Consider the following 71835-nt stretch of genomic DNA (forward strand, 5'->3'; position numbering starts at 1 on the left):
TTTGCTGTTGCCGGGCAACGTTGTTGACCAATGACTAGTTAGTGGAAAGGTACTGCTGTGAGGCGGAAGTTATAGGAAGGGAGCCTTTCCTGAATAAGGGATAGAATGAAGTTGTGCCCTCACTCTGAGAGATGAAGTTATGCCTTCAGTAAGAGAGAGTTCAAGTTATGCCATCAATAAAGAGGTAGCAGTTACAGATCCTGAAAGAACCCCGTTGTCCGTGCGGTCTTTACGCCACAAATCGCCCCCCAAAAGGGACATGAAAACGAACAGGGACCAGAAGAAAACAAACAGGGACATGAAGAACAGGAACAGGGACAGGCTAACAGCACAGGGACAAAAACAAAAAAGGAATGAATAGGGACAGGCTAACAGAACAGGGACAAAAACAGAAAAGGAATGAATAGGTACAGGCTAACAGAACAGGGACGAACAAAAAGAGCTTATGGGAGGGTCACGCTGGCTTACGCAGGACCCACAAACAAGGACTCCAGGAGTTGGAGGGGCAGCCAGAGCCCCCCGGCTGGGCAGCTCTCAGTGCCTGCCACTCCCAGGGATGGGGTTGCAAAGTTTGTTAAAGATAGTCTTAGTATGCCTGGCAGCTTTTCTCTGTGTTTTAGTTTGTGTTGATCCTGCCTTCTTAATTTGTGTTAATTGTGCTTTCTTATGTTAATAAAGAAGGGGAAGATGTGGGAGTGTGGCCATGGGGGTCGACAAGCCCCATGGTTGGTGATAACATCGGACTCTTAAAGTAGAGACCATCAGGAAAGTAAAGCCTTGAGAGGGAACAAAGAAGGGTGATTCAGGAGACACCTTAAGCAGGGACATGAAGAACAGGAACAGGGACAGGCTAACAGAACAGGGACAAAACAAAAAAGGAATGAATAGGGACATGCTATCAGTACAGGGACAAACAAAAAACAGCGTATGGGAGGGTCTCGTTGGCATAGGCAGGACCCACAAACAAGGACTCCAGGAGTTGGAGGGGCAGCCAGAGCCCCCCAGCTGGGAAGCACTCAGTGCCTGCCTCTCCCAGGGATGGGGTTACAAAGTTTGTTAAAGATGGAATTAGTATGCCTGGCAGTTTTTCTCTGTATTTTAGTTTGTGTTAATAGTGCTTTCTTAATTTGTGTTACTCTTGCTTTCTTAATTTCTGTTAATCGCGCCTTCATAATTTGTGTTAAACCTGCTTTCTTAATTTGTGTTAATCGAGCTCTTTTATGTTAATAAAGAAGTGGGAGTTGTGGGAGCATGGCCATGGGGGTCGACAAGTCCCATGGTTGGTGATAACATCTGACTCTTAAAGATGAGGCCATCAGGAAAGTAAAGCCTTGAGAGGGAACAAAGAAGGGTGATTCAGGAGACACCTTAAACAGGGACATGAAGAACAGGGACAGGCTAACAGAGCAGGGAGAAACAAAAAACAGCATATGGGAGGGTCCCACTGGCATATGCTAGACCCACAAACAAGGACTCCAGGAGTTGGAGGGGCAGCCAGAGCCCCCCGGCTGGGCAGCACTCAGTGCCTGCCTCTCCCAGGGATGGGTTTACAAAGGTTGTTAAAGATAGACTTAGTATGCCTGGCAGTTTTTCTCTGTGTTTTAGTTTGTGTTGATCCTGCCTTCTTAATTTGTGTTAATCGCGCTTTCTTATGTTAATAAAGAAGGGGAAGATGTGGGAGTGTGGCCATGGGGGTCGACAAGCCCCATGGTTGGTAATAACATCCGACTCTTAAGGATGAGACCATCAGGAATTTAAAGAGTTGAGAGGGAACAAAGAAGGGTGATTCAGGAGACACCTTAAGCAGGGACATGAAGAACAGGAACAGGGACAGGCTAACAGAACAGGGACAAAACAAAAAAGGTATGAATAGGGACAAGCTATCAGAACAGGGACAAACAAAAAACAGCGTATGGGAGGGTCTCGCTGGCATAGGCAGGACCCACAAACAAGGACTCCAGGAGTTGGAGGGGCAGCCAGAGCCCCCCAGCTGGGAAGCACTCAGTGCCTGCCTCTCCCAGGGATGGGGTTACAAAGTTTGTTAAAGATGGAATTAGTATGCCTGGCAGGTTTTCTCTGTATTTTAGTTTGTGTTAATAGTGCTTTCTTAATTTGTGTTACTCTTGCTTTCTTAATTTCTGTTAATCGCGCCTTCATAATTTGTGTTAAACCTGCTTTCTTAATTTGTGTTAATCGAGCTCTTTTACGTTAATAAAGAAGGGGGAGTTGTGGGAGCATGGCCATGGGGGTCGAGAAGTCCCATGGTTGGTGATAACATCCAACTCTTAAAGATGAGGGCATCAGGAAAGTAAAGCCTTGAGAGGGAACAAAGAAGGGTGATTCAGGAGACACCTTAAACAGGGACATGAAGAACAGGAACAGGGGCAGGCAAACAGAGCAGGGAGAAACAAAAAACAGCATATGGGAGGGTCCCACTGGCATATGCTAGACCCACAAACAAGGACTCCAGGAGTTGGAGGGGCAGCCAGAGCCCCCCGGCTGGGCACCACTCAGTGCCTGCCTCTCACAGGGATGGGTTTACAAAGGTTGTTAAAGATAGACTTAGTATGCCTGGCAGTTTTTCTATGTGTTTTAGTTTGTATTGATCCTGCCTTCTTAATTTGTTTTAATTGTGCTTTCTTATGTTAATAAAGAAGGGGAAGATGTGGGAGTGTGGCCATGGGGGTCGACAAGCCCCATGGTTGGTGATAACATCCGACTATTAAAGTAGAGACCATCAGGAAAGTAAACCCTTGAGAGGGAACAAAGAAGGGTTATTCAAAAGACACCTTAACCAGGGACATGAAGAACAGGAACAGGGATAGTCTAACAGAACAGGGAGGAAAACAAAAAAGGAATGAATAGGGACAGGCTATCAGAACAGGGACAAACAAAAAACAGCGTATGGGAGGGTCTCGCTGGAATAGGCAGGACCCACAAAAAAAGACTCCAGGAATTAGAGGGGCAGCCAGAGCCCCCCAGCTGGGCAGCACTCAGTGCCTGCCTCTCCCAGGGATGGGGTTACAAAGTTTGTAAAAGATGGAATTAGTATGCCTGGCAGTTTTTCTCTGTGTTTTAGTTTGTGTTGATCCTGCCTTCTTAATTTGTGTTAATCGCGCTTTCTTATGTTAATAAAGAAGGGGGAGATGTGGGAGCATGGCCATGGGGGTCCACAAGTCCCATGGTTGGTGATAACATCCAACTCTTAAAGATGAGGCCATCAGGAAAGTAAAGAGTTGAGAGGGAACAAAGAAGGGTGATTCAGGAGACACCTTAAACAGGGACATGAAGAACAGGAACAGGGATAGTCTAACAGAACAGGGAGGAAAAAAAAAAGGAATGAATAGGGACAGGCTATCAGAACAGGGACAAACAAAAAACAGCGTATGGGAGGGTCTCGCTGGCATAGGCAGGACCCACAAACAAGGACTCCAGGAGTTGGAGGGGCAGCCAGAGCCCCCCAGCTGGGCAGCACTCAGTGCCTGCCTCTCCCAGGGTTGTGGTTACAAAGTTTGTTAAAGATGGAATTAGTATGCCTGGCAGTTTTTCTCTGTATTTTAATTTGTGTTGATCCTGCTTTCTTAATTTGTGTTTCTCTAGCTTTCTTAATTTCTGTTAATCGCGCCTTCTTAATTTGTGTTAAACCTGCTTTTTTAATTTGTGTTAATCGATCTCTTTTATGTTAATAAAGAAGGGGGAGATGTGGGAGCATGGCCATGGGGGTCGACAAGCCCCATGGTTGGTAATAATATCCGACTCTTAAGGATGAGACCATCAGGAATTTAAAGAGTTGAGAGGGAACAAAGAAGGGTGATTCAGGTGACACCTTGTTGTCTGGGGTGGCTTGTTCTCCAGCCATTAAAGCATGGAAGTTGCTGGGTGTTTGCTGTTGCCGGGCAAAGTTGTTGACCAATGACTAGTTAGTGGAAAGGTACTGCTGTGAGGCGGAAATTATAGGAAGGGAACCTTTCCTGAATAAGGGATAGAATGAAGTTGTGCCCTCACTCTGAGTGATGAAGTTATGCCTTCAGTAAGAGAGAGTTCAAGTTATGCTATCAATAAAGAGGTAGCAGTTACAGATCCTGAAAGAACCCCGTTGTCTCTGCGGTCTTTACGCCACAAATCGCCCCCCAACAGGGACATGAAAATGAACAGGGACAAGAAGAAAACAAACAGGGACATGAAGAACAGGAACAGGGACAGGCTAACAGCACAGGGACAAAAACAAAAAAGGAATGAATAGGGACAGGCAAACGGAACAGGGACAAAAACAGAAAAGGAATGAATAGGTACAGGCTAACAGAACAGGGACGAACAAAAAGAGCTTATGGGAGGGTCACGCTGGCTTACGCAGGACCCCCAAACAAGGACTCCAGGAGTTGGAGGGGCAGCCAGAGCCCCCCGGCTGGGCAGCACTCAGTGCCTGCCACTCCCAGGGATGGGGTTGCAAAGTTTGTTAAACACAGACTTAGTATGCCTGGCAGTTTTTCTCTGTGTTTTAGTTTGTGTTAATAGTGCTTTCTTAATTTGTGTTACTCTTGCTTTCTTAATTTCTGTTAATCGCGCCTTCTTAATTTGTGTTAAACCTGCTTTCTTAATTTGTGTTAATCGAGCTCTTTTATGTTAATAAAGAAGGGGGAGATGTGGGAGCGTGGCCATGGGGGTCGACAGGCCCCATGGTTGGTAATAACATCCGACTCTTAAGGATGAGACCATCAGGAAAGGAAAGCCTTGAGAGGGAACAAAGAAGGGTGATTCAGGAGACACCTTAAACAGGGACATGAAGAACAGGAACAGGGATAGTCTAACAGAACAGGGACAAAAACAAAAAAGGAATGAATAGGGACAGGCTATCAGAACAGGGACAAACAAAAAACAGCGTATGGGAGGGTCTTGCTGGCATAGGCAGGACCCACAAACAAGGACTCCAGGAGTTGGAGGGGCAGCCAGAGCCCCCCAGCTGGGAAGCACTCAGTGCCTGCCTCTCCAAGGGATGGGGTTACAAAGTTTGTTAAAGATAGTCTTAGTATGCCTTGCAGTTTTTCTCTGTATTTTAGTTTGTGTTAATAGTGCTTTCTTAATTTGTGTTACTCTTGCTTTCTTAATTTCTGTTAATCGCGCCTTCATAATTTGTGTTAAACCTGCTTTCTTAATTTGTGTTAATCGAGCTCTTTATGTTAATAAAGAAGGGGGACTTGTGGGAGCCTGGCCATGGGGGTCGACAAGTCCCATGGTTGGTGATAACATCGGACTCTTAAGGATGAGACCATCAGGAAAGTAAAGCCTTGAGAGGGAACAAAGAAGGGTGATTCAGGAGACACCTTAAGCAGGGACATGAAGAACAGGAACAGGCTAACAGAGCAGAGAGAAACAAAAAACTGCATATGGGAGGGTCCCACTGGCGTATGCTGGACCCACAAACAAGGACTCCAGGAGTTGGAGGGGCAGCTAGAGCCCCCCGGCTGGGCAGCACTCAGTGCCTGCCTCTCCCAGGGATGGTTTTACAAAGATTGTTAAAGATAGACTTAGTATGCCTGGCAGTTTTTCTCTGTGTTTTAGTTTGTGTTGATCCTGCCTTCTTAATTTGTGTTAATTGCGCTTTCTTATATTAATAAAGAAGGGGGAGATGTGGGAGTGTGGCCATGGGGGTCGACAAGCCCCATGGTTGGTGATAACATCCGACTGTTAAAGTAGAGACCATCAGGAAAGTAAAGCCTTGCGAGGGAACAAAGAAGGGTGATTCAGGAGACACCTTAAACAGGGACATGAAGAACAGGAACAGGGATAGTCTAACAGAACAGGGACGAAAACAAAAAGGGAATGAATAGGGACAGGCTATCAGAACAGGGACAAACAAAAAACAGCGTATGGGAGGGTCTCGCTGGCATAGGCAGGACCCACAAACAAGGACTCCAGGAGTTGGAGGGGCAGCCAGAGCACCCCGGCTGGGCAGCACTCAGTGCCTGCCTCTCCCACGGCTGGTTTTACAAAGATTGTTAAAGATAGACTTAGTATGCCTGGCAGTTTTTCTCTGTGTTTTAGTTTGTGTTGATCCTGCCTTCTTAATTTGTGTTAATTGCGCTTTCATATGTTAATAAAGAAGGGGAAGATGTGGGAGTGTGGCCATGGGGGTCGACAAGCCCCATGGTTTGTGATAACATCCGACTCTTAAGGATGAGACCATCAGGAATTTAAAGAGTTGAGAGGGAACAAAGAAGGGTGATTCAGGTGACACCTTCTTGTCTGGGGTGGCTAGTTCTCCAGCCATTAATGCATGGAAGTGGCTGGGTGTTTGCTGTTGCCGGGCAAAGTTGTTGACCAATGACTAGTTAGTGGAAAGGTACTGCTGTGAGGCGGAAATTATAGGAAGGGAGCCTTTCCTGAATAAGGGATAGAATGAAGTTGTGCCCTCACTCTGAGAGATGAAGTTATGCCCTCAGTAAGAGAGAGTTCAAGTTATGTCATCAATAAAGAGGTAGCAGTTACAGATCCTGAAAGAACCCCGTTGTCCGTGCGGTCTTTACGCCACAAATCGCCCCCCAACAGGGACAAGAAAACGAACAGGGACGAGAAGAAAACAAACAGGGACATGAAGAACAGGAACAGGGACAGGCTAACAGAACAGGGACAAAAACAAAAAAGGAATGAATAGGGACAGGCAAACGGAACAGGAAAAAAAAAAAAAAGGAATGAATCGGTACAGGCTAACAGAACAGGGACGAACAAAAAGAGCTTATGGGAGGGTCACGCTGGCTTACGCAGGACCCACAAACAAGGACTCCAGGAGTTGGAGGGGCAGCCAGAGCCCCCCGTCTGGGCAGCACTCAGTGCCTGCCTCTCCCAGGGATGGGGTTACAAAGTTTGTTAAAGATGGAATTAGTATGCCTGGCAGTTTTTCTCTGTATTTTAGTTTGTGTTGATCCTGCCTTCTTAATTTGTGTTAATTGCGCTTTCTTATGTTAATAAAGAAGGAGGAGATGTGGGAGTGTGGCCATGGGGGTCGACAAGCCCCATGGTTGGTGATCACATCCGACTCTTAAAGATGAGGCCATGAGGAAAGTAAAGCCTTGAGAGGGAACAAAGAAGGGTGATTCAGGAGACACCTTAAACAGGGACATGAAGAACAGGAACAGGGACAGGCTAACAGAGCAGGGAGAAACAAAAAAGAGCATATGGGAGGGTTCCACTGGCATATGCTGGACCCACAAACAAGGACTCCAGGAGTTGGAGGGGCAGCCAGAGCCCCCTGGCTGGGCAGTACTCAGTGCCTGCCTCTCCCAGGGATGGTTTTACAAAGATTGTTAAAGATAGACTTAGTATGCCTGACAGTTTTTCTCTCTGTTTTAGTTTGTGTTGATCCTGCCTTCTAAATTTGTGTTAATTGTGCTTTCTTATGTTAATAAAGAAGGGGAAGATGTGGGAGTGTGGCCATGGGGGTCGACAAGCCCCATGGTTGGTGATAACATCGGACTCTTAAGGATGAGACCATCAGGAAAGGAAAGCCTTGAGAGGGAACAAAGAAGGGTGATTCAGGAGACACCTTAACCAGGGACATGAAGAACAGGAACAGGGATAGTCTAACAGAACAGGGACAAAAACAAAAAGGGAATGAATAGGGACAGGCTATCAGAACAGGGACAAACAAAAAACAGCGTATGGGAGGGTCTCGTTGGCATAGGCAGGACCCAAAAACAAAGACTCCGGGAGTTGGAGGGGCAGCCAGAGCACCCCGGCTGGGCAGCACTCAGTGCCTGCCTCTCCCACGGCTGGTTTTACAAAGGTTGTTAAAGATAGACTTAGTATGCCTGGCAGTTTTTCTCTGTGTTTTAGTTTGTGTTAATAGTGCTTTCTTAATTTGTGTTACTCTTGCTTTCTTAATTTCTGTTAATCGCGCCTTCATAATTTGTGTTAAACCTGCTTTCTTAATTTGTGTTAATCGAGCTCTTTTATGTTAATAAAGAAGGGGGAGTTGTGGGAGCATGGCCATGGGGGTCGACAAGTCCCATGGTTGGTGATAACATCCGACTCTTAAAGATGAGGCCATCAGGAAAGTAAAGAGTTGAGAGGGAACAAAGAAGGGTGATTCAGGAGACACCTTAAACAGGGACATGAAGAACAGGGACAGGCTAACAGAGCAGGGAGAAACAAAAAACAGCATATGGGAGGGTCCCACTGGCATATGCTAGACCCACAAACAAGGACTCCAGGAGTTGGAGGGGCAGCCAGAGCCCCCCGGCTGGGCAGCACTCCGTGCCTGCCTCTCCCAGGGATGGGGTTACAAAGTTTTTAAAAGATGGAATTAGTATGCCTGGCAGTTTTTCTCTGTGTTTTAGTTTGTGTTGATCCTGCCTTCTTAATTTGTGTTAATCGCGCTTTCTTAAGTTAATGAAGAAGGGGAAGATGTGGGAGTGTGGCCATGGGGGTCGACAAGCCCCATGGTTGGTGATAACATCCGACTATTAAAGTAGAGACCATCAGGAAAGTAAACCCTTGAGAGGGAACAAAGAAGGGTTATTCAAAAGACACCTTAACCAGGGACATGAAGAACAGGAACAGGGATAGTCTAACAGAACAGGGACAAAAACAAAAAAGGAATGAATAGGGAAAGCCTATCAGAACAGGGACAAACAAAAAACAGCGTATGGGAGGGTCACGCTGGCATAGGCAGGACCCACAAAGAAGGACTCCAGGAGTTGGAGGGGCAGCCAGAGCCCCCCTGCTGGGCAGCACTCAGTGCCTGCCTCTCCCAGGGATGGGGTTACAAAGTTTGTAAAAGATGGAATTAGTATGCCTGGCAGTTTTTCTCTGTGTTTTAGTTTGTGTTGATCCTGCCTTCTTAATTTGTGTTAATCGCGCTTTCTTAAGTTAATGAAGAAGGGGAAGATGTGGGAGTGTGGCCATGGGGGTCGGCAAGCCCCATGGTTGGTGATAACATCCGACTCTTAAGGATGAGACCATCAGGAATTTAAAGAGCTGAGAGGGAACAAAGAAGTGTGATTCAGGAGACACCTTAAGCAGGGACATGAAGAACAGGAACAGGGATAGTCTAACAGAACAGGGACAAAAACAAAAAAGGAATGAATACGGACTGGCTATCAGAACAGCGACAAACAAAAAACAGCGTATGGGAAGGTCTCGCTGGCATAGGCAGGACCCCCAAACAAGGACTCCAGGAGTTGGAAGGGCAGCCAGAGCCCCCCGGCTGGGCAGTACTCAGTGCCTGCCTCTCCCAGGGATGGGGTTACAAAGTTTGTTAAAGATGGAATTAGTATGCCTGGCCGTTTTTCTCTGTATTTTAGTTTGTGTTAATAGTTCTTTCTTAATTTGTGTTACTTTTCCTTTCTTATTTTCTGTTAATCGCGCCTTCTTAATTTGTGTTAAACCTGCTTTCTTAATTTGTGTTAATCGAGCTCTTTTATGTTAATAAAGAAGGGGGAGTTCTGGGAGCATGGCCATGGGGGTCGACAAGTCCGATGGTTGGTGATAACATCGGACTCTTAAGGATGAGACCATCAGGAAAGTAAAGCCTTGAGAGGGAACAAAGAAGGGTGATTCAGGAGACAGCTTAAACAGGGACATGAAGAACAGGAACAGGGGCAGGCAAACAGAGCAGGGAGAAACAAAAAACAGCATATGGGAGGGTCCCACTGGCATATGCTGGACCCACAAACAAGGACTCCAGGAGTTGGAGGGGCAGCCAGAGCCCCCCGGCTGGGCAGCACTCGGTGCCTGCCTCTCCCAGGGACGGTTTTACAAAGATTGTTAAAGATAGACTTAGTATGCCTGGCAGTTTTTCTCTGTGTTTTAGTTTGTGTTGATCCTGCGTTCTTTATTTGTGTTAATCGCACTTTCTTATGTTAATAAAGAAGGGGAAGATGTGGGAGTGTGGCCATGGGGGTCGACAAGCCCCATGGTTGGTGATAACATCCGACTATTAAGGATGAGACCATCAGGAATTTAAAGAGTTGAGAGGGAACAAAGAAGGGTGATTCAGGTGACACCTTGTTGTCTGGGGTGGCTTGTTCTCCAGCCATTAAAGCATGGAAGTTGCTGGGTGTTTGCTGTTGCCGGGCAACGTTGTTGACCAATGACTAGTTAGTGGAAAGGTACTGCTGTGAGGCGGAAGTTATAGGAAGGGAGCCTTTCCTGAATAAGGGATAGAATGAAGTTGTGCCCTCACTCTGAGAGATGAAGTTATGCCTTCAGTAAGAGAGAGTTCAAGTTATGCCATCAATAAAGAGGTAGCAGTTACAGATCCTGAAAGAACCCCGTTGTCCGTGCGGTCTTTACGCCATAAATCGCACCCCAAAAGGGACATGAAAACGAACAGGGACCAGAAGAAAACTAACAGGGACATGAAGAACAGGAACAGGGACAGGCTAACAGCACAGGGACAAAAACAAAAAAGGAATGAATAGGGACAGGCTAACAGAACAGGGACAAAAACAGAAAAGGAATGAATAGGTACAGGCTAACAGAACAGGGACGAACAAAAAGAGCTTATGGGAGGGTCACGCTGGCTTACGCAGGACCCACAAACAAGGACTCCAGGAGTTGGAGGGGCAGCCAGAGCCCCCCGGCTGTGCAGCTCTCAGTGCCTGCCACTCCCAGGGATGGGGTTGCAAAGTTTGTTAAAGATAGTCTTAGTATGCCTGGCAGCTTTTCTCTGTGTTTTAGTTTGTGTTGATCCTGCCTTCTTAATTTGTGTTAATTGTGCTTTCTTATGTTAATAAAGAAGGGGAAGATGTGGGAGTGTGGCCATGGGGGTCGACAAGCCCCATGGTTGGTGATAACATCGGACTCTTAAAGTAGAGACCATCAGGAAAGTAAAGCCTTGAGAGGGAACAAAGAAGGGTGATTCAGGAGACACCTTAAGCAGGGACATGAAGAACAGGAACAGGGACAGGCTAACAGAACAGGGACAAAACAAAAAAGGAATGAATAGGGACATGCTATCAGTACAGGGACAAACAAAAAACAGCGTATGGGAGGGTCTCGTTGGCATAGGCAGGACCCCCAAACAAGGACTCCAGGAGTTGGAGGGGCAGCCAGAGCCCCCCAGCTGGGAAGCACTCAGTGCCTGCCTCTCCCAGGGATGGGGTTACAAAGTTTGTTAAAGATGGAATTAGTATGCCTGGCAGTTTTTCTCTGTATTTTAGTTTGTGTTAATAGTGCTTTCTTAATTTGTGTTACTCTTGCTTTCTTAATTTCTGTTAATCGCGCCTTCATAATTTGTGTTAAACCTGCTTTCTTAATTTGTGTTAATCGAGCTCTTTTATGTTAGTAAAGAAGGGGGAGTTGTAGGAGTGTGGCCATGGGGGTCGACAAGTCCCATGGTTGGTGATAACATCCGACTCTTAAAGATGAGGCCATCAGGAAAGTAAAGAGTTGAGAGGGAACAAAGAAGGGTGATTCAGGAGACACCTTAAACAGGGACATGAAGAACAGGGACAGGCTAACAGAGCAGGGAGAAACAAAAAACAGCATATGGGAGGGTCCCACTGGCATATGCTAGACCCACAAACAAGGACTCCAGGAGTTGGAGGGGCAGCCAGAGCCCCCCGGCTGGGCAGCACTCAGTGCCTGCCTCTCCCAGGGATCGGTTTACAAAGGTTGTTAAAGATAGACTTAGTATGCCTGGCAGTTTTTCTATGTGTTTTAGTTTGTGTTGATCCTGCCTTCTTAATTTGTTTTAATTGTGCTTTCTTATGTTAATAAAGAAGGGGAAGATGTGGGAGTGTGGCCATGGGGGTCGACAAGCCCCATGGTTGTTGATAACATCCGACTATTAAAGTAGAGACCATCAGGAAAGTAAACCCTTGAGAGGGAACAAAGAAGGGTGATTCAGGAGACACCTTAAGCAGGGACATGAAGAACAGGAACAGGGATAGTCTAACAGAACAGGGAGGAAAACAAAAAAGGAATGAATAGGGACAGGCTATCAGAACAGGGACAAACAAAAAACAGCGTATGGGAGGGTCTCGCTGGAATAGGCAGGACCCACAAAGAAAGACTCCAGGAGTTGGAGGGGCAGCCAGAGCCCCCCAGCTGGGCAGCACTCAGTGCCTGCCTCTCCCAGGGATGGGGTTACAAAGTTTGTAAAAGATGGAATTAGTATGCCTGGCAGTTTTTCTCTGTGTTTTAGTTTGTGTTGATCCTGCCTTCTTAATTTGTGTTAATCGCGCTTTCTTAAGTTAATAAAGAAGGGGGAGATGTGGGAGCATGGCCATGGGGGTCCACAAGTCCCATGGTTGGTGATAACATCCAACTCTTAAAGATGAGGCCATCAGGAAAGTAAAGAGTTGAGAGGGAACAAAGAAGGGTGATTCAGGAGACACCTTAAGCAGGGACATGAAGAACAGGAACAGGGATAGTCTAACAGAACAGGGAGGAAAAAAAAAAAGGAATGAATAGGGACAGGCTATCAGAACAGGGACAAACAAAAAACAGCGTATGGGAGGGTCTCGCTGGCATAGGCAGGACCCACAAACAAGGACTCCAGGAGTTGGAGGGGCAGCCAGAGCCCCCCAGCTGGGCAGCACTCAGTGCCTGCCTCTCCCAGGGATGGGGTTACAAAGTTTGTAAAAGATGGAATTAGTATGCCTGGCAGTTTTTCTCTGTATTTTAGTTTGTGTTAATAGTGCTTTCTTAATTTGTGTTACTCTTGCTTTCTTAATTTCTGTTAATCGCGCCTTCTTAATTTGTGTTAAACCTGCTTTCTTAATTTGTGTTAATCGAGCTCTTTTATGTTAATAAAGAAGGGGGAGATGTGGGATCATGGCCATGGGGGTCCGCAAGTCCCATGGTTGGTGATAACATCCGACTCTTAAAGATGAGGCCATCAGGAAAGTAAAGAGTTTAGAGGGAACAAAGAAGGGTGATTCAGGAGACACCTTAAACAGGGACATGAAGAACAGGAACAGGGAAAGGCTAACAGAGCAGGGAGAAACAAAAAACAGCATATGGGAGAGTCCCACTGGCATAGGCAGGACCCACAAACAAGGACTCTAGGAGTTGGAGGGGCAGCCAGAGCCCCCCGGCTGGGCAGCACTCAGTGCCTGCCTCTCCCAGGGATGGTTTTACAAAGGTTGTTAAAGATAGACTTAGTATGCCTGGCAGTTTTTCTCTGTGTTTTAGTTTGTGTTGTTCCTGCCTTCTTAATATGTGTTAATCGCGCTTTCTTAAGTTAATAAAGAAGGGGGAGATGTGGGAGTGTGGCCATGGGGGTCGACAAGCCCCATGGTTGGTGATAACATCAGACTCTTAATGATGAGACCATCAGGAAAGTAAAGCCTTGAGAGGGAACAAAGAAGGGTGATTCAGGAGACACCTTAAACAGGGACATGAAGAACAGGAACAGGGATAGTCTAACAGAACAGGGACAAAAACAAAAAAGTAATGAATAGGGACAGGCTATCAGAACAGGGACAAACAAAAAACAGCGTATGGGAGGGTCTCGCTGGCATAGGCAGGACCCACAAACAAGGACTCCAGGAGTTGGAGGGGCAGCCAGAGCCCCCCAGCTGGGCAGCACTCAGTGCCTGCCACTCCCAGGGACGGGGTTGCAAAGTTTGTTAAAGATGGAATTAGTATGCCTGGCAGCTTTTCTCTGTGTTTTAGTTTGTGTTGATCCTGCCTTCTTAATTTGTGTTAATCGCGCTTTCTTATGTTAATAAAGAAGGGGAAGATGTGGGAGTGTGGCAATGGGAGTCCACAAGCCCCATGGTTGGTGATAACATCCGACTCTTAAGGATGAGACCATCAGGAATTTAAAGAGTTGAGAGGGAACAAAGAAGGGTGATTCACGTGACACCTTGTTGCCTGGGGTGGCTTGTTCTCCAGCCATTAAAGCATGGAAGTTGCTGGGTGTTTGCTGTTGCCGGGCAAAGTTGTTGACCAATGACTAGTTAGTGGAAAGGTACTGCTGTGAGGCGGAAATTATAGGAAGGGAGCCTTTCCTGAATAAGGGATACAATGAAGTTGTGCCCTCACTCTGAGAGATGAAGTTATGCCTTCAGTAAGAGAGAGTTCAAGTTATGCCATCAATAAAGAGGTAGCAGTTACAGATCCTGAAAAAACCCCGTTGTCCGTGCGGTCTTTACGCCACAAATCGCCCCCCAAAAGGGACATGAAAACGAACAGGGACCAGAAGAAACAAACAGGGACATGAAGAACAGGAACAGGGACAGGCTAACAGCACAGGGACAAAAACAAAAAAGGAATGAATAGGGACAGGCTAACAGAACAGGGACGAACAAAAAGAGCTTATGGGAGGGTCACGCTGGCTTACGCAGGACCCACAAACAAGGACTCCAGGAGTTGGAGGGGCAGCCAGAGCCCCCCGGCTGGGCAGCACTCAGTGCCTGCCACTCCCAGGGATGGGGTTGCAAAGTTTGTTAAAGATAGTCTTAGTATGCCTGGCAGCTTTTCTCTGTGTTTTAGTTTGTGTTGATCCTGCCTTCTTAATTTGTGTTAATCGAGCTCTTTTATGTTAATAAAGAAGGGGGAGATTTGGGAGCATGGCCATGGGGGTCGACAAGTCCCATGGTTGGTGATAACATCCAACTCTTAAAGATGAGGCCATCAGGAAAGTAGAGCCTTGAGAGGGAACAAAGAAGGGTGATTCAGGAGACACCTTAAACAGGGACATGAAGAACAGGAACAGGGATAGTCTAACAGAACAGGGAGGAAAACAAAAAAGGAATGAATAGGGGCAGGCTATCAGAACAGGGACAAACAAAAAACAGCGTATGGGAGGGTCTCGCTGGCATAGGCAGGACCCCCAAACAAGGACTCCAGGAGTTGGAGGGGCAGCCAGAGCCCCCCAGCTGGGCAGCACTCAGTGCCTGCCTCTCCCAGGGATGGGGTTACAAAGTTTGTAAAAGATGGAATTAGTATGCCTGGCAGTTTTTCTCTGTGTTTTAGTTTGTGTTAATAGTGCTTTCTTAATTTGTGTTACTCTTGCTTTCTTAATTTCTGTTAATCGCGCCTTCTTAATTTGTGTTAAACCTGCTTTCTTAATTTGTGTTAATCGAGCTCTTTTATGTTAATAAAGAAGGGGGAGATGTGGGAGCATGGCCATGGGGGTCCACAAGTCCCATGGTTGGTGATAACATCCAACTCTTAAAGATGAGGCCATCAGGAAAGTAAAGAGTTGAGAGGGAACAAAGAAGGGTGATTCAGGAGACACCTTAAACAGGGACATGAAGAACAGGAACAGGGACAGGCTAACAGAGCAGGGAGAAACAAAAAACAGCATATGGGAGAGTCCCACTGGCATAGGCAGGACCCACAAACAAGGACTCCAGGAGTTGGAGGGGCAGCCAGAGCCCCCCGGCTGGGCAGCACTCAGTGCCTGCCTCTCCCAGGGATGGTTTTACAAAGGTTGTTAAAGATAGACTTAGTATGCCTGGCAGTTTTTCTCTGTGTTTTAGTTTGTGTTGATCCTGCCTTCTTAATATGTGTTAATCGCGCTTTCTTAAGTTAATAAAGAAGGGGGAGATGTGGGAGTGTGGCCATGGGGGTCGACAAGCCCCATGGTTGGTGATAACATCAGACTCTTAATGATGAGACCATCAGGAAAGTAAAGCCTTGAGAGGGAACAAAGAAGGGTGATTCAGGAGACACCTTAAACAGGGACATGAAGAACAGGAACAGGGATAGTCTAACAGAACAGGGACAAAAACAAAAAAGTAATGAATAGGGACAGGCTATCAGAACAGGGACAAACAAAAAACAGCGTATGGGAGGGTCTCGCTGGCATAGGCAGGACCCACAAACAAGGACTCCAGGAGTTGGAGGGGCAGCCAGAGCCCCCCAGCTGGGCAGCACTCAGTGCCTGCCACTCCCAGGGACGGGGTTGCAAAGTTTGTTAAAGATGGAATTAGTATGCCTGGCAGCTTTTCTCTGTGTTTTAGTTTGTGTTGATCCTGCCTTCTTAATTTGTGTTAATTGTGCTTTCTTATGTTAATAAAGAAGGGGGAGATGTGGGAGTGTGGCCATGGGGGTCGACAGGCCCCATGGTTGGTAATAACATCCGACTCCTAAGGATGAGACCATCAGGAATTTAAAGAGTTGAGAGGGAACAAAGAAGGGTGATTCAGGTGACACCTTGTTGTCTGGGGTGGCTTGTTCTCCAGCCATTAAAGCATGGAAGTTGATGGGTGTTTGCTGTTGCCGGGCAAAGTTGTTGACCAATGACTAGTTAGTGGAAAGGTACTGCTGTGAGGCGGAAATTATAGGAAGGGAGCCTTTCCTGAATAAGGGATAGAATGAAGTTGTGCCCTCACTCTGAGAGATGAAGTTATGCCCTCAGTAAGAGAGAGTTCAAGTTATGTCATCAATAAAGAGGTAGCAGTTACAGATCCTGAAAGAACCCCGTTGTCCGTGCGGTCTTTACGCCACAAATCGCCCCCCAACAGGGACATGAAAACGAACAGGGACGAGAAGAAAACAAACAGGGACATGAAGAATAGGAACAGGGACAGGCTAACAGCACAGGGACAAAAACAAAAAAGGTATGAATAGGGACAGGCAAACGGAACAGGGACAAAAACAGAAAAGGAATGATCAGGTACAGGCTAACAGAACAGGGACGAACAAAAAGAGCTTATGGGAGGGTCACGCTGGCTTACGCAGGACCCACAAACAAGGACTCCAGGAGTTGGAGGGGAAGCCAGAGCCCCCCGGCTGGGCAGCACTCAGTGCCTGCCTCTCCCAGGGATGGGGTTGCAAAGTTTGTTAAAGATAGACTTAGTATGCCTGGCAGTTTTTCTCTGTGTTTTAGTTTGTGTTGATCCTGCGTTCTTAATTTGTGTTAATTGCGCTTTCTTATTTTAATAAAGAAGGGGAAGATGTGGGAGTGTGGCCATGGGGGTCGACAAGCCCCATGGTTGGTGATAACATCCAACTCTTAAAGATGAAACCATCAGGAAAGTAAAGAGTTGAGAGGGAACAAAGAAGGGTGATTCAGGAGACACCTTAACCAGGGAGATGAAGAAAAGGAACAGGGATAGTCTAACAGAACAGGGAGGAAAACAAAAAAGGAATGAACAGGGACAGGCTAACAGAGCAGGGAGAAACAAAAAACAGCATATGGGAGGGTCCCACTGGCATATGCTGGACCCACAAACAAGGACTCCAGGAGTTGGAGGGGCAGCCAGAGCCCCCCGGCTGGGCAGCACTCAGTGGCTGCCTCTCCCAGGGATGGTTTTACAAAGATTGTTAAAGATAGACTTAGTATGCCTGGCAGTTTTTCTCTGTGTTTTAGTTTGTGTTGATCCTGCCTTCTTAATTTGTGTTAATCGCGCTTTCTTATGTTAATAAAGAAGGGGAAGATGTGGGAGTGTGGCTATGGGGGTCCACAAGCCCCATGGTTGGTGATAACATCCGACTACTAAAGTAGAGACCATCAGGAAAGTAAAGCCTTGAGAGGGAACAAAGAAGGGTGACTCAGGAGACACCTTAAACAGGGACATGAAGAACAGGAACAGGGATAGTCTAACAGAACAGGGAGGAAAACAAAAAAGGAATTAATAGGGGCAGGCTATCAGAACAGGGACAAACAAAAAAACAGCGTATGGGAGGGTCTCGCTGGCATAGGCAGGACCCACAAACAAGGACTCCAGGAGTTGGAGGGGCAGCCAGAGCCCCCCAGCTGGGCAGCACTCAGTGCCTGCCTCTCCCAGGGATGGGGTTACAAAGTTTGTAAAAGATGGAATTAGTATGCCTGGCAGTTTTTCTCTGTGTTTTAGTTTGTGTTAATAGTGCCTTCTTAATTTGTGTTAAACCTGCTTTCTTAATTTGTGTTAATCGAGCTCTTTTATGTTAATAAAGAAGGGGGAGATGTGGGAGCATGGCCATGGGGGTCCACAAGTCCCATGGTTGGTGATAACATCCAACTCTTAAAGATGAGGCCATCAGGAAAGTAAAGCCTTGAGAGGGAACAAAGAAGGGTGATTCAGGAGACACCTTAAACAGGGACATGAAGAACAGGAACAGGGACAGGCTAACAGAGCAGGGAGAAACAAAAAACAGCATATGGGAGGGTCCCACTGGCATAGGCAGGACCCACAAACAAGGACTCCAGGAGTTGGAGGGGCAGCCAGAGCCCCCCGGCTGGGCAGCACTCAGTGCCTGCCTCTCCCAGGGATGGTTTTACAAAGGTTGTTAAAGATAGACTTAGTATGCCTGGCAGTTTTTCTCTGTGTTTTAGTTTGTGTTGATCCTGCCTTCTTAATATGTGTTAATCGCGCTTTCTTAAGTTAATAAAGAAGGGGGAGATGTGGGAGTGTGGCCATGGGGGTCGACAAGCCCCATGGTTGGTGATAACATCAGACTCTTAATGATGAGACCATCAGGAAAGTAAAGCCTTGAGAGGGAACAAAGAAGGGTGACTCAGGAGACACCTTAAACAGGGACATGAAGAACAGGAACAGGGATAGTCTAACAGAACAGGGACAAAAACAAAAAAGGAATGAATAGGGACAGGCTATCAGAACAGCGACAAAGAAAAAACAGCGTATGGGAGGGTCTCGCTGGCATAGGCAGGACCCACAAACAAGGACTCCAGGAGTTGGAGGGGCAGCCAGAGCCCCCCAGCTGGGCAGCACTCAGTGCCTGCCTCTCCCAGGGACGGGGTTACAAAGTTTGTTAAAGATGGAATTAGTATGCCTGGCAGTTTTTCTCTGTGTTTTAGTTTGTGTTGATCCTGCCTTCTTAATTTGTGTTAATCGCGCTTTCTTATGTTAATAAAGAAGGGGAAGATGTGGGAGTGTGGCCATGGGGGTCGACAAGCCCCATGGTTGGTGGTAACATCAGACTCTTAATGATGAGACCATCAGGAAAGTAAAGAGTTGAGAGAGAACAAAGAAGGGTGATTCAGGAGACACCTTAAAAAGGGACATGAAGAACAGGAACAGGGACAGGCTAACAGAGCAGGGACGAAAACAAAAAAGGAATGAATAGGGACAGGCTATCAGAACAGGGACAAACAAAAAACAGCGTATGGGAGGGTCTCGTTGGCATACGCAGGACCCACAAACAAGGACTCCAGGAGTTGGAGGGGCAGCCAGAGCCCCCTGGCTTGGCAGTACTCAGTGCCTGCCTCTCCCAGGGATGGTTTTACAAAGGTTGTTAAAGATAGACTTAGTATGCCTGGCAGTTTTTCTCTGTGTTTTATTTTGTGTTGATCCTGCCTTCTTAATTTGTGTTAATCGCGCTTTCTTAAGTTAATAAAGAAGGGGGAGATGTGGGAGTGTGGCCATGGGGGTCGACAGGCCCCATGGTTGGTGATAACATAGGACTCTTAAGGATGAGACCATCAGGAATTTAAAGAGTTGAGAGGGAACAAAGAAGGGTGATTCAGGTGACACCTTGTTGTCTGGGGTGGCTAGTTCTCCAGCCATCAATGCATGGAAGTGGCTGGGTGTTTGGTGTTGCCGGGCAAAGTTGTTGACCAATGACTAGTTAGTGGAAAGGTACTGCTGTGAGGCGGAAATTATAGGAAGGGAGCCTTTCCTGAATAAGGGATAGAATGAAGTTGTGCCCTCACTCTGAGAGATGAAGTTATGCACTCAGTAAGAGAGAGTTCAAGTTATGTCATCAATAAAGATGTAGCAGTTACAGATCCTGAAAGAACCCCGTTGTCCGTGCAGTCTTTACGCCACAAATCGCCCCCCAACAGGGACATGAAAACGAACAGGGACGAGAAGAAAACAAACAGGGAAATGAAGAATAGGAACAGGGACAGGCTAACAGCACAGGGACAAAAACAAAAAAGGAATGAATAGGGACAGGCAAACGGAACAGGGACAAAAACAGAAAAGGAATGATCAGGTACAGGCTAACAGAACAGGGACGAACAAAAAGAGCTTATGGGAGGGTCACGCTGGCTTACGCAGGACCCACAAACAAGGACTCCAGGAGTTGGAGGGGCAGCCAGAGCCCCCCGGCTGGGCAGCACTCAGTGCCTGCCTCTCCCAGGGATGGGGTTGCAAAGTTTGTTAAAGATAGACTTAGTATGCCTGGCAGTTTTTCTCTGTGTTTTAGTTTGTGTTGATCCTGCGTTCTTAATTTGTGTTAATTGCGCTTTCTTATTTTAATAAAGAAGGGGAAGATGTGGGAGTGTGGCCATGGGGGTCGACAAGCCCCATGGTTGGTGATAACATCCAACTCTTAAAGATGAAACCATCAGGAAAGTAAAGAGTTGAGAGGGAACAAAGAAGGGTGATTCAGGAGACACCTTAACCAGGGAGATGAAGAACAGGAACAGGGATAGTCTAACAGAACAGGGAGGAAAACAAAAAAGGAATGAAAAGGGACAGGCTAACAGAGCAGGGAGAAACAAAAAACAGCATATGGGAGGGTCCCACTGGCATATGCTGGACCCACAAACAAGGACTCCAGGATTTGGAGGGGCAGCCAAGGCCCCCCGGCTGGGCAGCACTCAGTGCCTGCCTCTCCCAGGGATGGTTTTACAAAGATTGTTAAAGATAGACTTAGTATGCCTGGCAGTTTTTCTCTGTGTTTTAGTTTGTGTTGATCCTGCCTTCTTAATTTGTGTTAATCGCGTTTTCTTATGTTAATAAAGAAGGGGAAGATGTGGGAGTGTGGCTATGGGGGTCCACAAGCCCCATGGTTGGTGATAACATCCGACTACTAAAGTAGAGACCATCAGGAAAGTAAAGCCTTGAGAGGGAACAAAGAAGGGTGATTCAGGAGACACCTTAAGCAGGGACATGAAGAACAGGAACAGGGATAGTCTAACAGAACAGGGACAAAAACAAAAAAGGAATGAATAGGGACAGGCTATCAGAACAGGGACAAACAAAAAACAGCGTATGGGAGGGTCTCGCTGGCATAGGCAGGACCCCCAAACAAGGACTCCAGGAGTTGGAGGGGCAGCCAGAGCCCCCCGGCTAGGCAGTACTCAGTGCCTGCCTCTCCCAGGGATGGGGTTACAAAGTTTGTTAAAGATGGAATTAGTATGCCTGGCAGTTTTTCTCTGTATTTTAGTTTGTATTAATAGTTCTTTCTTAATTTGTGTTACTTTTCCTTTCTTATTTTCTGTTAATCGCGCCTTCATAATTTGTGTTAAACCTGCTTTCTTAATTTGCGTTAATCAAGCTCTTTTATGTTAATAAAGAAGGGGGAGATGTGGGAGCATGGCCATGGGGGTCGACAAGTCCCATGGTTGGTGATAACATCCGACTCTTAAAGATGAGGCCATCAGGAAAGTAAAGAGTTGAGAGGGAACAAAGAAGGGTGATTCAGGAGACACCTTAAGCAGGGACATGAAGAACAGGAACAGGGATAGTCTAACAGAACAGGGACAAAAACAAAAAAGGAATTAATAGGGACAGGCTATCAGAACAGGGACAAACAAAAAACAGCGTATGGGAGGGTCTCGCTGGCATAGGCAGGACCCACAAACAAGGACTCCAGGAGTTGGAGGGGCAGCCAGAGCCCCCCAGCTGGGCAGCACTCAGTGCCTGCCTCTCCCAGGGACGGGGTTACAAAGTTTGTTAAAGATGGAATTAGTATGCCTGGCAGTTTTTCTCTGTGTTTTAGTTTGTGTTGATCCTGCCTTCTTAATTTGTGTTAATCGCGCTTTCTTATGTTAATAAAGAAGGGGAAGATGTGGGAGTGTGGCCATGGGGGTCGACAAGCCCCATGGTTGGTGGTAACATCAGACTCTTAATGATGAGACCATCAGGAAAGTAAAGAGTTGAGAGAGAACAAAGAAGGGTGATTCAGGAGACACCTTAAAAAGGGACATGAAGAACAGGAACAGGGACAGGCTAACAGAGCAGGGAGAAACACAAAACAGCATATGGGAGGGTCCCACTGGCATATGCTGGACCCAAAAACAAGGACTCCAGGAGTTGGAGGGGCAGCCAGAGCCCCCCGGCTGGGCAGCACTCAGTGCCTGCCTCTCCCAGGGGTGGGGTTACAAAGTTTTTTAAAGATGGAATTAGTATGCCTGGCAGTTTTTCTCTGTATTATAGTTTGTGTTAATAGTGCTTTCTTAATTTGTGTTACTCTTCCTTTCTTAATTTCTGTTAATCGCGCCTTCTTAATTTGTGTTAATCAAGCTCTTTTATGTTAATAAAGAAGGGGGAGATGTGGGAGCATGACCATGGGGGTGGACAAGTCCCATGGTTGGTGATAACATCCAACTATTAAAGTAGAGACATTCAGGAAAGTAAAGAGTTGAAAGGGAACAAAGAAGGGTGATTCAGGTGACACCTTAAGCAGGGACATGAAGAACAGGAACAGGGATAGTCTAACAGAACAGGGACAAAAACAAAAAAGTAATGAATAGGGACAGGCTATCAGAACAGGGACAAACAAAAAACAGCGTATGGGAGGGTCTCGCTGGCATAGGCAGGACCCACAAACAAGGACTCCAGGAGTTGGAGGGGCAGCCAGAGCCCCCCAGCTGGGCAGCACTCAGTGCCTGCCTCTCCCAGGGACGGGGTTACAAAGTTTGTTAAAGATGGAATTAGTATGCCTGGCAGTTTTTCTCTGTGTTTTAGTTTGTGTTGATCCTGCCTTCTTAATTTGTGTTAATCGCGCTTTCTTATTTTAGTAAAGAAGGGGAAGATGTGGGAGTGTGGCCATGGGGGTCGACAAGCCCCATGGTTGGTGGTAACATCAGACTCTTAATGATGAGACCATCAGGAAAGTAAAGCCTTGAGAGAGAACAAAGAAGGGTGATTCAGGAGACACCTTAAAAAGGGACATGAAGAACAGGAACAGGGACAGGCTAACAGAGCAGGGACGAAAACAAAAAAGGAATGAATAGGGACAGGCTATCAGAACAGGGACAAACAAAAAACAGCGTATGGGAGGGTCTCGTTGGCATACGCAGGACCCACAAACAAGGACTCCAGGAGTTGGAGGGGCAGCCAGAGCCCCCTGGCTTGGCAGTACTCAGTGCCTGCCTCTCCCAGGGATGGTTTTACAAAGGTTGTTAAAGATAGACTTAGTATGCCTGGCAGTTTTTCTCTGTGTTTTAGTTTGTGTTGATCCTGCCTTCTTAATTTGTGTTAATCGCGCTTTCTTATGTTAATAAAGAAGGGGGAGATGTGGGAGTGTGGCCATGGGGGTCGACAGGCCCCATGATTGGTGATAACATAGGACTCTTAAGGATGAGACCATCAGGAATTTAAAGAGTTGAGAGGGAACAAAGAAGGGTGATTCAGGTGACACCTTGTTGTCTGGGGTGGCTAGTTCTCCAGCCATTAATGCATGGAAGTGGCTGGGTGTTTGGTGTTGCCGGGCAAAGTTGTTGACCAATGACTAGTTAGTGGAAAGGTACTGCTGTGAGGCGGAAGTTATAGGAAGGGAGCCTTTCCTGAATAAGGGATAGAATGAAGTTGTGCCCTCACTCTGAGAGATGAACTTATGCCCTCAGTAAGAGAGAGTTCAAGTTATGTCATCAATAAAGAGGTAGCAGTTACAGATCCTGAAAGAACCCCGTTGTCCGTGTGGTCTTTACGCCACAAATCGCCCCCCAACAGGGACATGAAACGAACAGGGACGAGAAGAAAACAAACAGGGGAATGAAGAACAGGAACAGGGACAGGCTAACAGAACAGGGACAAAAACAAAAAAGGAATGAATAGGGACAGGCTAACAGAACAGGGACGAACAGAAAGAGCTTATGGGAGGGTCACGCTGGCTTACGCAGGACCCACAAACAAGGACTCCAGGAGTTGGAGGGGCAGCCAGAGCCCCCCGGCTGGGCAGCACTCAGTGCCTGCCTCTCCCAGGGATGGGGTTGCAAAGTTTGTTAAAGATAGACTTAGTATGCCTGGCAGTTTTTCTCTGTGTTTTAGTTTGTGTTGATCCTGCCTTCTTAATTTGTGTTAATTGCGCTTTCTTATTTTAATAAAGAAGGGGAAGATGTGGGAGTGTGGCCATGGGGGTCGACAAGCCCCATGGTTGGTGATAACATCCAACTCTTAAAGATGAAACCATCAGGAAAGTAAAGAGTTGAGAGGGAACAAAGAAGGGTGATTCAGGAGACACCTTAAACAGGGACATGAAGAACAGGAACAGGGATAGTCTAACAGAACAGGGAGGAAAACAAAAAAGGAATGAAAAGGGACAGGCTAACAGAGCAGGGAGAAACAAAAAACAGCATATGGGAGGGTCCCAGTGGCATATGCTGGACCCACAAACAAGGACTCCAGGAGTTGGAGGGGCATCCAGAGCCCCCCGGCTGGGCAGCACTCAGTGCCTGCCTCTCCCAGGGATGGGTTTACAAAGATTGTTAAAGATAGACTTAGTATGCCTGGCAGTTTTTCTCTGTGTTTTAGTTTGTGTTGATCCTGCCTTCTTAGTTTGTGTTAATCGCGTTTTCTTATGTTAATAAAGAAGGTGAAGATGTGGGAGTGTGGCTATGGGGGTCCACAAGCCCCATGGTTGGTGATAACATCCGACTACTAAAGTAGAGACCATCAGGAAAGTAAAGCCTTGAGAGGGAACAAAGAAGGGTGATTCAGGAGACACCATAAACAGGGACATGAAGAACAGGAACAGGGATAGTCTAACAGAACAGGGACAAACACAAAAAAGGAATGAATAGGGACAGGCTATCAGAACAGGGACAAACAAAAAACAGCCTATGGGAGGGTCTCGCTGGCATAGGCAGGACCCACAAACAAGGACTCCAGGAGTTGGAGGGGCAGCCAGAGCTCCCCGGCTGGGCAGCACTCAGTGCCTGCCTCTCCCAGGGATGGGGTTTCAAAGTTTGTTAAAGATGGAATTAGTATGCCTGGCAGTTTTTCTCTGTATTTTAGTTAGTTTTAATAGTGCTTTCTTAATTTGTGTTACTCTTGCTTTCTTAATTTCTGTTAATCGCGCCTTCATAATTTGTGTTAAAACTGCTTTCTTAATTTGTGTTAATCGAGCTCTTTTATGTTAATAAAGAAGGGGGAGTTGTAGGAGTGTGGCCATGGGGGTCGACAAGTCCCATGGTTGGTGATAACATCCGACTCTTAAAGATGAGGCCATCAGGAAAGTAAAGAGTTGAGAGGGAACAAAGAAGGGTGATTCAGGAGACACCTTAAACAGGGACATGAAGAACAGGGACAGGCTAACAGAGCAGGGAGAAACAAAAAACAGCATATGGGAGGGTCCCAGTGGCATATGCTGGACCCACAAACAAGGACTCCAGGAGTTGGAGGGGCATCCAGAGCCCCCCGGCTGGGCAGCACTCAGTGCCTGCCTCTCCCAGGGATGGGTTTACAAAGATTGTTAAAGATAGACTTAGTACGCCTGGCAGTTTTTCTCTGTGTTTTAGTTTGTGTTGATCCTGCCTTCTTAATTTGTGTTAATCGCGTTTTCTTATGTTAATAAAGAAGGTGAAGATGTGGGAGTGTGGCTATGGGGGTCCACAAGCCCCATGGTTGGTGATAACATCCGACTACTAAAGTAGAGACCATCAGGAAAGTAAAGCCTTGAGAGGGAACAAAGAAGGGTGATTCAGGAGACACCATAAACAGGGACATGAAGAACAGGAACAGGGATAGTCTAACAGAACAGGGACAAAAACAAAAAAGGAATGAATAGGGACAGGCTATCAGAACAGGGACAAACAAAAAACAGCCTATGGGAGGGTCTCGCTGGCATAGGCAGGACCCACAAACAAGGACTCCAGGAGTTGGAGGGGCAGCCAGAGCTCCCCGGCTGGGCAGCACTCAGTGCCTGCCTCTCCCAGGGATGGGGTTGCAAAGTTTGTTAAAGATGGAATTAGTATGCCTGGCAGTTTTTCTCTGTATTTTAGTTAGTGTTAATAGTGCTTTCTTAATTTGTGTTACTCTTGCTTTCTTAATTTCTGTTAATCGCGCCTTCATAATTTGTGTTAAAACTGCTTTCTTAATTTGTGTTAATCGAGCTCTTTTATGTTAATAAAGAAGGGGGAGTTGTAGGAGTGTGGCCATGGGGGTCGACAAGTCCCATGGTTGGTGATAACATCCGACTCTTAAAGATGAGGCCATCAGGAAAGTAAAGAGTTGAGAGGGAACAAAGAAGGGTGATTCAGGAGACACCTTAAACAGGGACATGAAGAACAGGGACAGGCTAACAGAGCAGGGAGAAACAAAAAACAGCATATGGGAGGGTCCCACTGGCATATGCTAGACCCACAAACAAGGACTCCAGGAGTTGGAGGGGCAGCCAGAGCCCCCCGGCTGGGCAGCACTCAGTGCCTGCCTCTCCCAGGGATGGGTTTACAAAGGTTGTTAAAGATAGACTTAGTATGCCTGGCAGTTTTTCTATGTGTTTTAGTTTGTGTTGATCCTGCCTTCTTAATTTGTTTTAATTGTGCTTTCTTATGTTAATAAAGAAGGGGAAGATGTGGGAGTGTGGCCATGGGGTTAGACAAGCCCCATGGTTGGTGATAAGATCTGACGAATAAAGTAGAGACCATCAGGAAAGTAAAGCCTTGAGAGGGAACAAAGAAGGGTGATTCAGGAGACACCTTAAACAGGGACATGAAGAACAGGAACAGGGATAGTCTAACAGAACAGGGACGAAAAGAAAAAAGTAATGAATAGGGACAGGCTATTAGAACAGGGAGAAACAAAAAACAGCCTATGGGAGGGTCTCGCTGGCATAGGCAGGACCCCCAAACAAGGACTCCAGGAGCTGGAGGGGCAGCCAGAGCCCCCCGGCTGGGCAGCACTCAGTGCCTGCCTCTTCCTGGGATGGGGTTGCAAAGTTTGTTAAACACAGACTTAGTATGCCTGGCAGTTTTTCTCTGTGTTTTAGTTTGTGTTAATAGTGCTTTCTTAATTTGTGTTACTCTTGCTTTCTTAATTTCTGTTAATCGCGCCTTCTTAATTTGTGTTAAACCTGCTTTCTTAATTTGTGTTAATCGAGCTCTTTTATGTTAATAAAGAAGGGGGAGATGTGGGAGCGTGGCCATGGGGGTCGACAGGCCCCATGGTTGGTAATAACATCCGACTCTTAAGGATGAGACCATCAGGAAAGGAAAGCCTTGAGAGGGAACAAAGAAGGGTGATTCAGGAGACACCTTAAACAGGGACATGAAGAACAGGAACAGGGATAGTCTAACAGAACAGGGACAAAAACAAAAAAGGAATGAATAGGGACAGGCTATCAGAACAGGGACAAACAAAAAACAGTGTATGGGAGGGTCTTGCTGGCATAGGCAGGACCCACAAACAAGGACTCCAGGAGTTGGAGGGGCAGCCAGAGCCCCCCAGCTGGGAAGCACTCAGTGCCTGCCTCTCCCAGGGATGGGGTTACAAAGTTTGTTAAAGATAGTCTTAGTATGCCTTGCAGTTTTTCTCTGTATTTTAGTTTGTGTTAATAGTGCTTTCTTAATTTGTGTTACTCTTGCTTTCTTAATTTCTGTTAATCGCGCCTTCATAATTTGTGTTAAACCTGCTTTCTTAATTTGTGTTAATCGAGCTCTTTTATGTTAATAAAGAAGGGGGACTTGTGGGAGCCTGGCCATGGGGGTCGACAAGTCCCATGGTTGGTGATAACATCGGACTCTTAAGGATGAGACCATCAGGAAAGTAAAGCCTTGAGAGGGAACAAAGAAGGGTGATTCAGGAGACACCTTAAGCAGGGACATGAAGAACAGGAACAGGCTAACAGAGCAGAGAGAAACAAAAAACTGCATATGGGAGGGTCCCACTGGCGTATGCTGGACCCACAAACAAGGACTCCAGGAGTTGGAGGGGCAGCCAGAGCCCCCCGGCTGGGCAGCACTCAGTGCCTGCCTCTCCCAGGGATGGTTTTACAAAGATTGTTAAAGATAGACTTAGTATGCCTGGCAGTTTTTCTCTGTGTTTTAGTTTGTGTTGATCCTGCCTTCTTAATTTGTGTTAATCGTGCTTTCTTATTTTAATAAAGAAGGGGGAGATGTGGGAGTGTGGCCATGGGGGTCGACAAGCCCCATGGTTGGTGATAACATCCGACTGTTAAAGTAGAGACCATCAGGAAAGTAAAGCCTTGCGAGGGAACAAAGAAGGGTGATTCAGGAGACACCATAAACAGGGACATGAAGAACAGGAACAGGGATAGTCTAACAGAACAGGGACAAAAACAAAAAGGGAATGAATAGGGACAGGCTATCAGAACAGGGACAAACAAAAAACAGCGTATGGGAGGGTCTCGCTGGCATAGGCAGGACCCACAAACAAGGACTCCAGGAGTTGGAGGGGCAGCCAGAGCCCCCTGGCTGGGCAGCACTCAGTGCCTGCCTCTCCCACGGTTGGTTTTACAAAGATTGTTAAAGATAGACTTAGTATGCCTGGCAGTTTTTCTCTGTGTTTTAGTTTGTGTTGATCCTGCCTTCTTAATTTGTGTTAATTGCGCTTTCATATGTTAATAAAGAAGGGGAAGATGTGGGAGTGTGGCCATGGGGGTCGACAAGCCCCTTGGTTGGTGATAACATCGGACTCTTAAAGTAGAGACCACCAGGAAAGTAAAGCCTTGACAGGGAACAAAGAAGGGTGATTCAGGAGACACCTTAAGCAGGGACATGAAGAACAGGAACAGGGACAGGCTAACAGAACAGGGACAAAACAAAAAAGGAATGAATAGGGACATGCTATCAGAACAGGGGCAAACAAAAAACAGCGTATGGGAGGGTCTCGCTGGCATAGGCAGGACCCACAAACAAGGACTCCAGGAGTTGGAGGGGCAGCCAGAGCCCCCCAGCTGGGAAGCACTCAGTGCCTGCCTCTCCCAGGGATGGGGTTACAAAGTTTGTTAAAGATGGAATTAGTATGCCTGGCAGTTTTTCTCTGTATTTTAGTTTGTGTTAATAGTGCTTTCTTAATTTGTGTTACTCTTGCTTTCTTAATTTCTGTTAATCGCGCCTTCATAATTTGTGTTAAACCTGCTTTCTTAATTTGTGTTAATCGAGCTCTTTTATGTTAATAAAGAAGGGGGAGTTGTGGGAGTGTGGCCATGGGGGTCGACAAGCCCCTTGGTTTGTGATAACATCGGACTCTTAAAGTAGAGACCACCAGGAAAGTAAAGCATTGACAGGGAACAAAGAAGGGTGATTCAGGAGACACCTTAAGCAGGGACATGAAGAACAGGAACAGGGACAGGCTAACAGAGCAGGGAGAAACAAAAAACAGCATATGGGAGGGTCCCACTGGCATATGCTGGACCCACAAACAAGGACTCCAGGAGTTGGAGGGGCAGCCAGAGCCCCCCGGCTGGGCAGCACTCAGTGCCTGCCTCTCCCAGGGATGGGGTTGCAAAGTTTGTTAAAGATAGTCTTAGTATGCCTGGCAGTTTTTCTCTGTGTTTTAGTTTGTGTTGATCCTGCCTTCTTAATTTGTGTTAATTGCGCTTTCTTATGTTAATAAAGAAGGAGGAGATGTGGGAGTGTGGCCATGGGGTCGACAAGCCCCATGGTTGGTGATCACATCCGACTCTTAAAGATGAGGCCATGAGGAAAGTAAAGCCTTGCGAGGGAACAAAGAAGGGTGATTCAGGAGACACCTTAAACAGGGACATGAAGAACAGGAACAGGGACATGCTAACAGAGCAGGGAGAAACAAAAAAGAGCATATGGGAGGGTCCCACTGGCATATGCTGGACCCACAAACAAGGACTCCAGGAGTTGGAGGGGCAGCCAGAGCCCCCCGTCTGGGCAGTACTCAGTGCCTGCCTCTCCCAGGGATGGTTTTACAAAGGTTGTTAAAGATAGACTTAGTATGCCTGGCAGTTTTTCTCTGTGTTTTAGTTTGTGTTGATCCTGCCTTCTAAATTTGTGTTAATTGTGCTTTCTTATGTTAATAAAGAAGGGGAAGATGTGGGAGTGTGGCCATGGGGGTCGACAAGCCCCATGGTTGGTGATAACATCAGACTCTTAATGATGAGACCATCAGGAAAGTAAAGAGTTGAGAGGGAACAAAGAAGGGTGATTCAGGAGACTCCATAAACAGGGACATGAAGAACAGGAACAGGGATAGTCTAACAGAACAGGGACAAAAACAAAAAAGGAATGAATAGGGACAGGCTATCAGAACAGGGACAAACAAAAAAAAACGTATGGGAGGGTCTCGCTGGCATAGGCAGGACCCACAAACAAGGACTCCAGGAGTTGGAGGGGCAGCCAGAGCTCCCCGGCTGGGCAGCACTCAGTGCCTGCCTCTCCCAGGGATGCGGTTACAAAGTTTGTTAAAGATGGAATTAGTATGCCTGGCAGTTTTTCTCTGTGTTTTAGTTTGTGTTAATAGTGCTTTCTTAATTTGTGTTACTCTTGCTTTCTTAATTTCTGTTAATCGCGCCTTCATAATTTGTGTTAAACCTGCTTTCTTAATTTGTGTTAATCGAGCTCTTTTATGTTAATAAAGAAGGGGGAGTTGTAGGAGTGTGGCCATGGGGGTCGACAAGTCCCATGGTTGGTGATAACATCTGACTCTTAAAGATGAGGCCATCAGGAAAGTAAAGAGTTGAGAGGGAACAAAGAAGGGTGATTCAGGAGACACCTTAAACAGGGACATGAAGAACAGGGACAGGCTAACAGAGCAGGGAGAAACAAAAAACAGCATATGGGAGGGTCCCACTGGCATATGCTAGACCCACAAACAAGGACACCAGGAGTTGGAGGGGCAGGCAGAGCCCCCCGGCTGGGCAGCACTCAGTGCCTGCCTCTCTCAGGGATGGGGTTACAAAGTTTTTAAAAGATGGAATTAGTATGCCTGGCAGTTTTTCTCTGTGTTTTAGTTTGTGTTTATCCTGCCTTCTTAATTTGTGTTAATAGCGCTTTCTTAAGTTAATGAAGAAGGGGAAGATGTGGGAGTGTGGCCATGGGGGTCGACAAGCCCCATGGTTGGTGATAACATCCGACTATTAAAGTAGAGACCATCAGGAAAGTACACCCTTGAGAGGGAACAAAGAAGGGTTATTCAAAAGACACCTTAACCAGGGACATGAAGAACAGGAACAGGGATAGTCTAACAGAACAGGGACAAAAACAAAAAAGGAATGAATAGGGAAAGGCTATCAGAACAGGGACAAACAAAAAACAGCGTATGGGAGGGTCTCGCTGGCATAGGCAGGACCCCCAAACAAGGACTCCTGGAGTTGGAGGGGCAGCCAGAGCCCCCCGTCTGGGCAGCACTCAGTGCCTGCCTCTCCCAGGGATGGTTTTACAAAGGTTGTTAAAGATAGACTTAGTATGCCTGGCAGTTTTTCTCTGTGTTTTAGTTTGTGTTGATCCTGCCTTCTTAATTTGTGTTAATTGCGCTTTCATATGTTAATAAAGAAGGGGAAGATGTGGGAGTGTGGCCATGGGGGTCGACAAGCCCCATGGTTGGTGATAACATCCGACTGTTAAAGTAGAGACCATCAGGAAAGTAAAGAGTTGAGAGGGAACAAAGAAGGGTGATTCAGGAGACACCTTAACCAGGGACATGAAGAACAGGAACAGGGATAGTCTAACAGAGCAGGGAGAAACAAAAAACAGCATATGGGAGGGTCCCACTGGCATATGCTGGACCCACAAACAAGGACTCCAGGAGTTGGAGGGGCAGCCAGAGCCCCCCGGCTGGGCAGCACTCAGTGCCTGCCTCTCCCAGGGACGGTTTTAAAAGATTGTTAAAGATAGACTTAGTATGCCTGGCAGTTTTTCTCTGTGTTTTAGTTTGTGTTGATCCTGCCTTCTTAATTTGTGTTAATCGTGCTTTCTTATTTTAATAAAGAAGGGGGAGATGTGGGAGTGTGGCCATGGGGGTCGACAAGCCCCATGGTTGGTGATAACATCCGACTGTTAAAGTAGAGACCATCAGGAAAGTAAAGCCTTGAGAGGGAACAAAGAAGGGTGATTCAGGAGACACCTTAAGCAGGGACATGAAGAACAGGAACAGGGATAGTCTAACAGAACAGGGACGAAAACAAAAAGGGAATGAATAGGGACAGGCTATCAGAACAGGGACAAACACAAAACAGCGTATGGGAGGGTCTCGCTGGCATAGGCAGGACCCACAAACAAGGACTCCAGGAGTTGGAGGGGCAGCCAGAGCACCCCGGCTGGGCAGCACTCAGTGCCTGCCTCTCCCACGGCTGGTTTTACAAAGATTGTTAAAGATAGACTTAGTATGCCTGGCAGTTTTTCTCTGTGTTTTAGTTTGTGTTGATCCTGCCTTCTTAATTTGTGTTAATTGCGCTTTCATATGTTAATAAAGAAGGGGAAGATGTGGGAGTGTGGCCATGGGGGTCGACAAGCCCCTTGGTTTGTGATAACATCGGACTCTTAAAGTAGAGACCACCAGGAAAGTAAAGCCTTGAGAGGGAACAAAGAAGGGTGATTCAGGAGACACCTTAAGCAGGGACCTGAAGAACAGGAACAGGGACAGGCTAACAGAACAGGGACAAAACAAAAAAGGAATGAATAGGGACATGCTATCAGAACAGGGGCAAACAAAAAACAGCGTATGGGAGGGTCTCGCTGGCATAGGCAGGACCCACAAACAAGGACTCCAGGAGTTGGAGGGGCAGCCAGAGCTCCCCGGCTGGGCAGCACTCAGTTCCTGCCTCTCCCAGGGACGGGGTTACAAAGTTTGTTAAAGATGGAATTAGTATGCCTGGCCGTTTTTCTCTGTATTTTAGATTGTGTTAATAGTGCTTTCTTAATTTGTGTTACTTTTCCTTTCTTATTTTCTGTTAATCGCGCCTTCTTAATTTGTGTTAAACCTGCTTTCTTAATTTGTGTTAATCGAGCTCTTTTATGTTAATAAAGAAGGGGGAGTTGTGGGAGCATGGCCATGGGGGTCGACAAGTCCCATGGTTGGTGATAACATCCGACTCTTAAGGATGAGACGATCAGGAAAGTAAAGCCTTGAGAGGGAACAAAGAAGGGTGATTCAGGAGACACCTTAAGCAGGGACATGAAGAACAGGGGCAGGCTCACAGAGCAGGGAGAAACAAAAAAGAGCATATGGGAGGGTCCCACTGGCGTATGCTGGACCCACAAACAAGGACTCCAGGAGTTGGAGGGGCAGCCAGAGCCCCCCGGCTGGGCAGCACTCAGTGCCTGCCTCTCACAGGGATGGTTTTACAAAGATTGTTAAAGGTAGACTTAGTATGCCTGGCAGTTTTTCTCTGTGTTTTAGTTTGTGTTGATCCTGCCTTCTTAATTTGTGTTAATCGTGCTTTCTTATTTTAATAAAGAAGGGGGAGATGTGGGAGTGTGGCCATGGGGGTCGACAAGCCCCATGGTTGGTGATAACATCAGACTGTTAAAGTAGAGACCATCAGGAAAGTAAAACCTTGAGAGGGAACAAAGAACGGTGATTCAGGAGACACCTTAAGCAGGGACATGAAGAACAGGAACAGGGATAGTCTAACAGAACAGGGACGAAAACAAAAAGGGAATGAATAGGGACAGGCTATCAGAACAGGGACAAACAAAAAACAGCGTATGGGAGGGTCTCGCTGGCATACGCAGGACCCTCACACAAGGACTCCAGGAGTTGGAGGGGCAGCCAGAGCCCCCCGGCTGGGCAGCACTCAGTGCCTGCCTCTCCCAGGGATGGTTTTGCAAAGGTTGTTAAAGATAGACTTAGTATGCCTGGCAGTTTTTCTCTGTGTTTTAGTTTGTGTTGATCCTGCCTTCTTAATTTGTGATAATCGCGCTTTCTTATGTTAATAAAGAAGGAGGAGATGTGGGAATGTGGCCATGGGGGTCGACAAGCCCCATGGTTGGTAATAACATCCGACTCTTAAGGATGAGGCCATCAGGAATTTAAAGAGTTGAGAGGGAACAAAGAAGGGTGATTCAGGTGACACCTTCTTTTCTGGGGTGGCTAGTTCTCCAGCCATTAAAGCATGGAAGTTGCTGGGTGTTTGCTGTTGCCGGGCAAAGTTGTTGACCAATGACTAGTTAGTGGAAAGGTACTGCTGTGAGGCGGAAATTATAGGAAGGGAGCCTTTCCAGAATAAGGGATAGAATGAAGTTGTGCCCTCACTCTTAGAGATGAAGTTATGCCTTTAGTAAGAGAGAGTTCAAGATATGTCATCAATAAAGAGGTAGCAGTTACAGATCCTGAAAGAACCCCGTTGTCCGTGCGGTCTTTACGCCACAAATCGCCCCCCAACAGGGACATGAAAACGAACAGGGACGAGAAGAAAACAAACAGGGACATGAAGAACAGGAACAGGGACAGGCTAACAGAACAGGGACAAAAACAAAAAAGGAATGAATAGGGACAGGCAAACGGAACAGGGACAAAAACAGAAAAGGAATGAATAGGTACAGGCTAACAGAACAGGGACGAACAAAAAGAGCTTATGGGAGGGTCACGCTGGCTTACGCAGGACCCACAAACAAGGACTCCAGGAGTTGGAGGGGTAGCCAGAGCCCCCCGGCTGGGCAGCACTCGGTGCCTGCCTCTCCCAGGGACGGTTTTACAAAGATTGTTAAAGATAGACTTAGTATGCCTGGCAGTTTTTCTCTGTGTTTTAGTTTGTGTTGATCCTGCCTTCTTAATTTGTGTTAATCGCACTTTCTTATTTTAATAAAGAAGGGGAAGATGTGGGAGTGTGGCCATGGGGGTTGACAAGCCCCATGGTTGGTGATAACATCGGACTCTTAAAGTAGAGACCATCAGGAAAGTAAAGCCTTGAGAGGGAACAAAGAAGGGTGATTCAGGAGACACCTTAAGCAGGGACATGAAGAACAGGAACAGGGACAGGCTAACAGAACAGGGACAAAACAAAAAAGGAATGAATAGGGACATGCTATCAGTACAGGGACAAACAAAAAACAGCGTATGGGAGGGTCTCGCTGGCATAGGCAGGACCCACAAACAAGGACTCCAGGAGTTGGAGGGGCAGCCAGAGCCCCCCAGCTGGGCAGCACTCAGTGCCTGCCTCTCCCAGGGATGGGGTTACAAAGTTTGTTAAAGATGGAATTAGTATGCCTGGCAGTTTTTCTCTGTATTTTAGTTTGTGTTAATAGTGCTTTCTTAATTTGTGTTACTCTTGCTTTCTTAATTTCTGTTAATCGCGCCTTCATAATTTGTGTTAAACCTGCTTTCTTAATTTGTGTTAATCGAGCTCTTTTATGTTAATAAAGAAGGGGGAGTTGTGGGAGCATGGCCATGGGGGTCGACAAGTCCCATGGTTGGTGATAACATCTGACTCTTAAAGATGAGGCCATCAGGAAAGTAAAGCCTTGAGAGGGAACAAAGAAGGGTGATTCAGGAGACACCTTAAACAGGGACATGAAGAACAGGAACAGGGGCAGGCAAACAGAGCAGGGAGAAACAAAAAACAGCATATGGGAGGGTCCCACTGGCATAGGCAGGACCCACAAACAAGGACTCCAGGAGTTGGAGGGGCAGCCAGAGCCCCCCGGCTGGGCAGCACTCGGTGCCTGCCTCTCCCAGGGACGGTTTTACAAAGATTGTTAAAGATAGACTTAGTATGCCTGGCAGTTTTTCTCTGTGTTTTAGTTTGTGTTGATCCTGCCTTCTTAATTTGTGTTAATCGGACTTTCTTATGTTAATAAAGAAGGGGAAGATGTGGGAGTGTGGCCATGGGGGTTGACAAGCCCCATGGTTGGTGATAACATCGGACAATTAAATTAGAGACCATCAGGAAAGTAAAGCCTTGAGAGGGAACAAAGAAGGGTGATTCAGGAGACACCATAAACAGGGACATGAAGAACAGGAACAGGGATAGTCTAACAGAACAGGGACAAAAACAAAAAAGGAATGAATAGGGACAGGCTATCAGAACAGGGACAAACAAAAAACAGCGTATGGGAGGGTCTCGCTGGCATAGGCAGGACCCCCAAACAAGGACTCCAGGAGTTGGAGGGGCAGCCAGAGCTCCCCGGCTGGGCAGCACTCAGTGCCTGCCTCTCCCAGGGATGGGGTTACAAAGTTTGTTAAAGATGGAATTAGTATGCCTGGCAGTTTTTCTCTGTATTTTAGTTTGTGTTAATAGTGCTTTCTTAATTTGTGTTACTCTTGCTTTCTTAATTTCTGTTAATCGCGCCTTCATAATTTGTGTTAAACCTGCTTTCTTAATTTGTGTTAATCGAGCTCTTTTATGTTAATAAAGAAGGGGGAGTTGTAGGAGTGTGGCCATGGGGGTCGACAAGTCCCATGGTTGGTGATAACATCCGACTCTTAAAGATGAGGCCATCAGGAAAGTAAAGAGTTGAGAGGGAACAAAGAAGGGTGATTCAGGAGACACCTTAAACAGGGACCTGAAGAACAGGGACAGGCTAACAGAGCAGGGAGAAACAAAAAACAGCATATGGGAGGGTCCCACTGGCATATGCTAGACCCACAAACAAGGACTCCAGGAGTTGGAGGGGCAGCCAGAGCCCCCCGGCTGGGCAGCACACAGTGCCTGCCTCTCCCAGGGATGGGTTTACAAAGGTTGTTAAAGATAGACTTAGCATGCCTGGCAGTTTTTCTATGTGTTTTAGTTTGTGTTGATCCTGCCTTCTTAATTTGTGTTAATCGCGCTTTCTTATGTTAATAAAGAAGGGGAAGATGTGGGAGTGTGGCCATGGGGGTCGACAAGCCCCATGGTTGGTGATAACATCCGACTATTAAAGTAGAGACCATCAGGAAAGTAAAGCCTTGCGAGGGAACAAAGAAGGGTGATTCAGGAGACACCTTAAGCAGGGACATGAAGAACAGGAACAGGGACAGGCTAACAGAACAGGGACAAAACAAAAAAGGAATGAATAGGGACAGGCTATCAGAACAGCGACAAACAAAAAACAGCGTATGGGAGGGTCTCGCTGGCATAGGCAGGACCCACAAACAAGGACTCCAGGAGTTGGAAGGGCAGCCAGAGCCCCCCAGCTGGGAAGCACTCAGTGCCTGCCTCTCCCAGGGATGGGGTTACAAAGTTTGTTAAAGATGGAATTAGTATGCCTGGCAGTTTTTCTCTGTATTTTAGTTTGTGTTAATAGTGCTTTCTTAATTTGTGTTACTCTTGCTTTCTTAATTTCTGTTAATCGCGCCTTCATAATTTGTGTTAAACCTGCTTTCTTAATTTGTGTTAATCGAGCTCTTTTACGTTAATAAAGAAGGGGGAGTTGTGGGAGCATGGCCATGGGGGTCGACAAGTCCCATGGTTGGTGATAACATCTGACTCTTAAAGATGAGGGCATCAGGAAAGTAAAGCCTTGAGAGGGAACAAAGAAGGGTGATTCAGGAGACACCTTAAACAGGGACATGAAGAACAGGAACAGGGACAGGCAAACAGAGCAGGGAGAAACAAAAAACAGCATATGGGAGGGTCCCACTGGCATATGCTGGACCCACAAAGTAGGACTCCAGGAGTTGGAGGGGCAGCCAGAGCCCCCCGGCTGGGCAGCACTCGGTGCCTGCCTCTCCAAGGGACGGTTTTACAAAGATTGTTAAAGATAGACTTAGTATGCCTGGCAGTTTTTCTCTGTGTTTTAGTTTGTGTTGATCCTGCCTTCTTAATTTGTGTTAATCGCACTTTCTTATGTTAATAAAGAAGGGGAAGATGTGGGAGTGTGGCCATGGGGGTCGACATGCCCCATGGTTGGTGATAACATCCGACCACTAAAGTAGAGACCATCAGGAAAGTAAAGCCTTGAGAGGGAACAAAGAAGGGTGATTCAGGAGACACCATAAACAGGGACATGAAGAACAGGAACAGGGATAGTCTAACAGAACAGGGACAAAAACAAAAAAGGAATGAATAGGGACAGGCTATCAGAACAGGGACAAACAAAAAACAGCGTATGGGAGGGTCTCGCTGGCATAGGCAGGACCCACAAACAAGGACTCCAGGAGTTGGAGGGGCAGCCAGAGCTCCCCGGCTGGGCAGCACTCAGTGCCTTCCTCTCCCAGGGATGGGGTTACAAAGTTTGTAAAAGATGGAATTAGTATGCCTGGCAGTTTTTCTCTGTGTTTTAGTTTGTGTTAATAGTGCTTTCTTAATTTGTGTTACTCTTGCTTTCTTAATTTCTGTTAATCGCGCCTTCATAATTTGTGTTAAACCTGCTTTCTTAATTTGTGTTAATCGAGCTCTTTTATGTTAGTAAAGAAGGGGGAGTTGTAGGAGTGTGGCCATGGGGGTCGACAAGTCCCATGGTTGGTGATAACATCGGACTCTTAAAGATGAGGCCATCAGGAAAGTAAAGAGTTGAGAGGGAACAAAGAAGGGTGATTCAGGAGACACCTTAAACAGGGACATGAAGAACAGGGACAGGCTAACAGAGCAGGGAGAAACAAAAAACAGCATATGGGAGGGTCCCACTGGCATATGCTAGACCCACAAACAAGGACTCCAGGAGTTGGAGGGGCAGCCAGAGCCCCCCGGCTGGGCAGCACTCAGTGCCTGCCTCTCCCAGGGATGGGTTTACAAAGGTTGTTAAAGATAGACTTAGTATGCCTGGCAGTTTTTCTATGTGTTTTAGTTTGTGTTGATCCTGCCTTCTTAATTTGTTTTAATTGTGCTTTCTTATGTTAATAAAGAAGGGGAAGATGTGGGAGCATGGCCATGGGGGTCGACAAGCCCCATGGTTGGTGATAACATCCGACTATTAAAGTAGAGACCATCAGGAAAGTAAACCCTTGAGAGGGAACAAAGAAGGGTGATTCAGGAGACACCTTAACCAGGGACATGAAGAACAGGAACAGGGATAGTCTAACAGAACAAGGAGGAAAACAAAAAAGGAATGAATAGGGACAGGCTATCAGAACAGGGACAAACAAAAAACAGCCTATGGGAGGGTCTCGCTGGAATAGGCAGGACCCACAAAGAAAGACTCCAGGAGTTAGAGGGGCAGCCAGAGCCCCCCTGCTGGGCAGCACTCAGTGCCTGCCTCTCCCAGGGATGGGGTTACAAAGTTTGTAAAAGATGGAATTAGTATGCCTGGCAGTTTTTCTCTGTGTTTTAGTTTGTGTTGATCCTGCCTTCTTAATTTGTGTTAATCGCGCTTTCTTAAGTTAATAAAGAAGGGGGAGATGTGGGAGCATGGCCATGGGGGTCCACAAGTCCCATGGTTGGTGATAACATCCAACTCTTAAAGATGAGGCCATCAGGAAAGTAAAGAGTTGAGAGGGAACAAAGAAGGGTGATTCAGGAGACACCTTAAGCAGGGACATGAAGAACAGGAACAGGGATAGTCTAACAGAACAGGGAGGAAAAAAAAAAAGGAATGAATAGGGACAGGCTATCAGAACAGGGACAAACAAAAAACAGCGTATGGGAGGGTCTCGCTGGCATAGGCAGGACCCACAAACAAGGACTCCAGGAGTTGGAGGGGCAGCCAGAGCCCCCCAGCTGGGCAGCACTCAGTGCCTGCCTCTCCCAGGGATGGGGTTACAAAGTTTGTAAAAGATGGAATTAGTATGCCTGGCAGTTTTTCTCTGTGTTTTAGTTTGTGTTAATAGTGCTTTCTTAATTTGTGTTACTCTTGCTTTCTTAATTTCTGTTAATCGCGCCTTCTTAATTTGTGTTAAACCTGCTTTCTTAATTTGTGTTAATCGAGCTCTTTTATGTTAATAAAGCAGGGGGAGATGTGGGAGCATGGCCATGGGGGTCCACAAGTCCCATGGTTGGTGATAACATCTGACTCTTAAAGATGAGGCCATCAGGAAAGTAAAGAGTTGAGAGGGAACAAAGAAGGGTGATTCAGGAGACACCTTAAAAAGGGACATGAAGAACAGGAACAGGGACAGGCTAACGGAGCAGGGAGAAACAAAAAACAGCATATGGGAGAGTCCCACTGGCATATGCTGGACCCACAAACAAGGACTCCAGGAGTTGGAGGGGCAGCCAGAGCCCCCCAGCTGGGAAGCACTCACTGCCTGCCTCTCCCACGGATGGGGTTACAAAGTTTGTTAAAGATGGAATTAGTATGCCTGGCAGTTTTACTCTGTGTTTTAGTTTGTGTTGATCCTGCCTTCTTAATTTGTGTTAATCGCGCTTTCTTATGTTAATAAAGAAGGGGAAGATGTGGGAGTGTGGCCATGGGGGTCGACAAGCCCCATGGTTGGTGGTAACATCAGACTCTTAATGATGAGACCATCAGGAAAGTAAACCCTTGAGAGGGAACAAAGAAGGGTGATTCAGGAGACACCTTAACCAGGGACATGAAGAACAGGAACAGGGATAGTCTAACAGAACAAGGAGGAAAACAAAAAAGGAATGAATAGGGACAGGCTATCAGAACAGGGACAAACAAAAAACAGCCTATGGGAGGGTCTCGCTGGAATAGGCAGGACCCACAAAGAAAGACTCCAGGAGTTAGAGGGGCAGCCAGAGCCCCCCTGCTGGGCAGCACTCAGTGCCTGCCTCTCCCAGGGATGGGGTTACAAAGTTTGTAAAAGATGGAATTAGTATGCCTGGCAGTTTTTCTCTGTGTTTTAGTTTGTGTTGATCCTGCCTTCTTAATTTGTGTTAATCGCGCTTTCTTAAGTTAATAAAGAAGGGGGAGATGTGGGAGCATGGCCATGGGGGTCCACAAGTCCCATGGTTGGTGATAACATCCAACTCTTAAAGATGAGGCCATCAGGAAAGTAAAGAGTTGAGAGGGAACAAAGAAGGGTGATTCAGGAGACACCTTAAGCAGGGACATGAAGAACAGGAACAGGGATAGTCTAACAGAACAGGGAGGAAAAAAAAAAAGGAATGAATAGGGACAGGCTATCAGAACAGGGACAAACAAAAAACAGCGTATGGGAGGGTCTCGCTGGCATAGGCAGGACCCACAAACAAGGACTCCAGGAGTTGGAGGGGCAGCCAGAGCCCCCCAGCTGGGCAGCACTCAGTGCCTGCCTCTCCCAGGGATGGGGTTACAAAGTTTGTAAAAGATGGAATTAGTATGCCTGGCAGTTTTTCTCTGTGTTTTAGTTTGTGTTAATAGTGCTTTCTTAATTTGTGTTACTCTTGCTTTCTTAATTTCTGTTAATCGCGCCTTCTTAATTTGTGTTAAACCTGCTTTCTTAATTTGTGTTAATCGAGCTCTTTTATGTTAATAAAGCAGGGGGAGATGTGGGAGCATGGCCATGGGGGTCCACAAGTCCCATGGTTGGTGATAACATCTGACTCTTAAAGATGAGGCCATCAGGAAAGTAAAGAGTTGAGAGGGAACAAAGAAGGGTGATTCAGGAGACACCTTAAAAAGGGACATGAAGAACAGGAACAGGGACAGGCTAACGGAGCAGGGAGAAACAAAAAACAGCATATGGGAGAGTCCCACTGGCATATGCTGGACCCACAAACAAGGACTCCAGGAGTTGGAGGGGCAGCCAGAGCCCCCCAGCTGGGAAGCACTCACTGCCTGCCTCTCCCACGGATGGGGTTACAAAGTTTGTTAAAGATGGAATTAGTATGCCTGGCAGTTTTACTCTGTGTTTTAGTTTGTGTTGATCCTGCCTTCTTAATTTGTGTTAATCGCGCTTTCTTATGTTAATAAAGAAGGGGAAGATGTGGGAGTGTGGCCATGGGGGTCGACAAGCCCCATGGTTGGTGGTAACATCAGACTCTTAATGATGAGACCATCAGGAAAGTAAAGAGTTGAGAGAGAACAAAGAAGGCTGATTCAGGAGACACCTTAAAAAGGGACATGAAGAACAGGAACAGGGACAGGCTAACAGAGCAGGGAGAAACACAAAACAGCATATGGGAGGGTCCCACTGGCATATGCTGGACCCAAAAACAAGGACTCCAGGAGTTGGAGGGGCAGCCAGAGCCCCCCGGCTGGGCAGCACTCAGTGCCTGCCTCTCCCAGGGATGGTTTTACAAAGTTTGTTAAAGATGGAATTAGTATGCCTGGCAGTTTTTCTCTGTATTTTAGTTTGTGTTAATAGTTCTTTCTTAATTTGTGTTACTCTTCCTTTCTTAATTTCTGTTAATCGTGCCTTCTTAATTTGTGTTAAACCTGCTTTCTTAATTTGTGTTAATCAAGCTCTTTTATGTTAATAAAGAAGGGGGAGATGTGGGAGCGTGGCCATGGGGGTGGGCAAGTCCCATGGTTGGTGATAACATCCGACTATTAAAGTAGAGACCATCAGGAAAGTAAAGAGTTGAAAGGGAACAAAGAAGGGTGATTCAGGAGACACCTTAAACAGGGACATGAAGAACAGGAACAGGGATAGTCTAACAGAACAGGGACGAAAACAAAAAAGGAATGAATAGGGACAGGCTATCAGAACAGGGACAAACAAAAAACAGCGTATGGGAGGGTCTCATTGGCATAGGCAGGACCCACAAACAAGGACTCCAGGAGTTGGAGGGGCAGCCAGAGCCCCCCGGCTGGGCAGCACTCAGTGCCTGCCTCTCCCAGGGATGGGGTTGCAAAGTTTGTTAAAGATAGACTTAGTATGCCTGGCAGTTTTTCTCTGTGTTTTAGTTTGTGTTGATCCTGCCTTCTTAATTTGTGTTAATCGCGTTTTCTTATGTTAATAAAGAAGGGGAAGATGTGGGAGTGTGGCTATGGGGGTCCACAAGCCCCATGGTTGGTGATAACATCAGACTATTAATGATGAGACCATCAGGAAAGTAAAGCCTTGAGAGGGAACAAAGAAGGGTGATTCAGGAGACACCTTAAGCAGGGACATGAAGAACAGGAACAGGGGTAGTCTAACAGAACAGGGACAAAAACAAAAAAGGAATGAATAGGGACAGGCTATCAGAACAGCGACAAACAAAAAACAGCGTATGGGAAGGTCTCGCTGGCATAGGCAGGACCCCCAAACAAGGACTCCAGGAGTTGGAGGGGCAGCCAGAGCCCCCCAGCTGGGCAGCACTCAGTGCCTGCCACTCCCAGGGACGGGGTTGCAAAGTTTGTTAAAGATGGAATTAGTATGCCTGGCAGCTTTTCTCTGTGTTTTAGTTTGTGTTGATCCTGCCTTCTTAATTTGTGTTAATCGCGCTTTCTTATGTTAATAAAGAAGGGGAAGATGTGGGAGTGTGGTAGTGGGAGTCCACAAGCCCCATGGTTGGTGATAACATCCGACTCTTAAGGATGAGACCATCAGGAATTTAAAGAGTTGAGAGGGAACAAAGAAGGGTGATTCACGTGACACCTTGTTGCCTGGGGTGGCTTGTTCTCCAGCCATTAAAGCATGGAAGTTGCTGGGTGTTTGCTGTTGCCGGGCAAAGTTGTTGACCAATGACTAGTTAGTGGAAAGGTACTGCTGTGAGGCAGAAATTATAGGAAGGGAGCCTTTCCTGAATAAGGGATAGAATGAAGTTGTGCCCTCACTCTGAGAGATGAAGTTATGCCTTCAGTAAGAGAGAGTTCAAGTTATGCCATCAATAAAGAGGTAGCAGTTACAGATCCTGAAAAAACCCCGTTGTCTGTGCGGTCTTTACGCCACAAATTGCCCCCCAAAAGGGACATGAAAACGAAGAGGGACCAGAAGAAAACAAACAGGGACATGAAGAACAGGAACAGGGACAGGCTAACAGCACAGGGACAAAAACAAAAAAAGGAATGATCAGGTACAGGCTAACAGAACAGGGACGAACAAAAAGAGCTTATGGGAGGGTCACGCTGGCTTACGCAGGACCCACAAACAAGGACTCCAGGAGTTGGAGGGGCAGCCAGAGCCCCCCGGCTGGGCAGCACTCAGTGCCTGCCTCTCCCAGGGATGGTTTTACAAAGGTTGTTAAAGATAGACTTAGTATGCCTGGCAGTTTTTCTCTGTGTTTTAGTTTGTGTTGATCCTGCCTTCTTAATATGTGTTAATCGCGCTTTCTTAAGTTAATAAAGAAGGGGGAGATGTGGGAGTGTGGCCATGGGGGTCGACAAGCCCCATGGTTGGTGATAACATCAGACTCTTAATGATGAGACCATCAGGAAAGTAAAGCCTTGAGAGGGAACAAAGAAGGGTGATTCAGGAGACACCTTAAACAGGGACATGAAGAACAGGAACAGGGATAGTCTAACAGAACAGGGACAAAAACAAAAAAGTAATGAATAGGGACAGGCTATCAGAACAGGGACAAACAAAAAACAGCGTATGGGAGGGTCTCGCTGGCATAGGCAGGACCCACAAACAAGGACTCCAGGAGTTGGAGGGGCAGCCAGAGCCCCCCGGGTGGGCAGCACTCAGTGCCTGCCACTCCCAGGGACGGGGTTGCAAAGTTTGTTAAAGATGGAATTAGTATGCCTGGCAGCTTTTCTATGTGTTTTAGTTTGTGTTGATCCTGCCTTCTTAATTTGTGTTAATCGCCCTTTCTTAAGTTAATAAAGAAGGGGGAGATGTGGGAGTGTGGCCATGGGAGTCCACAGGCACCATGGTTGTTGATCACATCCGACTCTTAAGGATGAGACCATCAGGAATTTAAAGAGTTGAGAGGGAACAAAGAAGGGTGATTCAGGTGACACCTTGTTGTCTGGGGTGGCTTGTTCTCCAGCCATTAAAGCATGGAAGTTGATGGGTGTTTGCTGTTGCCGGGCAAAGTTGTTGACCAATGACTAGTTAGTGGAAAGGTACTGCTGTGAGGCGGAAATTATAGGAAGGGAGCCTTTCCTGAATAAGGGATAGAATGAAGTTGTGCCCTCACTCTGAGAGATGAAGTTATGCCCTCAGTAAGAGAGAGTTCAAGTTATGTCATCAATAAAGAGGTAGCAGTTACAGATCCTGAAAGAACCCCGTTGTCCGTGCGGTCTTTACGCCACAAATCGCCCCCCAACAGGGACATGAAAACGAACAGGGACGAGAAGAAAACAAACAGGGACATGAAGAATAGGAACAGGGACAGGCTAACAGCACAGGGACAAAAACAAAAAAGGTATGAATAGGGACAGGCAAACGGAACAGGGACAAAAACAGAAAAGGAATGATCAGGTACAGGCTAACAGAACAGGGACGAACAAAAAGAGCTTATGGGAGGGTCACGCTGGCTTACGCAGGACCCACAAACAAGGACTCCAGGAGTTGGAGGGGCAGCCAGAGCCCCCCGGCTGGGCAGCACTCAGTGCCTGCCTCTCCCAGGGATGGGGTTGCAAAGTTTGTTAAAGATAGACTTAGTATGCCTGGCAGTTTTTCTCTGTGTTTTAGTTTGTGTTGATCCTGCGTTCTTAATTTGTGTTAATTGCGCTTTCTTATTTTAATAAAGAAGGGGAAGATGTGGGAGTGTGGCCATGGGGGTCGACAAGCCCCATGGTTGGTGATAACATCCAACTCTTAAAGATGAAACCATCAGGAAAGTAAAGAGTTGAGAGGGAACAAAGAAGGGTGATTCAGGAGACACCTTAACCAGGGAGATGAAGAACAGGAACAGGGATAGTCTAACAGAACAGGGAGGAAAACAAAAAAGGAATGAACAGGGACAGGCTAACAGAGCAGGGAGAAACAAAAAACAGCATATGGGAGGGTCCCACTGGCATATGCTGGACCCACAAACAAGGACTCCAGGAGTTGGAGGGGCAGCCAGAGCCCCCCGGCTGGGCAGCACTCAGTGGCTGCCTCTCCCAGGGATGGTTTTACAAAGATTGTTAAAGATAGACTTAGTATGCCTGGCAGTTTTTCTCTGTGTTTTAGTTTGTGTTGATCCTGCCTTCTTAATTTGTGTTAATCGCGTTTTCTTATGTTAATAAAGAAGGGGAAGATGTGGGAGTGTGGCTATGGGGGTCCACAAGCCCCATGGTTGGTGATAACATCCGACTACTAAAGTAGAGACCATCAGGAAAGTAAAGCCTTGAGAGGGAACAAAGAAGGGTGATTCAGGAGACACCTTAAAAGGGACATGAAGAACAGGAACAGGGATAGTCTAACAGAACAGGGACAAAAACAAAAAAGGAATGAATAGGGACAGGCTATCAGAACAGGGACAAACAAAAAACAGCGTATGGGAGGGTCTCGCTGGCATAGGCAGGACCCACAAACAAGGACTCCAGGAGTTGGAGGGGCAGCCAGAGCCCCCCAGCTGGGCAGCACTCAGTGCCTGCCTCTCCCAGGGACGGGGTTACAAAGTTTGTTAAAGACGGAATTAGTATGCCTGGCAGTTTTTCTCTGTGTTTTAGTTTGTGTTGATCCTGCCTTCTTAATTTGTGTTAATCGCGCTTTCTTATGTTAATAAAGAAGGGGAAGATGTGGGAGTGTGGCCATGGGGGTCGACAAGCCCCATGGTTGGTGGTAACATCAGACTCTTAATGATGAGACCATCAGGAAAGTAAAGAGTTGAGAGAGAACAAAGAAGGGTGATTCAGGAGACACCTTAAAAAGGGACATGAAGAACAGGAACAGGGACAGGCTAACAGAGCAGGGACGAAAACAAAAAAGGAATGAATAGGGACAGGCTATCAGAACAGGGACAAACAAAAAACAGCGTATGGGAGGGTCTCGTTGGCATACGCAGGACCCACAAACAAGGACTCCAGGAGTTGGAGGGGCAGCCAGAGCCCCCTGGCTTGGCAGTACTCAGTGCCTGCCTCTCCCAGGGATGGTTTTACAAAGGTTGTTAAAGATAGACTTAGTATGCCTGGCAGTTTTTCTCTGTGTTTTAGTTTGTGTTGATCCTGCCTTCTTAATTTGTGTTAATCGCGCTTTCTTAAGTTAATAAAGAAGGGGGAGATGTGGGAGTGTGGCCATGGGGGTCGACAGGCCCCATGGTTGGTGATAACATAGGACTCTTAAGGATGAGACCATCAGGAATTTAAAGAGTTGAGAGGGAACAAAGAAGGGTGATTCAGGTGACACCTTGTTGTCTGGGGTGGCTAGTTCTCCAGCCATTAATGCATGGAAGTGGCTGGGTGTTTGGTGTTGCCGAGCAAAGTTGTTGACCAATGACTAGTTAGTGGAAAGGTACTGCTGTGAGGCGGAAATTATAGGAAGGGAGCCTTTCCTGAATAAGGGATAGAATGAAGTTGTGCCCTCACTCTGAGAGATGAAGTTATGCCCTCAGTAAGAGAGAGTTCAAGTTATGTCATCAATAAAGAGGTAGCAGTTACAGATCCTGAAAGAACCCCGTTGTCCGTGCAGTCTTTACGCCACAAATCGCCCCCCAACAGGGACATGAAAACGAACAGGGACGAGAAGAAAACAAACAGGGACATGAAGAATAGGAACAGGGACAGGCTAACAGCACAGGGACAAAAACAAAAAAGGAATGAATAGGGACAGGCAAACGGAACAGGGACAAAAACAGAAAAGGAATGAATAGGTACAGGCTAACAGAACAGGGACGAACAAAAAGAGCTTATGGGAGGGTCACGCTGGCTTACGCAGGACCCACAAACAAGGACTCCAGGAGTTGGAGGGGCAGCCAGAGCCCCCCGGCTGGGCAGCACTCAGTGCCTGCCTCTCCCAGGGATGGGGTTGCAAAGTTTGTTAAAGATAGAATTAGTATGCCTGGCAGTTTTTCTCTGTGTTTTAGTTTGTGTTGATCCTGCCTTCTTAATTTGTGTTAATTGCGCTTTCTTATTTTAATAAAGAAGGGGAAGATGTGGGAGTGTGGCCATGGGGGTCGACAAGCCCCATGGTTGGTGATAACATCCAACTCTTAAAGATGAAACCATCAGGAAAGTAAAGAGTTGAGAGGGAACAAAGAAGGGTGATTCAGGAGACACCTTAACCAGGGAGATGAAGAACAGGAACAGGGATAGTCTAACAGAACAGGGAGGAAAACAAAAAAGGAATGAAAAGGGACAGGCTAACAGAGCAGGGAGAAACAAAAAACAGCATATGGGAGGGTCCCACTGGCATATGCTGGACCCACAAACAAGGACTCCAGGATTTGGAGGGGCAGCCAAGGCCCCCCGGCTGGGCAGCACTCAGTGCCTGCCTCTCCCAGGGATGGTTTTACAAAGATTGTTAAAGATAGACTTAGTATGCCTGGCAGTTTTTCTCTGTGTTTTAGTTTGTGTTGATCCTGCCTTCTTAATTTGTGTTAATCGCGTTTTCTTATGTTAATAAAGAAGGGGAAGATGTGGGATTGTGGCTATGGGGGTCCACAAGCCCCATGGTTGGTGATAACATCCGACTACTAAAGTAGAGACCATCAGGAAAGTAAAGCCTTGAGAGGGAACAAAGAATGGTGATTCAGGAGACACCTTAAGCAGGGACATGAAGAACAGGAACAGGGATAGTCTAACAGAACAGGGACAAAAACAAAAAAGGAATGAATAGGGACAGGCTATCAGAACAGGGACAAACAAAAAACAGCGTATGGGAGGGTCTCGCTGGCATAGGCAGGACCCCCAAACAAGGACTCCAGGAGTTGGAGGGGCAGCCAGAGCCCCCCGGCTAGGCAGTACTCAGTGCCTGCCTCTCCCAGGGATGGGGTTACAAAGTTTGTTAAAGATGGAATTAGTATGCCTGGCAGTTTTTCTCTGTATTTTAGCTTGTGTTAAAAGTTCTTTCTTAATTTGTGTTACTTTTCCTTTCTTATTTTCTGTTAATCGCGCCTTCATAATTTGTGTTAAACCTGCTTTCTTAATTTGCGTTAATCAAGCTCTTTTATGTTAATAAAGAAGGGGGAGATGTGGGAGCATGGCCATGGGGGTCGACAAGTCCCATGGTTGGTGATAACATCCGACTCTTAAAGATGAGGCCATCAGGAAAGTAAAGAGTTGAGAGGGAACAAAGAAGGGTGATTCAGGAGACACCTTAAGCAGGGACATGAAGAACAGCAACAGGGATAGTCTAACAGAACAGGGAGGAAAACAAAAAAGGAATTAATAGGGACAGGCTATCAGAACAGGGACAAACAAAAAACAGCGTATGGGAGGGTCTCGCTGGCATAGGCAGGACCCACAAACAAGGACTCCAGGAGTTGGAGGGGCAGCCAGAGCCCCCCAGCTGGGCAGCACTCAGTGCCTGCCTCTCCCAGGGATGGGGTTACAAAGTTTGTAAAAGATGGAATTAGTATGCCTGGCAGTTTTTCTCTGTGTTTTAGTTTGTGTTAATAGTTCTTTCTTAATTTGTGTTACTCTTGCTTTCTTAATGTCTGTTAATCGCGCCTTCTTAATTTGTGTTAAACCTGCTTTCTTAATTTGTGTTAATCGCACTTTCTTAAGTTAATAAAGAAGGGGGAGATGTGGGAGTGTGGCCATGGGGGTCCACAAGCCCCATGGTTGGTGATAACATCAGACTCTTAATGATGAGACCATCAGGAAAGTAAAGAGTTGAGAGGGAACAAAGAAGGGTGATTCAGGAGACACCTTAAACAGGGACATGAAGAACAGGAACAGGGATAGTCTAACAGAACAGGGACAAAAACAAAAAAGTAATGAATAGGGACAGGCTATCAGAACAGGGACAAACAAAAAACAGCGTATGGGAGGGTCTCGCTGGCATAGGCAGGACCCACAAACAAGGACTCCAGGAGTTGGAGGGGCAGCCAGAGCCCCCCAGCTGGGCAGCACTCAGTGCCTGCCTCTCCCAGGGACGGGGTTACAAAGTTTGTTAAAGATGGAATTAGTATGCCTGGCAGTTTTTCTCTGTGTTTTAGTTTGTGTTGATCCTGCCTTCTTAATTTGTGTTAATCGCGCTTTCTTATGTTAATAAAGAAGGGGAAGATGTGGGAGTGTGGCCATGGGGGTCGACAAGCCCCATGGTTGGTGGTAACATCAGACTCTTAATGATGAGACCATCAGGAAAGTAAAGAGTTGAGAGAGAACAAAGAAGGGTGATTCAGGAGACACCTTAAAAAGGGACATGAAGAACAGGAACAGGGACAGGCTAACAGAGCAGGGAGAAACACAAAACAGCATATGGGAGGGTCCCACTGGCATATGCTGGACCCAAAAACAAGGACTCCAGGAGTTGGAGGGGCAGCCAGAGCCCCCCGGCTGGGCAGCACTCAGTGCCTGCCTCTCCCAGGGGTGGGGTTACAAAGTTTTTTAAAGATGGAATTAGTATGCCTGGCAGTTTTTCTCTGTATTTTAGTTTGTGTTAATAGTGCTTTCTTAATTTGTGTTACTCTTCCTTTCTTAATTTCTGTTAATCGCGCCTTCTTAATTTGTGTTAATCAAGCTCTTTTATGTTAATAAAGAAGGGGGAGATGTGGGAGCATGACCATGGGGGTGGACAAGTCCCATGGTTGGTGATAACATCCGACTATTAAAGTAGAGACATTCAGGAAAGTAAAGAGTTGAAAGGGAACAAAGAAGGGTGATTCAGGTGACACCTTAAGCAGGGACATGAAGAACAGGAACAGGGATAGTCTAACAGAACAGGGACAAAAACAAAAAAGTAATGAATAGGGACAGGCTATCAGAACAGGGACAAACAAAAAACAGCGTATGGGAGGGTCTCGCTGGCATAGGCAGGACCCACAAACAAGGACTCCAGGAGTTGGAGGGGCAGCCAGAGCCCCCCAGCTGGGCAGCACTCAGTGCCTGCCTCTCCCAGGGACGGGGTTACAAAGTTTGTTAAAGATGGAATTAGTATGCCTGGCAGTTTTTCTCTGTGTTTTAGTTTGTGTTGATCCTGCCTTCTTAATTTGTGTTAATCGCGCTTTCTCATTTTAGTAAAGAAGGGGAAGATGTGGGAGTGTGGCCATGGGGGTCGACAAGCCCCATGGTTGGTGGTAACATCAGACTCTTAATGATGAGACCATCAGGAAAGTAAAGAGTTGAGAGAGAACAAAGAAGGGTGATTCAGGAGACACCTTAAAAAGGGACATGAAGAACAGGAACAGGGACAGGCTAACAGAGCAGGGACGAAAACAAAAAAGGAATGAATAGGGACAGGCTATCAGAACAGGGACAAACAAAAAACAGCGTATGGGAGGGTCTCGTTGGCATACGCAGGACCCACAAACAAGGACTCCAGGAGTTGGAGGGGCAGCCAGAGCCCCCTGGCTTGGCAGTACTCAGTGCCTGCCTCTCCCAGGGATGGTTTTACAAAGGTTGTTAAAGATAGACTTAGTATGCCTGGCAGTTTTTCTCTGTGTTTTAGTTTGTGTTGATCCTGCCTTCTTAATTTGTGTTAATCGCGCTTTCTTATGTTAATAAAGAAGGGGGAGATGTGGGAGTGTGGCCATGGGGGTCGACAGGCCCCATGATTGGTGATAACATAGGACTCTTAAGGATGAGACCATCAGGAATTTAAAGAGTTGAGAGGGAACAAAGAAGGGTGATTCAGGTGACACCTTGTTGTCTGGGGTGGCTAGTTCTCCAGCCATTAATGCATGGAAGTGGCTGGGTGTTTGGTGTTGCCGGGCAAAGTTGTTGACCAATGACTAGTTAGTGGAAAGGTACTGCTGTGAGGCGGAAATTATAGGAAGGGAGCCTTTCCTGAATAAGGGATAGAATGAAGTTGTGCCCTCACTCTGAGAGATGAACTTATGCCCTCAGTAAGAGAGAGTTCAAGTTATGTCATCAATAAAGAGGTAGCAGTTACAGATCCTGAAAGAACCCCGTTGTCCGTGTGGTCTTTACGCCACAAATCGCCCCCCAACAGGGACATGAAACGAACAGGGACGAGAAGAAAACAAACAGGGGAATGAAGAACAGGAACAGGGACAGGCTAACAGAACAGGGACAAAAACAAAAAAGGAATGAATAGGGACAGGCTAACAGAACAGGGACGAACAGAAAGAGCTTATGGGAGGGTCACGCTGGCTTACGCAGGACCCACAAACAAGGACTCCAGGAGTTGGAGGGGCAGCCAGAGCCCCCCGGCTGGGCAGCACTCAGTGCCTGCCTCTCCCAGGGATGGGGTTGCAAAGTTTGTTAAAGATAGACTTAGTATGCCTGGCAGTTTTTCTCTGTGTTTTAGTTTGTGTTGATCCTGCCTTCTTAATTTGTGTTAATTGCGCTTTCTTATTTTAATAAAGAAGGGGAAGATGTGGGAGTGTGGCCATGGGGGTCGACAAGCCCCATGGTTGGTGATAACATCCAACTCTTAAAGATGAAACCATCAGGAAAGTAAAGAGTTGAGAGGGAACAAAGAAGGGTGATTCAGGAGACACCTTAACCAGGGAGATGAAGAACAGGAACAGGGATAGTCTAACAGAACAGGGAGGAAAACAAAAAAGGAATGAAAAGGGACAGGCTAACAGAGCAGGGAGAAACAAAAAACAGTATATGGGAGGGTCCCAGTGGCATATGCTGGACCCACAAACAAGGACTCCAGGAGTTGGAGGGGCATCCAGAGCCCCCCGGCTGGGCAGCACTCAGTGCCTGCCTCTCCCAGGGATGGGTTTACAAAGATTGTTAAAGATAGACATAGTATGCCTGGCAATTTTTCTCTGTGTTTTAGTTTGTGTTGATCCTGCCTTCTTAGTTTGTGTTAATCGCGTTTTCTTATGTTAATAAAGAAGGTGAAGATGTGGGAGTGTGGCTATGGGGGTCCACAAGCCCCATGGTTGGTGATAACATCCGACTACTAAAGTAGAGACCATCAGGAAAGTAAAGCCTTGAGAGGGAACAAAGAAGGGTGATTCAGGAGACACCATAAACAGGGACATGAAGAACAGGAACAGGGATAGTCTAACAGAACAGGGACAAAAACAAAAAAGGAATGAATAGGGACAGGCTATCAGAACAGGGACAAACAAAAAACAGCCTATGGGAGGGTCTCGCTGGCATAGGCAGGACCCACAAACAAGGACTCCAGGAGTTGGAGGGGCAGCCAGAGCTCCCCGGCTGGGCAGCACTCAGTGCCTGCCTCTCCCAGGGATGGGGTTGCAAAGTTTGTTAAAGATGGAATTAGTATGCCTGGCAGTTTTTCTCTGTATTTTAGTTAGTGTTAATAGTGCTTTCTTAATTTGTGTTACTCTTGCTTTCCTAATTTCTGTTAATCGCGCCTTCATAATTTGTGTTAAAACTGCTTTCTTAATTTGTGTTAATCGAGCTCTTTTATGTTAATAAAGAAGGGGGAGTTGTAGGAGTGTGGCCATGGGGGTCGACAAGTCCCATGGTTGGTGATAACATCCGACTCTTAAAGATGAGGCCATCAGGAAAGTAAAGAGTTGAGAGGGAACAAAGAAGGGTGATTCAGGAGACACCTTAACCAGGGAGATGAAGAACAGGGACAGGCTAACAGAGCAGGGAGAAACAAAAAACAGCATATGGGAGGGTCCCAGTGGCATATGCTGGACCCACAAACAAGGACTCCAGGAGTTGGAGGGGCATCCAGAGCCCCCCGGCTGGGCAGCACTCAGTGCCTGCCTCTCCCAGGGATGGGTTTACAAAGATTGTTAAAGATAGACTTAGTATGCCTGGCAGTTTTTCTCTGTGTTTTAGTTTGTGTTGATCCTGCCTTCTTAATTTGTGTTAATCGCGTTTTCTTATGTTAATAAAGAAGGTGAAGATGTGGGAGTGTGGCTATGGGGGTCCACAAGCCCCATGGTTGGTGATAACATCCGACTACTAAAGTAGAGACCATCAGGAAAGTAAAGCCTTGAGAGGGAACAAAGAAGGGTGATTCAGGAGACACCATAAACAGGGACATGAAGAACAGGAACGGGGATAGTCTAACAGAACAGGGACAAAAACAAAAAAGGAATGAATAGGGACAGGCTATCAGAACAGGGACAAACAAAAAACAGCCTATGGGAGGGTCTCGCTGGCATAGGCAGGACCCACAAACAAGGACTCCAGGAGTTGGAGGGGCAGCCAGAGCTCCCCGGCTGGGCAGCACTCAGTGCCTGCCTCTCCCAGGGATGGGGTTGCAAAGTTTGTTAAAGATGGAATTAGTATGCCTGGCAGTTTTTCTCTGTATTTTAGTTAGTGTTAATAGTGCTTTCTTAATTTGTGTTACTCTTGCTTTCTTAATTTCTGTTAATCGCGCCTTCATAATTTGTGTTAAAACTGCTTTCTTAATTTGTGTTAATCGAGCTCTTTTATGTTAATAAAGAAGGGGGAGTTGTAGGAGTGTGGCCATGGGGGTCGACAAGTCCCATGGTTGGTGATAACATCCGACTCTTAAAGATGAGGCCATCAGGAAAGTAAAGAGTTGAGAGGGAACAAAGAAGGGTGATTCAGGAGACACCTTAAACAGGGACATGAAGAACAGGGACAGGCTAACAGAGCAGGGAGAAACAAAAAACAGCATATGGGAGGGTCCCACAGGCATATGCTAGACCCACAAACAAGGACTCCAGGAGTTGGAGGGGCAGCCAGAGCCCCCCGGCTGGGCAGCACTCAGTGCCTGCCTCTCCCAGGGATGGGTTTACAAAGGTTGTTAAAGATAGACTTAGTATGCCTGGCAGTTTTTCTATGTGTTTTAGTTTGTGTTGATCCTGCCTTCTTAATTTGTTTTAATTGTGCTTTCTTATGTTAATAAAGAAGGGGGAGATGTGGGAGTGTGGCCATGGGGGTCGACAAGCCCCATGGTTGGTGATAACATCCGACTATTAAAGTAGAGACCATCAGGAAAGTAAAGCCTTGAGAGGGAACAAAGAAGGGTTATTCAAAAGACACCTTAACCAGGGACATGAAGAACAGGAACAGGGATAGTCTAACAGAACAGGGAGGAAAACAAAAAAGGAATGAATAGGGACAGGCTATCAGAACAGGGACAAACAAAAAACAGCGTATGGGAGGGTCTCGCTGGCATAGGCAGGACCCACAAAAAAGGACTCCAGGACTTGGAGGGGCAGCCAGAGCCCCCCAGCTGGGCAGCACTCAGTGCCTGCCTCTCCCAGGGATGGGGTTACAAAGTTTGTAAACGATGGAATTAGTATGCCTGGCAGTTTTTCTCTGTGTTTTAGTTTGTGTTAATAGTGCTTTCTTAATTTGTGTTACTCTTGCTTTCATAATTTCTGTTAATCGCGCCTTCTTAATTTGTGTTAAACCTGCTTTCTTAATTTGTGTTAATCGAGCTCTTTTATGTTAATAAAGCAGGGGGAGATGTGGGAGCATGGCCATGGGGGTCGACAAGTCCCATGGTTGGTGATAACATCCAACTCTTAAAGATGAGGCCATCAGGAAAGTAAAGAGTTGAGAGGGAACAAAGAAGGGTGATTCAGGAGACACCTTAAACAGGGACATGAAGAACAGGAACAGGGACAGGCTAACGGAGCAGGGAGAAACAAAAAACAGCATATGGGAGAGTCCCACTGGCATATGCTGGACCCACAAACAAGGACTCCAGGAGTTGGAGGGGCAGCCAGAGCCCCCCGGCTGGGCAGCACTCAGTGCCTGCCTCTCCCAGGGATGGTTTTACAAAGGTTGTTAAAGATAGACTTAGTATGCCTGGCAGTTTTTCTCTGTGTTTTAGTTTGTGTTGATCCTGCCTTCTTAATATGTGTTAATCGCGCTTTCTTAAGTTAATAAAGAAGGGGGAGATGTAGGAGTGTGGCCATGGGGGTCGACAAGTCCCATGGTTGGTGATAACATCAGACTCTTAATGATGAGACCATCAGGAAAGTAAAGCCTTGAGAGGGAACAAAGAAGGGTGATTCAGGAGACACCTTAAACAGGGACATGAAGAACAGGAACAGGGATAGTCTAACAGAACAGGGACAAAAACAAAAAAGGAATGAATAGGGACAGGCTATCAGAACAGGGACAAACAAAAAACAGCGTATGGGAGGGTCTCGCTGGCATAGGCAGGACCCACAAACAAGGACTCCAGGACTTGGAGGGGCAGCCAGAGCCCCCCAGCTGGGCAGCACTCAGTGCCTGCCACTCCCAGGGACGGGGTTGCAAAGTTTGTTAAAGATGGAATTAGTATGCCTGGCAGCTTTTCTCTGTGTTTTAGTTTGTGTTGATCCTGCCTTCTTAATTTGTGTTAATCGCGCTTTCTTATGTTAATAAAGAAGGGGAAGATGTGGGAGTGTGGCAATGGGAGTCCACAAGCCCCATGGTTGGTGATAACATCCGACTCTTAAGGATGAGACCATCAGGAATTTAAAGAGTTGAGAGGGAACAAAGAAGGGTGATTCAGGTGACACCTTGTTGTCTGGGGTGGCTTGTTCTCCAGCCATTAAAGCATGGAAGTTGCTGGGTGTTTGCTGTTGCCGGGCAAAGTTGTTGACCAATGACTAGTTAGTGGAAAGGTACTGCTGTGAGGCGGAAATTATAGGAAGGGAGCCTTTCCTGAATAAGGGATAGAATGAAGTTGTGCCCTCACTCTGAGAGACGAAGTTATGCCCTCAGTAAGAGAGAGTTCAAGTTATGTCATCAATAAAGAGGTAGCAGTTACAGATCCTGAAAGAACCCCGTTGTCCGTGCGGTCTTTACGCCACAAATCGCCCCCCAAAAGGGACATGAAAACGAACAGGGACAAGAAGAAAACAAACAGGGACATGAAGAACAGGAACAGGGACAGGCTAACAGCACAGGGACAAAAACAAAAAAGGAATGAATAGGGACAGGCTAACAGAACAGGGACGAACAAAAAGAGCTTATGGGAGGGTCACGCTGGCTTACGCAGGACCCACAAACAAGGACTCCAGGAGTTGGAGGGGCAGCCAGAGCCCCCCGGCTGGGCAGCACTCAGTGCCTGCCACTCCCAGGGACGGGGTTGCAAAGTTTGTTAAAGATAGTCTTAGTATGCCTGGCAGCTTTTCTCTGTGTTTTAGTTTATGTTGATCCTGCCTTCTTAATTTGTGTTAATCGCGCTTTCTTAAGTTAATGAAGAAGGGGAAGATGTGGGAGCATGGCCATGGGGGTCGACAAGTCCCATGGTTGGTGATAACATCCCACTCTTAAAGATGAGGCCATCAGGAAAGTAAAGAGTTGAGAGGGAACAAAGAAGGGTGATTCAGGAGACACCTTAAACAGGGACATGAAGAACAGGAACAGGGATAGTCTAACAGAACAGGGACGAAAACAAAAAAAGGAATGAATAGGGACAGGCTATCAGTACAGGGACAAACAAAAAACAGCGTATGGGAGGGTCTCGCTGGCATAGGCAGGACCCACAAACAAGGACTCCAGGAGTTGGAGGGTCAGCCAGAGCCCCCCGGCTGGGCAGCACTCAGTGCCTGCCTCTCCCAGGGATGGGGTTACAAAGTTTGTTAAAGATGGAATTAGTATGCCTGGCAGTTTTTCTCTATATTTTAGTTTGTGTTATTAGTGCTTTCTTAATTTGTGTTACTCTTGCTTTCTTAATTTCTGTTAATCGCGCCTTCATAATTTGTGTTAAACCTGCTTTCTTAATTTGTGTTAATCAAGCTCTTTTATGTTAATAAAGAAGGGGGAGTTGTAGGAGTGTGGCCATGGGGGTCGACAAGTCCCATGGTTGGTGATAACATCCGACTCTTAAAGATGAGGCCATCAGGAAAGTAAAGAGTTGAGAGGGAACAAAGAAGGGTGATTCAGGAGACACCTTAAACAGGGACATGAAGAACAGGGACAGGCTAACAGAGCAGGGAGAAACAAAAAACAGCATATGGGAGGGTCCCACTGGCATATGCTAGACCCACAAACAAGGACTCCAGGAGTTGGAGGGGCAGCCAGAGCCCCCCGGCTGGGCAGCACTCAGTGCCTGCCTCTCCCAGGGATGGGGTTACAAAGTGTGTTAAAGATGGAATTAGTATGCCTGGCAGTTTTTCTCTGTGTTTTAGTTTGTGTTGATCCTGCCTTCTTAATTTGTGTTAATCGCGCTTTCTTAAGTTAATGAAGAAGGGGAAGATGTGGGAGTGTGGCCATGGGGGTCGGCAAGCCCCATGGTTGGTGATAACATAGGACTCTTAAGGATGAGACCATCAGGAATTTAAAGAGCTGAGAGGGAACAAAGAAGGGTGATTCAGGTGACACCTTAAGCAGGGACATGAAGAACAGGAACAGGGATAGTCTAACAGAACAGGGACAAAAACAAAAAAGGAATGAATAGGGACAGGCTATCAGAACAGCGACAAACAAAAAACAGCGTATGGGAGAGTCTCGCTGGCATAGGCAGGACCCCCGAACAAGGACTCCAGGAGTTGGAGGGGCAGCCAGAGCCCCCCGGCTGGGCAGTACTCAGTGCCTGCCTCTCCCAGGGATGGGGTTACAAAGTTTGTTAAAGATGGAATTAGTATGCCTGGCCGTTTTTCTCTGTATTTTAGTTTGTGTTAATAGTTCTTTCTTAATTTGTGTTACTTTTCCTTTCTTATTTTCTGTTAATCGCGCCTTCTTAATTTGTGTTAAACCTGCTTTCTTAATTTGTGTTAATCAAGCTCTTTTATGTTAATAAAGAAGGGGGAGATGTGGGAGCATGGCCATGGGGGTCAACAAGTCCCATGGTTGGTGATAACATCCCACTCTTAAAGATGAGGCCATCAGGAAAGTAAAGAGTTGAGAGGGAACAAAGAAGGGTGATTCAGGAGACACCTTAAACAGGGACATGAAGAACAGGAACAGGGATAGTCTAACAGAACAGGGAGGAAAACAGAAAAAGGAATGAATAGGGACAGGCTATCAGTACAGGGACAAACAAAAAACAGCGTATGGGAGGGTCTCGCTGGCATAGGCAGGACCCACAAACAAGGACTCCAGGAGTTGGACGGTCAGCCAGAGCCCCCCGGCTGAGCAGCACTCAGTGCCTGCCTCTCCCACGGCTGGTTTTACAAAGATTGTTAAAGATAGTCTTAGTATGCCTGGCAGTTTTTCTCTGTGTTTTAGTTTGTGTTGATCCTGCCTTCTTAATATGTGTTCATCGAGCTCTCTTATGTTAATAAAGAAGGGGGAGATGTGGGAGCGTGGCCATGGGGGTCGACAAGCCCCATGGTTGGTGATAACATCGGACTCTTAAGGATGAGACCATCAGGAAAGTAAAGAGTTGAGAGGGAACAAAGAAGGGTGCTTCAGGAGACACCTTAAGCAGGGACATGAAGAACAGGAACAGGGATAGTCTAACAGAACAGGGACGAAAACAAAAAGGGAATGAATAGGGACAGGCTATCAGAACAGGGACAAACAAAAAACAGCGTATGGGAGGGTCTCGCTGGCATAGGCAGGACCCACAAACAAGGACTCCAGGAGTTGGAGGGGCAGCCAGAGCTCCCCGGCTGGGCAGCACTAAGTGCCTGCCTCTCCCAGGGATGGGGTTACAAAGTTTGTTAAAGATGGAATTAGTATGCCTGGCAGTTTTTCTCTATATTTTAGTTTGTGTTATTAGTGCTTTCTTAATTTGTGTTACTCTTGCTTTCTTAATTTCTGTTAATCGCGCCTTCATAATTTGTGTTAAACCTGCTTTCTTAATTTGTGTTAATCGAGCTCTTTTATGTTAATAAAGAAGGGGGAGTTGTAGGAGTGTGGCCATGGGGGTCGACAAGTCCCATGGTTGGTGATAACATCCGACTCTTAAAGATGAGGCCATCAGGAAAGTAAAGAGTTGAGAGGGAACAAAGAAGGGTGATTCAGGAGACACCTTAAACAGGGACATGAAGAACAGGGACAGGCTAACAGAGCAGGGAGAAACAAAAAACAGCATATGGGAGGGTCCCACTGGCATATGCTAGACCCACAAACAAGGACTCCAGGAGTTGGAGGGGCAGCCAGAGCCCCCCGGCTGGGCAGCACTCAGTGCCTGCCTCTCCCAGGGATGGGGTTACAAAGTGTGTTAAAGATGGAATTAGTATGCCTGGCAGTTTTTCTCTGTGTTTTAGTTTGTGTTGATCCTGCCTTCTTAATTTGTGTTAATCGCGCTTTCTTAAGTTAATGAAGAAGGGGAAGATGTGGGAGTGTGGCCATGGGGGTCGGCAAGCCCCATGGTTGGTGATAACATAGGACTCTTAAGGATGAGACCATCAGGAATTTAAAGAGCTGAGAGGGAACAAAGAAGGGTGATTCAGGTGACACCTTAAGCAGGGACATGAAGAACAGGAACAGGGATAGTCTAACAGAACAGGGACAAAAGCAAAAAAGGAATGAATAGGGACAGGCTATCAGAACAGCGACAAACAAAAAACAGCGTATGGGGGAGTCTCGCTGGCATAGGCAGGACCCCCGAACAAGGACTCCAGGAGTTGGAGGGGCAGCCAGAGCCCCCCGGCTGGGCAGTACTCAGTGCCTGCCTCTCCCAGGGATGGGGTTACAAAGTTTGTTAAAGATGGAATTAGTATGCCTGGCCGTTTTTCTCTGTATTTTAGTTTGTGTTAATAGTTCTTTCTTAATTTGTGTTACTTTTCCTTTCTTATTTTCTGTTAATCGCGCCTTCTTAATTTGTGTTAAACCTGCTTTCTTAATTTCTGTTAATCAAGCTCTTTTATGTTAATAAAGAAGGGGGAGATGTGGGAGCATGGCCATGGGGGTCGACAAGTCCCATGGTTGGTGATAACATCCGACTCTTAAAGATGAGGCCATCAGGAAAGTAAAGAGTTGAGAGGGAACAAAGAAGGGTGATTCAGGAGACACCTTAAACAGGGACATGAAGAACAGGAACAGGGATAGTCTAACAGAACAGGGACGAAAACAAAAAAAGGAATGAATAGGGACAGGCTATCAGTACAGGGACAAACAAAAAACAGCGTATGGGAGGGTCTCGCTGGCATAGGCAGGACCCACAAACAAGGACTCCAGGAGTTGGAGGGTCAGCCAGAGCCCCCCGGCGGAGCAGCACTCAGTGCCTGCCTCTCCCACGGCTGGTTTTACAAAGATTGTTAAAGATAGTCTTAGTATGCCTGGCAGTTTTTCTCTGTGTTTTAGTTTGTGTTGATCCTGCCTTCTTAATATGTGTTCATCGAGCTCTTTTATGTTAATAAAGAAGGGGGAGATGTGGGAGCGTGGCCATGGGGGTCGACAAGCCCCATGGTTGGTGATAACATCGGACTCTTAAGGATGAGACCATCAGGAATTTAAAGAGTTGAGAGGGAACAAAGAAGGGTGATTCAGGAGACACCTTGTTGTCTGGGGTGGCTTGTTCTCCAGCCATTAAAGCATGGAAGTTGCTGGGTGTTTGCTGTTGCCGGGCAACGTTGTTGACCAATGACTAGTTAGTGGAAAGGTACTGCTGTGAGGCGGAAGTTATAGGAGGGAGCCTTTCCTGAATAAGGGATAGAATGAAGTTGTGCCCTCACTCTGAGAGATGAAGTTATGCCTTCAGTAAGAGAGAGTTCAAGTTATGCCATCAATAAAGAGGTAGCAGTTACAGATCCTGAAAGAACCCCGTTGTCCGTGCGGTCTTTACGCCACAAATCGCCCCCCAAAAAGGACATGAAAACGAACAGGGACAAGAAGAAAACAAACAGGGACATGAAGAACAGGAACAGGGACAGGCTAACAGCACAGGGACAAAAACAAGAAAGGAATGAATAGGGACAGGCAAACGGAACAGGGACAAAAACAGAAAAGGAATGAATACGTACAGGCTAACAGAACAGGGACGAACAAAAAGAGTTTATGGGAGGGTCACGCTGGCTTACGCAGGACCCATAAACAAGGACTCCAGGAGTTGGAGGGGCAGCCAGAGCCCCCCGTCTGGGCAGCACTCAGTGCCTGCCACTCCCAGGGATGGTTTTACAAAGTTTGTTAAAGATAGTCTTAGTATGCCTGGCAGCTTTTCTCTGTGTTTTAGTTTGTGTTGATCCTGCCTTCTTAATTTGTGTTAATCGAGCTCTTTTATGTTAATAAAGAAGGGGGAGATGTGGGAGTGTGGCCATGGGGGTCGACAAGTCCCATGGTTGGTGATAACATCGGACTCTTAAAGTAGAGACCATCAGGAATTTAAAGAGTTGAGAGGGAACAAAGAAGGGTGATTCAGGAGACACCTTAAGCAGGGATATGAAGAACAGGAACAGGGACAGGCTAACAGAACAGGGACAAAACAAAAAAGGAATGAATAGGGACATGCTATCAGAACAGGGACAAACAAAAAACAGCGTATGGGAGGGTCTCGCTGGCATAGGCAGGACCCACAAACAAGGACTCCAGGAGTTGGAGGGGCAGCCAGAGCCCCCCAGCTGGGAAGCACTCAGTGCCTGCCTCTCCCAGGGATGGGGTTACAAAGTTTGTTAAAGATGGAATTAGTATGCCTGGCAGTTTTTCTCTGTATTTTATTTTGTGTTAATAGTGCTTTCTTAATTTGTGTTACTCTTGCTTTCTTAATTTCTGTTAATCGCGCCTTCATAATTTGTGTTAAACCTGCTTTCTTAATTTGTGTTAATCGAGCTCTTTTATGTTAATAAAGAAGGGGGAGTTGTAGGAGCGTGGCCATGGGGGTCGACAAGTCCCATGGTTGGTGATAACATCCGACTCTTAAAGATGAGGCCATCAGGAAAGTAAAGAGTTGAGAGGGAACACAGAAGGGTGATTCAGGAGACACCTTAAACAGGGACATGAAGAACAGGAACAGGGATAGTCTAACAGAACAGGGACGAAAACAAAAAAGGAAAGAATAGGGACAGGCTATCAGAACAGGGACAAACAAAAAACAGCGTATGGGAGGGTCTCGTTGGCATACGCAGGACCCTCAAACAAGGACTCCAGGAGTTGGAGGGGCAGCCAGAGACCCCTGGCTGGGCAGTACTCAGTGCCTGCCTCTCCCAGGGATGGTTTTACAAAGGTTGTTAAAGATAGACTTAGTATGCCTGGCAGTTTTTCTCTGTGTTTTAGTTTGTGTTGATCCTGCCTTCTTAATTTGTGTTAATCGCGCTTTCTTAAGTTAATAAAGAAGGGGGAGATGTGGGAGTGTGGCCGTGGGGGTCGACAGGCCCCATGGTTGGTGATCACATCGGACTCTTAAGGATGAGACCATCAGGAATTTAAAGAGTTGAGAGGGAACAAAGAAGGGTGATTCAGGTGACACCTTGTTGTCTGGGGTGGCTTGTTCTACAGCCATTAAAGCATGGAAGTTGCTGGGTGTTTGGTGTTGCCGGGCAAAGTTGTTGACCAATGACTAGTTAGTGGAAAGGTACTGCTGTGAGGCGGAAGTTATAGGAAGGGAGCCTTTCCTGAATAAGGGATAGAATGAAGTTGTGCCCTCACTCTGAGAGATGAAGTTATGCCTTCAGTAAGAGAGAGTTCAAGTTATGCCATCAATAAAGAGGTAGCAGTTACAGATCCTGAAAGAACCCCGTTGTCCGTGCGGTCTTTACGCCACAAATCGCCCCCCAAAAGGGACATGAAAACGAACAGGGACAAGAAGAAAACAAACAGGGACATGAAGAACAGGAACAGGGACAGGCTAACAGCACAGGGACAAAAACAAAAAAGGAATGAATAGGGACAGGCAAACGGAACAGGGACAAAAACAGAAAAGGAATGAATAGGTACAGGCTAACAGAACAGGGACGAACAAAAAGAGGGTATGGGAGGGTCACGCTGGCTTACGCAGGACCCCCAAACAAGGACTCCAGGAGTTGGAGGGGCAGCCAGAGCCCCCCGGCTGGGCAGCACTCAGTGCCTGCCTCTCCCAGGGATGGGGTTACAAAGGTTGTTAAAGATGGAATTAGTATGCCTGGCAGTTTTTCTCTGTATTTTAGTTTGTGTTAATAGTTCTTTCTTAATTTGTGTTACTCTTCCTTTATTATTTTCTGTTAATCGCGCCTTCTTAATTTGTGTTAAACCTGCTTTCTTAATTTGTGTTAATCAAGATCTTTTATGTTAATAAAGAAGGGGGAGATGTGGGAGCATGGCCATGGGGGTCGACAAGTCCCATGGTTGGTGATAACATCCGACTCTTAAAGATGAGGCCATCAGGAAAGTAACGAGTTGAGAGGGAACAAAGAAGGGTGATTCAGGAGACACCTTAAACAGGGACATGAAGAACAGGAACAGGGATAGTCTAACAGAACAGGGAGAAACAAAAAACAGCATATGGGATGGTCCCACTGGCATATGCTGGACCCACAAACAAGGACTCCAGGAGTTGGAGGGGCAGCGAGAGCCCCCTGGCTGGGAAGTACTCAGTGCCTGCCTCTCCCAGGGATGGTTTTACAAAGGTTGTTAAAGATAGACTTAGTATGCCTGGCAGTTTTTCTCTGTGTTTTAGTTTGTGTTGATCCTGCCTTCTTAATTTGTGTTAATCGCGCTTTCTTATGTTAATAAAGAAGGGGAAGATGTGGGAGTGTGGCCATGGGGGTCGACAGGCCCCATGGTTGGTGATAACATCGGACTCTTAAGGATGAGACCATCAGGAATTTAAAGAGTTGAGAGGGAACAAAGAAGGGTGATTCAGGTGACACCTTGTTGTCTGGGGTGGCTTGTTCTCCAGCCATTAAAGCATGGAAGTTGCTGGGTGTTTGCTGTTGCCGGGCAAAGTTGTTGACCAATGACTAGTTAGTGGAAAGGTACTGCTGTGAGGCGGAAATTATAGGAAGGGAGCCTTTCCTGAATAAGGGATAGAATGAAGTTGTGCCCTCACTCTGAGAGATGAAGTTATGCCTTCAGTAAGAAAGAGTTCAAGATATGTCATCAATAAAGAGGTAGCAGTTACAGATCCTGAAAGAACCCCGTTGTCCGTGCGGTCTTTACGCCACAAATCGCCCCCCAACAGGGACATGAAAACGAACAGGGACGAGAAGAAAACAAACAGGGCAATGAAGAACAGGAACAGAGACAGGCAAACAGAACAAGGACAAAAACAAAAAAGGAATGAATAGGGATAGGCAAACGGAACAGGGACAAAAACAGAAAAGGAATGAATAAGTACAGGCTAACAGAACAGGGACGAACAAAAAGAGGTTATGGGAGGGTCACGCTGGCTTACGCAGGACCCCCAAACAAGGACTGCAGGAGTTGGAGGGGCAGCCAGAGCCCCCCAGCTGGGCAGCACTCAGTGCCTGCCTCTCCCAGGGATGGGGTTACAAAGTTTGTTAAAGATGGAATTAGTATGCCTGGCAGTTTTTCTCTGTATTTTAGTTTGTGTTAATAGTTCTTTCTTAATTTGTGTTACTCTTGCTTTCTTAATTTCTGTTAATCGCGCCTTCTTAATTTGTGTTAAACCTGCTTTCTTAATTTGTTTTAATCGAGATCTTTTATGTTAATAAAGAAGGGGGAGATGTGGGAGCATGGCCATAGGGGTCGACAAGTCCCATGGTTGGTGATAACATCCGACTCTTAAAGATGAGGCCATCAGGAAAGTAACGAGCTGAGAGGGAACAAAGAAGGGTGATTCAGGAGACACCTTAAACAGGGACATGAAGAACAGGAACAGGGATAGTCTAACAGAACAGGGAAAAACAAAAAACAGCATATGGGATGGTCCCACTGGCATATGCTGGACCCACAAACAAGGACTCCAGGAGTTGGAGTGGCAGCCAGAGCCCCCTGGCTGGGAAGTACTCAGTGCCTGCCTCTCCCAGGGATGGTTTTACAAAGGTTGTTAAAGATGGACTTAGTATGCCTGGCAGTTTTTCTCTGTGTTTTAGTTTGTGTTGATCCTGCCTTCTTAATTTGTTTTAATCGCGCTTTCTTATGTTAATAAAGAAGGGGAAGATGTGGGAGTGTGGCCATGGGGGTCGACAGGCACCATGGTTGGTAATAATATCCGACTTTTAAGGATGAGACCATCAGGAATTTAAAGAGCTGAGAGGGAACAAAGAAGGGTGATTCAGGAGACACCTTAAACAGGGACATGAAGAACAGGAACAGGGATAGTCTAACAGAACAGGGACAAAAACAAAAAAGGAATGAATAGGGACAGGCTATCAGAACAGGGACAAACAAAAAACAGCGTATGGGAGTGTCTCGCTGGCATAGGCAGGACCCACAAACAAGGACTCCAGGAGTTGGAGGGGCAGCCAGAGCCCCCCAGCTGGGCAGCACTCAGTGCCTGCCTCTCCCAGGGACGGGGTTACAAAGTTTGTAAAAGATGGAATTAGTATGCCTGGCCGTTTTTCTCTGTATTTTAGTTTGTGTTAATAGTTCTTTCTTAATTTGTGTTACTTTTCCTTTCTTAGTTTCTGTTAATCGCGCCTTCTTAATTTGTGTTAAACCTGCTTTCTTAATTTGTGTTAATCAAGCTCTTTTATGTTAATAAAGAAGGGGGAGATGTGGGAGCATGGCCATGGGGGTCGACAAGTCGCATGGTTGGTGATAACATCCGACTATTAAAGTAGAGACCATCAGGAAAGTAAAGAGATGAGAGGGAACAAAGAAGGGTGATTCAGGAGACACCTTAAGCAGGGACATGAAGAACAGGAACAGGGACAGGCTAACAGAACAGGGACAAAACAAAAAAGGAATGAATAGGGACATGCTATCAGAACAGGGACAAACAAAAAACAGCGTATGGGAGGGTCTCGCTGGCATAGGCAGGACCCACAAACAAGGACTCCAGGAGTTGGAGGGGCAGCCAGAGCCCCCCAGCTGGGAAGCACTCAGTGCCTGCCTCTCCCAGGGATGGGGTTTACAAAGGTTGTTAAAGATAGACTTAGTATGCCTGGCAGTTTTTCTCTGTGTTTTAGTTTGTGTTGATCCTGCCTTCTTAATTTGTGTTAATCGCGCTTTTTATGTTAATAAAGAAGGGGAAGATGTGGGAGTGTGGCCATGGGGGTCAACAAGATCCATGGTTGGTGATAACATCAAACTCTTAATGATGAGACCATCAGGAAAGTAAAGCCTTGAGACGGAACAAAGAAGGGTGATTCAGGAGACACCTTAAAAAGGGACATGAAGGACAGTAACAGGGACAGGCTAACAGAGCAGGGAGAAAAAAAAAACAGCATATGGGAGGGTCCCACTGGCATATGCTGGACCCAAAAACAAGGACTCCAGGAGTTGGAGGGGCAGCCAGAGCCCCCCAGCTGGGCAGCACTCAGTGCCTGCCTCTCCCAGGGATGGGGTTACAAAGTTTGTTAAAGATGGAATTAGTATGCCTGGCAGTTTTTCTCTGTATTTTAGTTTGTGTTAATAGTTCTTTCTTAATTTGTGTTACTCTTGCTTTCTTAATTTCTGTTAATCGCGCCTTCTTAATTTGTGTTAAACCTGCTTTCTTAATTTGTGTTAATCGAGCTCTTTTATGTTAATAAAGAAGGGGGAGATGTGGGAGCATGGCCATGGGGGTCGACAAGTCCCATGGTTGGTGATAACATTGGACTCTTAAAGATGAGGCCATCAGGAAAGTAAAGAGTTGAAAGGGAACACAGAAGGGTGATTCAGGAGACACCTTAAACAGGGACATGAAGAACAGGAACAGGGATAGTCTAACAGAACAGGGACGAAAACAAAAAAGGAATGAATAGGGACAGGCTATCAGAACAGGGACAAACAAAAAACAGCATATGGGAGGGTCTCGTTGGCATACGCAGGACCCTCAAACAAGGACTCCAGGAGTTGGAGGGGCAGCCAGAGCCCCCTGGCTGGGCAGTACTCAGTGCCTGCCTCTCCCAGGGATGGTTTTACAAAGGTTGTTAAAGATAGACTTAGTATGCCTGGCAGTTTTTCTCTGTGTTTTAGTTTGTGTTGATCCTGCCTTCTTAATTTGTGTTAATCGCGCTTTCTTAAGTTAATAAAGAAGGGGAAGATGTGGGAGTGTGGCCATTGGGGTCGACAGGCCCCATGGTTGGTGATAACATCGGACTCTTAAGGATGAGACCATCAGGAATTTAAAGAGTTGAGAGGGAACAAAGAAGGGTGATTCAGGTGACACCTTGTTGTCTGGGGTGGCTAGTTCTCCAGCCATTAAAGCATGGAAGTTGCTGGGTGTTTGCTGTTGCCGGGCAAAGTTGTTGACCAATGACTAGTTAGTGGAAAGGTACTGCTGTGAGGCGGAAATTATAGGAAGGGAGCCTTTCCTGAATAAGGGATAGAATGAAGTTGTGCCCTCACTCTGAGAGATGAAGTTATGCCCTCAGTAAGAGAGAGTTCAAGTTATGTCGTCAATAAAGAGGTAGCAGTTACAGATCCTGAAAGAACCCCGTTGTCCGTGCGGTCTTTACGCCACAAATCGCCCCCCAACAGGGACATGAAAACGAACAGGGACCAGAAGAAAACAAACAGGGACATGAAGAACAGGAACAGGGACAGGCTAACAGAACAGGGACAAAAACAAAAAAGGAATGAATAGGGACAGGCAAACGGAACAGGAAAAAAAAAAAAAAGGAATGAATAGGTACAGGCTAACAGAACAGGGACGAACAAAAAGAGCTTATGGGAGGGTCACGCTGGCTTACGCAGGACCCACAAACAAGGACTCCAGGAGTTGGAGGGGCAGCCAGAGCCCCCCGGCTGGGCAGCACTCAGTGCCTGCCACTCCCAGGGATGGGGTTGCAAAGTTTGTTAAAGATAGTCTTAGTATGCCTGGCAGCTTTTCTCTGTGTTTTAGTTTGTGTTGATCCTGCCTTCTGAATTTGAGTTAATTGCGCTTTCTTATGTTAATAAAGAAGGGGAAGATGAGGGAGTGTGGCCATGGGGGTCGACAAGCCCCATGGTTGGTGATAACATCGGACTCTTAAAGTAGAGACCATCAGGAAAGTAAAGCCTTGAGAGGGAACAAAGAAGGGTGATTCAGGAGACACCTTAAGCAGGGACATGAAGAACAGGAACAGGGACAGGCTAACAGAACAGGGACAAAACAAAAAAGGAATGATTAGGGACATGCTATCAAAACAGGGACAGACAAAAAACAGCGTATGGGAGGGTCTCGCTGGCATAGGCAGGACCCACAAACAAGGACTCCAGGAGTTGGAGGGGAAGCCAGAGCCCCCCAGCTGGGAAGCGCTCAGTGCCTGCCTCTCCCAGGGATGGGGTTACAAAGTTTGTTAAAGATGGAAGTAGTATGCCTGGCAGTTTTTCTCTGTATTTTAATTTGTGTTAATAGTGCTTTCTTAATTTGTGTTACTCTTGCTTTCTTAATTTCTGTTAATCGCGCCTTCATAATTTGTGTTAAACCTGCTTTCTTAATTTGTGTTAATCGAGCTCTTTTATGTTAATAAAGAAGGGGGAGTTGTGGGAGCATGGCCATGGGGGTCGACAAGTCCCATGGTTGGTGATAACATAGGACTCTTAAAGATGAGTCCATCAGGAAAGTAAAGCCTTGAGAGGGAACAAAGAAGGGTGATTCAGGAGACACCTTAAACAGGGACATGAAGAACTGAAACAGGGGCAGGCTAACAGAGCAGGGAGAAACAAAAAACAGCATATGGGAGGGTCCCACTGGCATATGCTGGACCCACAAACAAGGACTCCAGGAGTTGGAGGGGCAGCCAGAGCCCCCCGGCAGGGCAGCACTCGGTGCCTGCCTCTCCCAGGGACGGTTTTACAAAGATTGTTAAAGATAGACTTAGTATGCCTGGCAGTTTTTCTCTGTGTTTTAGTTTGTGTTGATCCTGCCTTCTTAATTTGTGTTAATCGCGCTGTCTTATGTTAATAAAGAAGGGGAAGATGTGGGAGTGTGGCCATGGGGGTCGACAAGCCCCATGGTTGGTGATAACATCCGACTATTAAAGTAGAGACCATCAGGAAAGTAAAGAGTTGAGAGGGAACAAAGAAGGGTGATTCAGGAGACACCATAAACAGGGACATGAAGAACAGGAACAGGGATAGTCTAACAGAACAGGGACAAAAACAAAAAAGGAATGAATAGGGACATGCTATCAGAACAGGGACAAACAAAAAACAGCGTATGGGAGGGTCTCGCTGGCATAGGCAGGACCCACAAACAAGGACTCCAGGAGTTGGAGGGGCAGCCAGAGCTCCCCGGCTGGGCAGCACTCAGTGCCTGCCTCTCCCAGGGATGGGGTTACAAAGTTTGTTAAAGATGGAATTAGTATGCCTGGCAGTTTTTCTCTGTATTTTAGTTTGTGTTAATAGTGCTTTCTTAATTTGTGTTACTCTTGCTTTCTTAATTTCTGTTAATCGCGCCTTCATAATTTGTGTTAAACCTGCTTTCTTAATTTGTGTTAATCGAGCTCTTTTATGTTAATAAAGAAGGGGGAGTTGTAGGAGTGTGGCCATGGGGGTCGACAAGTCCCATGGTTGGTGATAACATCCGACTCTTAAAGATGAGGCCATCAGGAAAGTAAAGAGTTGAGAGGGAACAAAGAAGGGTGATTCAGGAGACACCTCAAACAGGGACATGAAGAACAGGGACAGGCTAACAGAGCAGGGAGAAACAAAAAACAGCATATGGGAGGGTCCCACTGGCATATGCTAGACCCACAAACAAGGACTCCAGGAGTTGGAGGGGCAGCCAGAGCCCCCCGGCTGGCCAGCACTCAGTGCCTGCCTCTCCCAGGGATGGGTTTACAAAGATTGTTAAAGATGGAATTAGTATGCCTGGCAGTTTTTCTCTGTGTTTTAGTTTGTGTTGATCCTGCCTTCTTAATTTGTGTTAATTGTGCTTTCTTATGGTAATAAAGAAGGGGAAGATGTGGGAGTGTGGCCATGGGGGTCGACAAGCCCCATGGTTGGTGATAACATCCGACTATTAAAGTAGAGACCATCAGGAAAGTAAACCCTTGAGAGGGAACAAAGAAGGGTTATTCAAAAGACACCTTAACCAGGGACATGAAGAACAGGAACAGGGATAGTCTAACAGAACAGGGACAAAAACAAAAAAGGAATGAATAGGGACAGGCAATCAGAACAGGGACAAACAAAAAACAGCATATGGGAGGGTCTCGCTGGCAAAGGCAGGACCCACAAAGAAAGACTCCAGGAGTTAGAGGGGCAGCCAGAGCCCCCCTGCTGGGCAGCACTCAGTGCCTGCCTCTCCCAGGGATGGTTTTACAAAGATTGTTAAAGATGGAATTAGTATGCCTGGCAGTTTTTCTCTGTGTTTTAGTTTGTGTTGATCCTGCCTTCTTAATTTGTGTTAATCGCGCTTTCTTAAGTTAATAAAGAAGGGGAAGATGTGGGAGTGTGGCCATTGGGGTCGACAGGCCCCATGGTTGGTGATAACATCGGACTCTTAAGGATGAGACCATCAGGAATTTAAAGAGTTGAGAGGGAACAAAGAAGGGTGATTCAGGTGACACCTTGTTGTCTGGGGTGGCTAGTTCTCCAGCCATTAAAGCATGGAAGTTGCTGGGTGTTTGCTGTTGCCGGGCAAAGTTGTTGACCAATGACTAGTTAGTGGAAAGGTACTGCTGTGAGGCGGAAATTATAGGAAGGGAGCCTTTCCTGAATAAGGGATAGAATGAAGTTGTGCCCTCACTCTGAGAGATGAAGTTATGCCCTCAGTAAGAGAGAGTTCAAGTTATGTCGTCAATAAAGAGGTAGCAGTTACAGATCCTGAAAGAACCCCGTTGTCCGTGCGGTCTTTACGCCACAAATCGCCCCCCAACAGGGACATGAAAACGAACAGGGACCAGAAGAAAACAAACAGGGACATGAAGAACAGGAACAGGGACAGGCTAACAGAACAGGGACAAAAACAAAAAAGGAATGAATAGGGACAGGCAAACGGAACAGGAAAAAAAAAAAAAAGGAATGAATAGGTACAGGCTAACAGAACAGGGACGAACAAAAAGAGCTTATGGGAGGGTCACGCTGGCTTACGCAGGACCCACAAACAAGGACTCCAGGAGTTGGAGGGGCAGCCAGAGCCCCCCGGCTGGGCAGCACTCAGTGCCTGCCACTCCCAGGGATGGGGTTGCAAAGTTTGTTAAAGATAGTCTTAGTATGCCTGGCAGCTTTTCTCTGTGTTTTAGTTTGTGTTGATCCTGCCTTCTGAATTTGAGTTAATTGCGCTTTCTTATGTTAATAAAGAAGGGGAAGATGAGGGAGTGTGGCCATGGGGGTCGACAAGCCCCATGGTTGGTGATAACATCGGACTCTTAAAGTAGAGACCATCAGGAAAGTAAAGCCTTGAGAGGGAACAAAGAAGGGTGATTCAGGAGACACCTTAAGCAGGGACATGAAGAACAGGAACAGGGACAGGCTAACAGAACAGGGACAAAACAAAAAAGGAATGAATAGGGACATGCTATCAGAACAGGGACAGACAAAAAACAGCGTATGGGAGGGTCTCGCTGGCATAGGCAGGACCCACAAACAAGGACTCCAGGAGTTGGAGGGGAAGCCAGAGCCCCCCAGCTGGGAAGCGCTCAGTGCCTGCCTCTCCCAGGGATGGGGTTACAAAGTTTGTTAAAGATGGAAGT

This window comes from Anser anser (assembly GCF_964211835.1).
Source record: "Anser anser genome assembly, chromosome: W".
NCBI classification, from domain to species: domain Eukaryota; kingdom Metazoa; phylum Chordata; class Aves; order Anseriformes; family Anatidae; genus Anser; species Anser anser.